This window comes from Cicer arietinum, chromosome 6 (assembly GCF_000331145.2).
Source record: "Cicer arietinum cultivar CDC Frontier isolate Library 1 chromosome 6, Cicar.CDCFrontier_v2.0, whole genome shotgun sequence".
Lineage (NCBI taxonomy): Eukaryota > Viridiplantae > Streptophyta > Magnoliopsida > Fabales > Fabaceae > Cicer > Cicer arietinum.
The window spans coordinates 16,502,498-16,573,879 of NC_021165.2; the positions used below are offsets into that span (position 1 = coordinate 16,502,498).

At 30.4% G+C, this 71,382-nt stretch overlaps 7 protein-coding genes and 1 long non-coding RNA gene across 14 annotated transcripts in view; 3 read left to right on the forward strand and 5 right to left on the reverse strand.

The window, feature by feature from the left end:
- Positions 1–4,810: 4,810 nt before the first annotated feature.
- LOC101509008 (uncharacterized) lies at positions 4,811–6,529 on the reverse strand. Of its 2 annotated transcripts, none has more exons than XM_012717100.3 (2): positions 6,272–6,529; positions 4,811–5,646 (listed from the first exon to the last, which is right to left on the reverse strand). In XM_012717100.3, the coding sequence occupies exons 1-2, from the start codon at positions 6,484–6,486 to the stop codon at positions 5,106–5,108; spliced, it is 756 nt and encodes a 251-aa protein (XP_012572554.1). In that variant the 5' UTR covers positions 6,487–6,529; the 3' UTR covers positions 4,811–5,105. The 2 variants fall into 2 exon arrangements, with proteins under 2 accessions (XP_012572554.1, XP_004505154.1); XM_004505097.4 differs by having other exon boundaries at positions 4,811–5,652; positions 6,272–6,528.
- A 3,629-nt stretch (positions 6,530–10,158) lies between these two features.
- Positions 10,159–14,843, reverse strand: LOC101509328 (uncharacterized). The gene is made up of 6 exons (XM_004505098.4): positions 14,700–14,843; positions 13,426–13,801; positions 12,290–12,600; positions 12,116–12,169; positions 11,214–11,677; positions 10,159–10,822 (listed from the first exon to the last, which is right to left on the reverse strand). The coding sequence occupies exons 2-6, from the start codon at positions 13,725–13,727 to the stop codon at positions 10,511–10,513; spliced, it is 1,443 nt and encodes a 480-aa protein (XP_004505155.1). The 5' UTR covers positions 13,728–13,801; positions 14,700–14,843; the 3' UTR covers positions 10,159–10,510.
- A 5,090-nt stretch (positions 14,844–19,933) lies between these two features.
- Positions 19,934–20,690, reverse strand: LOC113787148 (uncharacterized). The gene is made up of 2 exons (XR_003473450.2): positions 20,280–20,690; positions 19,934–20,187 (listed from the first exon to the last, which is right to left on the reverse strand). It is a non-coding gene; the product is annotated as an uncharacterized lncRNA (long non-coding RNA).
- A 1,569-nt stretch (positions 20,691–22,259) lies between these two features.
- LOC101509642 (BAG-associated GRAM protein 1) lies at positions 22,260–32,624 on the forward strand. Of its 2 annotated transcripts, none has more exons than XM_073370297.1 (18): positions 22,260–22,786; positions 23,208–23,258; positions 23,392–23,489; positions 24,500–24,575; positions 25,124–25,252; positions 25,383–25,429; positions 25,604–25,724; positions 25,870–25,986; positions 26,215–26,244; positions 26,348–26,447; positions 26,878–26,984; positions 27,779–27,922; positions 28,052–28,108; positions 30,060–30,206; positions 30,325–30,378; positions 31,216–31,279; positions 32,140–32,201; positions 32,305–32,624. In XM_073370297.1, exons 1-18 carry the CDS (start codon positions 22,589–22,591, stop codon positions 32,419–32,421), a joined length of 1,719 nt encoding a protein of 572 aa, XP_073226398.1. In that variant the 5' UTR covers positions 22,260–22,588; the 3' UTR covers positions 32,422–32,624. The 2 variants fall into 2 exon arrangements, with proteins under 2 accessions (XP_073226398.1, XP_004505156.1); XM_004505099.4 differs by having other exon boundaries at positions 22,263–22,786; positions 28,004–28,108.
- Positions 32,625–33,458: 834 nt separating this feature from the next.
- LOC101509968 (uncharacterized) lies at positions 33,459–36,418 on the forward strand. The gene is made up of 4 exons (XM_004505100.4): positions 33,459–33,822; positions 34,091–34,149; positions 34,725–34,906; positions 36,048–36,418. The coding sequence occupies exons 1-4, from the start codon at positions 33,627–33,629 to the stop codon at positions 36,103–36,105; spliced, it is 495 nt and encodes a 164-aa protein (XP_004505157.1). The 5' UTR covers positions 33,459–33,626; the 3' UTR covers positions 36,106–36,418.
- A 1,022-nt stretch (positions 36,419–37,440) lies between these two features.
- LOC101510287 (transcription factor bHLH153) lies at positions 37,441–42,317 on the reverse strand. Of its 4 annotated transcripts, XM_027335730.2 has the most exons (7): positions 41,941–42,316; positions 40,747–40,822; positions 39,882–40,007; positions 39,273–39,338; positions 38,992–39,057; positions 38,310–38,357; positions 37,441–37,924 (listed from the first exon to the last, which is right to left on the reverse strand). In XM_027335730.2, the coding sequence occupies exons 3-7, from the start codon at positions 39,978–39,980 to the stop codon at positions 37,772–37,774; spliced, it is 432 nt and encodes a 143-aa protein (XP_027191531.1). In that variant the 5' UTR covers positions 39,981–40,007; positions 40,747–40,822; positions 41,941–42,316; the 3' UTR covers positions 37,441–37,771. The 4 variants fall into 4 exon arrangements, with proteins under 4 accessions (XP_027191531.1, XP_004505159.1, XP_004505158.1 ...); XM_004505102.4 differs by lacking the exon at positions 40,747–40,822 and having other exon boundaries at positions 38,998–39,057; positions 41,941–42,317; XM_004505101.4 differs by lacking the exon at positions 40,747–40,822 and having other exon boundaries at positions 41,941–42,317.
- Positions 42,318–58,707: 16,390 nt separating this feature from the next.
- On the forward strand, positions 58,708–63,760 carry LOC101511250 (eukaryotic translation initiation factor 2A). The gene is made up of 14 exons (XM_004505105.4): positions 58,708–58,860; positions 59,244–59,307; positions 59,403–59,757; positions 60,010–60,196; positions 60,344–60,575; positions 60,664–60,732; positions 61,189–61,290; positions 61,514–61,554; positions 61,974–62,107; positions 62,439–62,502; positions 62,590–62,686; positions 62,775–62,893; positions 63,128–63,150; positions 63,234–63,760. The coding sequence occupies exons 2-14, from the start codon at positions 59,265–59,267 to the stop codon at positions 63,319–63,321; spliced, it is 1,554 nt and encodes a 517-aa protein (XP_004505162.1). The 5' UTR covers positions 58,708–58,860; positions 59,244–59,264; the 3' UTR covers positions 63,322–63,760.
- A 1,634-nt stretch (positions 63,761–65,394) lies between these two features.
- Positions 65,395–71,382, reverse strand: part of LOC101511571 (protein THALLO) — an 8,705-nt gene continuing 2,717 nt past the window's right edge. Inside the window, exons 6-16 of one of the 2 annotated variants that reach the window (XM_012717143.3) lie at positions 71,113–71,225; positions 70,613–70,700; positions 68,481–68,660; positions 67,670–67,843; positions 67,487–67,564; positions 67,197–67,333; positions 66,989–67,115; positions 66,116–66,384; positions 65,940–66,003; positions 65,781–65,849; positions 65,395–65,685 (exon numbers count right to left, since the gene is read on the reverse strand). In XM_012717143.3, coding sequence (XP_012572597.1) covers positions 65,554–65,685; positions 65,781–65,849; positions 65,940–66,003; positions 66,116–66,384; positions 66,989–67,115; positions 67,197–67,333; positions 67,487–67,564; positions 67,670–67,843; positions 68,481–68,660; positions 70,613–70,700; positions 71,113–71,225 — 1,431 coding nt within the window. In that variant the 3' untranslated portion in view covers positions 65,395–65,553. Of the gene's footprint in view, positions 65,686–65,780; positions 65,850–65,939; positions 66,004–66,115; positions 66,385–66,988; positions 67,116–67,196; positions 67,337–67,486; positions 67,565–67,669; positions 67,844–68,480; positions 68,661–70,612; positions 70,701–71,112; positions 71,226–71,382 lie in introns of both variants that reach the window. The other variant, XM_004505108.4, reaches the window with a different exon arrangement.

Below are 71,382 nucleotides of genomic sequence, written 5' to 3' on the forward strand. Positions count from 1 at the left end.
AAGATTGGCCTGTTTATTTATTATAGATAATTTTTTATTTACCTTTGTTTTTTTATTTTAAATTAAATAGCTAAATATTTATAAACGATTTTTTGTTTTTGAATTTTATGCAGATAAAAATATATGAGAAAATAAAATACACAGTATTAGTATAAATTAATTTTATAATAATGTCCAATCAAAATATAATATTTTACGTTAATTTTTAAGTTGCGATAATAAAATAAATTTATATAAACATACCACGTTTTTTCATAGAATGTTGGTAGATAGTCATTAAATTCTTTAATAAAAAAAAAACTCTTAATAAAAAAAAAAATTAAGATATATCTAAATGCAAATCCATAATCTGAATTTGTTTAATTTATGTATTTTATAAGTCAACTCACATAAGTTAATTAACTCCAAATTTAGCTTTTGATTTTTTTAACGACCCAAATTTTCCATCTGATATTTAACTTTTTACTACAATAACTTGAAAATCTCATGTTCTCAAAGACATATTGTTTAGCAAAACCATGGAGGACCTTTAATTATGATTCATTTAACTTGGCATGGGAATTTGTCTCAATTCTTTCCTCGGACTGACAACAAAAACGCCCTTATTTGTGACGTATTTATCTTATATTTTATATTTAAAGCAAGTTTTGGTAGGTAACCAATATTGTCCTTCAATCCAACCACATCATGTGTCTGTCATCAACTAATGTTTGAGTTGAAACACAAGTCAATAAATATAGGTGACCAGATATATTTCAGTTTAGTGTCCCATGACTTCCTTTGCAAATTATCAAAGGCTTCTGTTGTTAGCTAAACTAGCATAAATGAGATATTTTGTTAGCTAAACTTCTTTCTGATTTTTTTTTCCCCTCTTGGTACTGATGTCTTAGATTGTTTTGAAATATAGTTGAAGTCTCTGTATTATTTTAAATACAAGTAAAAGATAAATATATATTTGATTTAAAATTTAAAATAAATATATTTTTATTTTTATTTATAAGGTTATAGTAGAATTTATTTTGAAGAATGTGAGTGTATTAAAGATCGTGGGATATCTGTGGGATATCTGAAAAATTTATATGTGATGTAAAAAAAGTTATAAGTATTATTTTCTAATTGTCATTAGACAATGATTGTGATTTTTCTCCGATTTTAGTGTTTTTCATGTTATATTCTTGTGTTGGTTTTGTTCCTCAACTTCTCGATATCTATTTTTTTTCTCCTAATAACTAGCATCAAGAGTTTTGGTTTGACGAGTCATTAAATTCTTGATATGCTATTGGATTGCATCATTGTATGAACTTTTTCATAAAAAAGTGATAATGTAAAAAAAAAAAAAATTAAAAAGATTTTGACTAAAAAAACTTGTCCTTTAGTGGTCTATTGTGACTCATCTCTTTTGGAAAACTATTTGGTGCATAATTTATGGTCTATTTACACGCTGCAATGTCAAATTATTTAAGTCTTGTGATGTTTGACAAATAAAATTTTTATGGAAGAGTTGATGTTGACTTGAACATAAATATTTTCAACATGAACAACGAGAAACTAGAGGAACATGATTTGAGAGTTGCACACGCAATTCCCTTGTGTTTGGCTTTAGACTATTTGTGAAAATGTGTAGGGCATAGGCAGCCAATAAACTTTGACAAAAGCTTGAAGGGCTATATCAAGCAAGTAGCATCTCAAACTAGTTGTTGTTGAAAGGACATTTTCATAATTTACGTATAGATGAAAATATGAAAGTATTTGATCATCTAAGTGTTCTAAATGAAATTGTCTCCAAATTAGAAGTTATTAGAATTAAGATTGACGATGAAGGTAAAATGATAAGACTCATATGGTCTTTTCCATCTTCTTTTGGTTATGTTAGAGTTAGTTAAAAGATAATTATAGTTATGTGAAGTTTGTTCGATCAATTATATGAAGATCACTATATAAAAGTGCATCATACTTTGATTGTATAATAATTTTTCACATATTCATTTCAAGTTTTATTTATCTATTTCTTGGGCTCATCCATGATTCTCAACATGATATCATAACAATAATAATTATTTAGCTACATTATTTTCCAAATTTTCTTTATTCTTTCTTCCTCATTTTGAATCCAAATATGTGATTCTTTATTCTTTCTCAACTTGGTTGTATAATAATTGAAGATTCAAGATTGAAGATGTTTTGTGATTTATGATATGTTTTTTTTAAGTTTCATTGTTTATTAGCCATTATCTTTTTAGTGATATACTTTACTGTAATTTCATTCTTTTTAGCCATTGTTAGCTTTCTCTTTGTGCTTCTACCATATGGTAATAAATCAATTATCATTTTCTTTGTACTTTTATCATATGGTATTAGACATATCTCATTCTCTTTATGCTTCCATCATATGATGGTTAAACTTTATTGGTCAAATTTGACATTTGAAAATCTAAGATTGAGATTATTGATTCTGTATTGGAGTGAGTGACGTGGAGATACTGAAAGATTTTCAAATTAACCAAAAGTAAGCCAAAGACTTTGACGGTAGTTATACACCTCGATCGCTACCACTTTCTATATGAATTTTGTTGTTTAGTCGATGTGATTACAACTTGTATTCTTTTTCTTTCATTAATTACATTGTATTTTTATTTTATTTTTGTATTATATCGTTCTTCCTAAGTTGGAAATATTGTTACACAGTCTCAACTTGCTGGGGACTATTAGAGGTAGTTAAAAGATACTCATGGTTATATGAAATTTGTTAGGTTAGTTACATTAAGAGCACTATATAAAAGTGTATTATACTTTAATTGTATAATAATTCTTCACATATTCATTTTAAGTTTTATTTTTCTCTTTAATTATTTATCTATTTCTTGAACTCAACCATGATTCTCAAGAGGTTATATCAAACTTCTTTTTGAGATATGGGAAGGAAATTTTGATATTTGTAAAAAGTTGTCAACCAAATAATTTCTGAAAAAAATAAAATTTAAAAGTGAGAATAATATTGTATTGAACTATTAGAAAACATTGCAAATATAGAGACAAATCTCTTTATGCATATAGAACCAAATGAAAACTAACCTCTTTATGTAGAACTAACCACATAAGAGCGACATAGCTCTTACATTTAAGATTGAACATTATCCACACTTTGTCACCCTTCACGTCTAGATTGAACGTCTAATGTGACTTGAGTGGTCCAATATCGATGACCTGATAACAGGTAACACAATAAATCTTGGTTAAACTCTAATATCATCTTAAAAAATTTGTTAGGCCATACATAACTTCCACAAAACCACTTGTTGGGTGAAAACTATCAACCATTTATAAACACTTTGTCACGCGTTCTCTTATTCAATGTAAAATTCGTAATAGATCTCTCACAAGTTTTGATGGTATAATACATTTTTAAGATTAGATTTGAAATCGATACCACTAAACTTGTATGATTTCATACACTCTCTCCTTTTTACAATGTTATCATGTATAATTCATTGGACAATTTTGTTATATTTAAAAAGCGCATGAAATATGATATGATTTTTATGACTATTAATAGTAAATGTAAATAAACAACATTTTCTTAAACAAAGCAAGTCCTAATTTTATTAAATAAATAAATAAGGTATATATTTTCTGGAGTTTAAACAAATATTTGCACTAAGTATGACCATCGATATGTAACGCATGCTTGAGTTCATACCATCACTCAAGGTGAAAAGCCTTAATTTTTTTGAAACAAAGATGAAAAGTCTTAATTGAATGTTAGTTTTAATTAACACAAGGTTAATTAATTTGATTGAAGATACTAGTTAATCTAATTGGAGCATATCAAATTAGTTAACTCAATCCATTAAGAAATCAGGAAAATCCGCTCCAAGTTTGAATAGTTTATTATATACTTATATTGATGTTTAGTCTAGTCTAGATGTTAAAACTTTGTCAAAAGAAGTTGAAAATTTGTAAATAAAGTAACAAAGCTTGATATGGAAAATATATTTCTTTTCCTCTAGGAGAAACACTTTAATGTTATCATCAATAAGATTGACAGGGGAACCATTAACAATATACTATGATGAAGCACAAATTTAAAATGAAAAAGGGTAGTAGTTGGTAAGTTAAAAATGAAGCATGTTCAAAATCACATTACTCCTCATAATATACAACCTAATTTGGCCTTTTCAATACAAATCACATAACAACTACTATCCTTGCTCTACAAGTTTTATTCATGAATTCTGTTTTTGGAGTGTCTTATAAGCAAATTAATTACTCTACATATAGTAATTAGTTGGATGCATTTGTTGATCGAACAAGTTAGGATTTAGTGCATGTTTTGGCAATATTTATTTTTAAGAATGTTCTTTCAAAAGATATGTCAAGTTTTTATTGATTCCTTTTAACTTCTAATGCAAACCATGCACACTTAGATTAATAAAAGTACTCTTCAATTCTAAACCCATAGGATTGAATATAGAAATTAGATGGGAAAGCCTATGGTTTATAGCAAGCTATTAAATGGATTGAAGATAAAGTGAAAGAAATTGTTGAAATCCGATTGAAGAGTTAGGTATTGACATTATTTTTTAGTTGAACTCAAAATTAGTAGTGGAACGTTTTAATCGGTCACATTCAAGAGAGTTTTTCCGAATTTGAATGTATAATTAAAGATTGTGGAATAATTAAGTTTTGTCTTTATTTGAACTATGGTAGAATTTTCTAAAAGACAAACTAATATATTACTCATATTCTAACGACTACATGTCCAAGTTATCCTAAGTATTTGAGCATGTTCTTATTTGTATTTCTCACATTATTGAAAGTGAAATGCATAAATTCCTTTCTATAAAAAAAGAGGATTGAACGTAGAAATGAAATTAACATTGTGATCCTATGCTATACATAACAATACAATTAAAATTAAACCCACTTAAAATTGGGCCAGTAAAATATAAATTTTTGGGACTAGAAAGAAAACCCAGTTGTAGAAACTGGCCCAAATATTGCGGGAAAAAACTTAATGAACAAGATTAAGGTTGAAAGAAGAGAAAAAAAAAGTGGGGACTAAAAGTTCACCAATTGGATTTGACATTACACAAGAATTGGACTAATCAATTAAACTCTCCAATATCATTTGCAAGAACCATTCTACTAAGAGGACTAGGCCCAAGCCTCTTTCTCCTCATCATACTCCTTTTCCTAATAACTTCCATTTGATTTCTTCTTCTAATTTGCATCATAGCCTCTTCCTCAATTACAAACCTTCTCATTAAAACATCATCAGTCAATGATTTACCTCTAAAAACTCTTCTTCCCTCAGTGCTAATCCTAGCACTAGGAATTCTTTCATGTGATGTTTGCAATGGTTTTGATCTAGGATAACTATTACTTCTTCTAGGTGGCACTTCATTTCTTAGAATTTCATTATAGGAATAAATAGGTGCACAAAGACAAACCCTTGTAAAAGAAGTTGCAACCTTTAGAGATGTACATTTTCTTAGCTTGGTCTTATTGTTGTTACTTGGTGTTGGAACTTGTGGAGATTTTGGAATTGTCTTCCATATAGTTGAATTTGATGTTGAAATTTCCGTTGATTTGGAAATTATTTTCCATAGATTAGTCACCTCCATCGCTCTCTGATACCACGGTTTTCTGCATCTTGAAATTAAATGTATGTAATGCATTAGTACTTTTTTAGATGATGATATTTGATAATGATAATTCATGTCATTCACAACATTTATTTTAGAATAAATTATGCAAGTGGAAAATAAATAAATAAAAATATTATTTTTTTATAACCTCAAGGGTCATAATTTAGGCCTTGTAACTAAATTTCCTAACCATGCCATATGGAAAAATTCCAAATTTAGATTGATCGTTGAAAAAGCCTATAAAGAAGGTCAGCCATAGAATGGATTTGATTAAAATTTATAACATTATGAAGTTTAAAAACTAAGGACTATAATTAAATGAAGAGGTTAATTAGACTTGGTCTATACAATGTTGAACAAATCAAAAGACTATAATGTTTTAATGCTACCCCCAAATTTTTTTACAAACATGGGAAAGTGTTAAATTTAAATTTAGGCTTTAGAGGAATAATGCTAGCATTTTCTAAACAATTAACTACAAAAAAAAAAAATAATATAAATTCCGAGCTTATAGATAATCACACTTATTATAGAAAAAATGGTTATATAGCAAAAAGGAATATACTAATACATTAAGATAAGATTCTCAACATAGATATGAGAAGAAGGGATATAGTATATACCTTGTGTTTGAATGATCATTCTTTGGATCTTGCATGAACAAAGAAAAATGAAAGTAAGAGAGAGTTGGAGGAAGAGAACAAAGTATTTTCATTTGTGATGTTAAGAATGAAGAAGGGCTTTTTGCTTGATCAGTTTGTGACTTGGCAACGTGCTTCTTTCCTTTTCTCCCATTCTTTATTGTAACCCAACACCTATCTTTTGCTTTGGCTGCCATGATTCTTTCTATTTTTTGTTTTTTTTTTTGTTGTTGAGATATTTGAAATTTTTCAAAGTTAAAATGTTACTACTTTTAATGTAATTACCTAGGTGGACCCTATCTCTTCAAAAGGGTAAGAATACTGTTATTAAATTCATTACTTTTTGGAGCCTTAATCATATATTTTGCCCCCTAATCTTTAATGATTGCCATGAAGAGGAGACCATGGAGGTCATTAATTAGTATAAGACATGCTTGGCTTGCCTTTTTGGCAGAAAAATTATGTGATGGTTAAACCATAATAACTCTGTTCACTTGCCAACAATAACAAACTCTTAACTCAATCTTCGTGTTAATATATTAAGGTAATGAATGATTATAAGTGGACCAATTTTTATTTATACATCTTCAACTTTAAAATAAGTGTCGTTTTGACATATAAAAAGATGTCTTGAATTAAATGTTTTTTTTAATACAACGTTAATCAGTATTGTTTTTTTCTTTCTAATTCTACCTCTAAATTAATATTGACTCTATCATTAAGTCATTATATTTTACTATACATCTAATGACAATAGTTAATAATCAATAATTAATAAAAATAATTTATAAAATTATATCATTCTTTCATTTATATGGAACCTTTTTTCTCTGTGAAAAACCTAAGGCGGCTTTTATTTTGGAATAGAGGGAGGGAATATTTGGTTTCATGCTCCATTGGTTTTTAAATGTTATGCGATATTGCACATGCTTCAAAGCTATATTTAATTACACAATATTGTTTCTTTTTAATAGAAGTGTGTTATTTTGACACAAAATCTAATAATTTGAGTGATTAATATGACTCAAATACATAATTAATTATGTTTAGTAGGTTATTAATGAATTTAATAATGTATTAAAACTCATTAACTCTCTACTAAATACAATTTTTAAGTTATACAGCCTAATTAAAATATTAAATTTAAAAAAAAAAATTAGTGTGTCCAAAAATAATATTTGTTAGACAAAAAAAAATTGTATAAAAATGGAGAGAAATGTATAGAGCTACAGGTATTTGCAATTAAAATCTTGTCTGAACAATATTATCCCAAACCCATCAATGTCATATTTCTTACGATTCAAAGTATATCTAGAAAAGGAGCCATAATTTCCTTTCATGTGGGCATCAGCATGTAAAAAACACTCTGTGTCATGCATATATCAAGGGATGGTTTAATTTCAATAAATGTGAACTTGTCATGTACAATTATTACTACACAAGCTCCTACACCTTTTTCTGTTTATCATGATAATGTGAACTTTCCAATTAAAAAGACATTATTTTTTTCTACTTGGTCAAAAACCTCTATTATTGATTAATTCTTCAGTTATTATATGTACTCAAGTTTTAAGCATTTGCCTCTATTTTATGTTTTTATATAAGAAAACCAAACAAGAAGGGTCCAATTAAAGGCTTCTTAATTAAATTCATGTAATGAAGCCATACACAATGGAGAGTTTTGTCATGGCTTAAGTTTAAAAAAATTAAAAATCCACACGATATGTATGGTTATAATTATTTTGCCACTTGTTGTATTATTATACATATTTAAATTCGTTAAAGGTGGTGTGTGGTGCTGTATATTTCTATCCTCCAAAAAGCTGCAACAAAGTGAAAAGGACATTATGATTGGAGATGTTGGACTTGGTTGGCATCTTGGCAAATGTCATTAAAAAAAATATTGCTAAACATATCCAAATAAAAATATTAATTAATGCTAATAGGCCAATAAGGTAAATTATGTAAGTATACATGTTACATTATATGCAATTAATTTCTTTTGAAAAAATGTTACATTAAATAATTAAACCTTGCAACTTAAGTGCTTTCCTTCATTAATTAATTCCGTATCTAACTAGTATAACACCAGCGGAGTTATAGTATTTTATTTGCATATAACTAGACATTAAATTCTTATTTAATTGTAGTAAGATTATAATTAATTGTGTTGATGGGAGGAGTCAAAAAAGAATATGAAGTTTCAGACTTTAAGTCATATATATCTTTTGCTTTTAGTACCTTATTGTAGACCATGGAAAATCATTTTGTTCACTTTGAATTGGAACGAAGACCTTCCAATCAAAATCAAAAAGAAAGTTATGGCACTAATGTATGGCGTCTGCACCTTTGCTAACTTTACGGAATTTAAGGTCTAGTGACCATATCAAACTACTTTCAAACAACAAATAAAAAATAGTAACTTTAAGAAATCTACCTCATCTTGTGTGTGATAGAGACCGTAAAAATATTTAATGAATCAAAAGCATAATTTCAAAATTGTATTCATCCAAAATTTAGAAAAATATTTCACCTCCTATTTCAATTACTAATTACTAATTTTTCTATTCACTCAAATGGAAAATGATACAAAATGGGGCTAAACTTTATCTTCGATTTTAATTATTTGATTTGGGAATAAAATTGAGGTTCCATTGCCATGACATTGAATTGAACCAAGTCATAAATAAAGCACTCATTAATGTTGGGTGATACTATAAAGGTAAAGATTAACTAAATTTGACAAGATCTGGCCTAGTGTATTATAGAATCCCATAATTTGAAGGCTCATTAGTCATGTAAAATTAAAAATAAATAAATAAATAAAATGGATTCGTTGGTGATCATGGCAAAGATATCATGATGCGTGCAATAGGTCACCAAACATTTAATTACTCCTCACAACCATGAAGATCTCAAGTAACCAAGGAAGTGAACATTTAAAACCAATAATAAAAACTATAATCTTTTTGGAAGAAAATAAAAATTGTTCCTCATAAAATTGAAACTACACAAAAAGTCATCAAGACTTGTGCAAGTTTTTTTAAAAACAAAATTGTTTTAAATATAACTCCGACATTAAATATTTATTGTCCTTAACAATATTTCTAAAATTTTCACTTTAGTTCTCAAAATGTATACAAAACCAAAATTTATCCTACTAGTTTAGATGGAATCAACCCTATAAAATACGATCATAATGTTTTATGATAGATCATATTTTTAATCAAACTCTAAAACTTTTATTATATTGTATATTTTTTTTTCTTCTAAGTACCTCTAACAAGTAGACTATCATCTATTTTATCTACTCTTCTTTACGTAGAAACTATAGGTCCAAAGAGTTGTGGTTCGTGTGTTTTCTAAAACTACAAATTCAAGTTTGCAATCCGGTATTAGTTGTCTTTCTAGCCATGATTCAAGGAGGACACTAAATCAAGATTCTAGGTATTGTCTTATTTACTTTGCGATATTTTTTTAAGTTGTATTAAAATTTCTTGCTAACAAAGAAGACACTCTCTCTTAAAATGAATAATTATCTATATTTCTAAAAACAATTAAAATATCAAAAAAAATATTCTCATTATTATTAGAAATACATCTTCATTAACTAATAATTCCATCTACTCTATATATCAAGTGTTCACTTTTGTGAAAATAAAATGAACGCATTTACAAAAAAAAAAACAAACGTTTTTCTAAAAAAAAAAAAAAAAAAAAAGGTTCTACCTCCCATCTTTTCTAAAATACGTACCACACTCTAATATCTAATTCTATCTGGTCTAGTATTTCCACACACTAATCTAATATTTTTCACACATCAAGCACGAGATAGTCATCGCTACTACACTGAACTAAAACATCTTGAAAACGATATAAAGTTGATATGAAATATTAAAATTGATGGTCAAGTAAAGTAACAAAGGTATAACATTTTAAATCCCAACAACAACAGCAACAAATTGCTGAACGAAATAAAACATTGTCATAAATATCAGGACTAAACCCAAAAAAAAAAGGTATATGGATCAAATCCAAAATGGATGTATGACATAAGGGTCCATCCATGTGTATATTTTATCGAAATGAAGGTATAGTTCCTCTTCCCCTGGAAACAACACTGTAATATTTATTCACGGTGATTTTAAAAAAAGTTTAAATAAATGTCAACTTAGGGAAGACGAAAAATATGAAGTCACATTACAGATTGAGAAGTTTTATTCACTGGTTTTCGGGTTCCCCGGGGGATTTCTTGCTCCAACCACCCGAACCAGGTTTGCGCTCTCCACGCTTTCTCTTAGTTATGGAGAAGTTAACATCTTTATTGGCGCATGTCATGAGAGCAGAATGCTCTTGAGACACGCCAGTTGCTGTTGCTACATTAGAATCTAACACGGGGATAGAAACAGAATGCAAACCTTCTTCCACTTCAGTTTTCACCTCCAGAAGCTTCTCAATGGGAATGTGAGTTTCACTTTTAAAGGTGTTGTCTTCAGTTTCAGCTACCTCATGCTTCAACACATTGTCCACCATCTGCATTCATCCATAGCATAAAACACTTTTCTAGTCATTAAGGTCCTATTTGGATAAACAGCTTAATTAAGTACTTGCATAGATGCTTATCATATAAGTGTCTATGTATAAGCTATATCTATAACAAAAGGTAAAATAAACTCAAATTGTTTTCGTATAAGCTATAAGCTGTTTTCATACGTTGTCCTAAAGAGCTAAGGAAAATAAATTGAAAACAGTTTATAGACATATCATAAGCTACTTTCATAAGCACTCCCTAACAGTCGCACAAGTGCTTATGCCAGTAGATAAGTTCAAATATGTCGAATCAAACAGACCCTTACTGCAAAGAAACTGATAACAAGTATAGGATGAACTAAAAGTATGCAATCCATAATTTGAGAAAACTCACATGTTCATGAGAGTCGCCAACGAGGGGCAGTTGGAGGGTTGCATTAGCAGCAACCAACAAGCTTTCAGTGCTCTCGATTATATCAGGAATCATTGCAACTTCTCCAAAACTTGAAACAGCACTGTCAGGAAGAAAATCTCCAAAATCGAACTCAGCTTCATGCTGAGTTGGATTGTACATAGCTCCAACAGATGCTGTGTATTCATTCTCTGCAGAATTTGTAGGACTTTGAGCAGAGCTAGTCTGCGCATCACCACGGCGAACAAGGCAGAATTTCTCAGGTGAAGAAAACTTCGAAGCATTTTTGGACATCACTGCATCGACACCACTCTTCAGCTTGCGGACCCTAGAATGTAGATGGTCAATTTTCCAAAGGAGCAGGTCATAGGTAACATCGGCCGGAGTGACGACAAGGTTTGGTGGATCATCACCAACCCCAAATTTATCATCATCATCATCTGCCTCTGTGATCATTATACCAAAAGAGGATGTAAACTAATTAGCCATGGCTAATGAGTCAGATATAAATCAAAATGTGACTATGAGGCATAATTAAAGGGAGATCACTACTGCCAAAGATTAATAAAATGAAAGATAAGTCGCCATAAACAGAGCAGTAACATAATGCAGTTGAAGAAAACACTTCTCTTTTCATCCTTTTTACTTGAAGAAAGAAAATGGAAGAGATGTTAATGACACCGGTGACTCAGTGTTGTCAAATAGTGATTGCGAGACAATATTTAGCACAAATTTGAACAAATTGCAGCTATTGCAGCGCTATAGCATTGCCAAATTTGAACAAATTGCAATTTTCCGCAATCCAGGATTGACAACACTACGGTGACTTAGCATGTCATTAGCAGCAAGGTACTAAGTATCATCTACAATGCAGAATTTCTAACCTTGATTTTCAAGATCATCATCCAAAGAGCCATCAGGATCAGACTTCTTATTCTCTACAGTAAGTAAGGGAAAAATCACATACTTCTCTGAAGTAAATACAAGTGGTTGGTAAACAATAAGGAAAAGATATGCAAATAAGGTATCAAGATAAATGAGTGCAAATAAGTTTGTACCAAGATAGGAAAAAAGATGGTGATGTGATGTATATGATGCTATGTCGGTTGTGTTCTCAACTTTCTTTCTTTTTCTTCTCATTTTAGCTTTATGTCTGTACTGATGGCTTGAAAATGGCAATGACTTCGAACCAAACTCTTCTAAGGTTAAACAATCAGGTGCTGTATGCTTTCCCTTGTCATACTTCGCAAGTTCTTTGCGATATTTTAATGCTTGTGACTCAATTTGCTTGAGTCTTATTTCTGTCCATTTGCAACGCCACATTAGAGGTCGTATATAGTTCCTCCAATGATCTGTCACCTTCCTCTTCCTATTTAGACAGGAAATCCATATATCATTACATATGCATAAATAACTCAAACTACTCTATAGTGATAACAAGCATATGGTAACAAACATAAAGCATTCAAGAATTTCGCTACACCATAGAACACAATCTAACTAGATATAGTGGTATACCACCATAATCGATGATTAGCATAAGGAGAAACTCAAATTAATTGACTCTAAAAAGGACACTAATAATGAAAAGACCGCACAAAGAGTGATGGTAGATTTTCCAATACCAACATTTCCAGGATGCAGAGACAAAATTATTCCAGCAAGATTTACTATTAGTGATGAACAGTTGGATGGTTTAATAATACAAATTGAACCATGCAATATCTAAGGATTTGCACAGAGGAAAAGCCGACATAACCTACTTTCTTACTGAAGCATCAAACCTAGACTTCACATACCATAAACAGCTGGAGATCGCATCGCCCTTTAAGTTTCATACCTCTTAACTTCTAATAAGAAAAATTATTGAAGTAGTCTGTAGATACGTTATGGCTTTAATTGTCAAATGCCTATTAACTATCTAAATTTGAATATTTGGATGCATAACATGGTTTTTGTGAGTAACTTTACTTAGTTTTCAACTAGCTGAAAAATAAAATCTTAATATATTGACCTCTAACTAGGGACTTTTATCTAAGAGACTTTACTTGACTACATATGGTTTCGTTAATAACTTTAATCACACTTCTCAACATTTTCACAAGACATATATCCTTTTTTATATATATTGATGATAGATAGTATATGTGCAAGCAAGATAATTACAAATTTACTGATCTGCAATAAAAGTCACCTGGTTCGGAACTCAGGACCAATTCCAAAAGCATCAAAGGGACATGGCAGGCCATTTTTACCAAGGAGCTTTGACTCCACTTCAACATCACTCAATCTAGAGCTATTTTCAGCATCAGAGGAGGTATCCGCAAATGAACTCGAATACTCAGTTGCATCAGGGTCCTCGTTCTTGTTAGCCGCAGTGTCAACCTTGTTTGTCCAACTCACAATATCAACCTCTGTGTCCTCAAAGCCTTTTGCACTTGTAGTGCTAATTGGTTCATCGACAACGGGCTCCACCTTAACGACAGAATTAGCCATGTTGCTTAAACCTTTCTCTCCCACTCTCACCTTGTCCTTAATTCATGCAAACTTGGCCTCCCTTTTTCGTTTACCTGTTCAAAATCAAAATTTCATAAGTAAATTCAACAAATTCAAAATCGAATTGTTATATACTGCTCTGAATGGTGTGATATTTATTTGACAGTAAATAAATATCTCAAAGTCTCAAACAATAAAACAGCAAATTCAACACACACAAGTATATGAATGAACCCTAGCCTCTCACAATTGCTTCATAGGCAGCATATACCAGTTTAGAAGTGAATATTAAACATTTTCATTTAACAAAACGACCTTATAACAGTGAGTAAATCAAGTAGCATTGCAAAACCAGAACAGATAAACAAATAAAAAGGGGACAAATTGAATTGTCAAATAGATTCACAAACATACTCTTCTACACATTCCAAAATTAAAATTCAGTTAATATTCTAATTTTTTAAATCAGGATAATTGAACTTAATTCAAAACTTCATTGACTGAATTTCATTGAAAAAATAGAATGAATATACAATCCAATCAAACTCAATTATTTAATTACTATTACTTACAAAATCATGAATTTGAATAATAATTCAAATATATTTTTAACAAGCAAATCTAAAAATGATAATGTCAGTTTCAAATTTATTTTGGTGGATCAGAATAAATCTTTCAACATAATCTGTATCAAAACATAAATGAGAAGTTCGATCTTCGATCAAACTTTCACACACAAACATACATACCAGTAGTAAACTTAAAGCACACCAAATTATATATAAAAAAAAAGGAAGCTAACTAACAGCAACATGCAAGAACAAAGAGAAAGGCAATATATATAAAGTTAAGTGCAGAAGACATGAGTTTTAAAAAAGAGCATAGGTGTAAGAATGTGAATTAAGGTAAGATGATAAGTAGAGTGTGAATAAATGTGCATGTATTGAGAGGGTGTGTAGAGGGAGAGAGTACCAGGGGGAGAAAAATGAGAGGGTTGATATGTTGAGTAGCAGTAATAGTTAGCGGCGAGGGTGGAGGAGACAAGTGAGAACCGAAGTTAACGTTATAAATATAAACCTAGGAGTGGCAGCAGCGGGTTGTGAGAATTGTCAAATATTTTCATTATTGTTTATTAAATATAACTTACACGTGTCTGTGCTTCGTGCGTCGTTATGTTTTATGACACGTCACCTATTAACTAGTTCTTTTTTTTTTTTTTTTTTTTTTTTTATAACAAAAATTTAGAATGCGAAGTAAGATTTTAGAGTTTATTTAATGTTTTAAAAAAATTACATTTCGTTCTTTCTAATAATATTATTAGAGTCCAAATATATCTTTTAACTATTATACACCATTCAAATTCAAATCAATGATTTGAATCAAACTGGTATATTAAATTATTAGAACAAAATTATTTTTGACTTTTAAGGCAATCTTAATTATTATTTTTTTAACTATTACTATATATATTACTTTAAAAACATTAATTTTATTTTTTATTTGTAATAGTTTAAAATACACAAATAATCAATAAAAATAATTATTTTATTTATTTATTTAGTTATATTTTAAGGTGTACAAAAATATAAAACAAGACTCATTTTAGGAGAAATTGAGAGAGTGGTATTTTCCTTATATTAACCCTAATATTCAAGTTTTACAAATTTGTTGCCTCAAATAAAGTTTTGTCAATTTGTATTACTTTTGTCAAAAAAGGAAATTATATTGACTTGCTTAAAAATAATTATATTTTTTTGACCTTACTTAAAAATAATAGTATTAACAATGTAAATAAATTTTAAATAAATAATTCATAGTTCTTTCCTTCCACAATAATTAATGTAATTGATGATTTAATATAAATTAATAGAATTGTATAAAAGGAAGAGAAAAAATAATTTTACTAAATTGTAATTTATTAAATATTTGTGTATTTATCAATGTCATAAACATAAATTGAATGATATTGAATTGAGTGTGGTGTATGTAATATTAATTATAATATACAGTTAAAAAATATAATCATCATCACATACAAATTTTAAAGTGACAGATTTTTAGACAATTTTATTTACAAATAAATTAATTATTGTAGAATATAAAAACAATTAATTAGATATATTTCAATCTTACAAGTTACAAATAATATACAAAGAAAATTTTGAAATAATGCAACGGTGTGATAAATTTTTGTGTGTGTTTAAATTACGGTGTTATAAGTTAATAAAATATTTGATAAACAATTAATAAAATATAATTGTAGGTTTGTGTTCAACTTATTTATTCTATATTATAAAAGAAAAAAAATATATACACTGTGCTTTATCTCAATGTACTTTATAATTATAATTTTTATCATCAAATAATCACTCATGTCAATTATTTGTATTTGTTATAATATAAGAACGTTTGTATTTGCAATTTTTAGTCATTAAACCTATATTATAATGCATCGAGAAAAAAACATAAAATATTATAAGTGTAGTCATAGTATAATTGCTTGGGGCGTAATGGATGAGTGTCGAAAAGTTAACTACACACGTTAAATTATCCTTAATTATGAGAAATTAAAATAATAATAATATCATTTCTATAAAAATTTCTAGAACACGTGTTTGTAGGGTGCATTTTCGCAACTTCTAACAATTTTTAAAATATGTTTTCTGAAATAAAAAATATATTTTGAAATTTTCAATTTTAAAATTTCTAGTATATATTGAATATACGATAAAAAATTTAGATTTTTTATTTAATTTTTCAAATTTTTTTATTAATTTTTATAATTGTAGTGACTAAAAATAGAGTATGAAATTATAGTGTGGTACCTCCGCCACAACCTGAAAGAAACTCAACTCTACTCAAAGAATGTGGTTGATGTTGTTTGAATAGTTCGGCATTAGTGAGAAATTGATCAACCACCAAAAATAAAGTAGGAGTGTGAATATCAATAAAAGCATATGTATAAGGAGGCGCATGTGCATCAGGAGTCTATGCGTGATACCTATATTCTTATGGGTAAGAACATCATGTTGTTGGTTAAATTGCACTTCTGACATGTAAGTGAATTATTTTTATTTATTATTTCTTAATATATATATATATATATATATATATATATATATATATATATGTATGTATGTATGTGTGTGTCCTCATTGAGTGAGAGATAGAGCAGTAGCCATACATGTATTTAGTTTAGGAATATTGAAATATGATTATGTATTTATTATAAATCGTTATTGTTCATGCTTTAGCTAATAAATCAATCACCTAAGAAATTAGTGTTTTTGCTTTGTATTATTCTAAACATTTTGTATCAATTTGAACGTTAACACGAAAAAATTCAATTGTATATTGGTAATTAAATGTAAAATTTATTTTTAGTCACTGAAATTATTCAAACTTTGTTGTCTTATTTTTCAAGTATATTAGACTTTGTTACGCGGATAAAACTAATAACAATCTTTGTGGGACGATATTTTTTACTACCATTGCTACACGTTGGGATTTGATACACTTTTCAAATTATCATCTAGGTTTTATCCTTTAAACTCACAAAAGTAGAGAAGAATGAACTAATATTATTTAAGGACCATCTTCCAGACTCTAAAAAGTTGAAAATAAAGGTTTGAACTATATAGTGTTCTCCTTGCAATGACCATTATTTTTTAAAACAATTAATTATGTATGATTGCATTTTGTGTTAAATGTTTTGAAATTTAAGTATTTAGTGTTTAGGGAATGATGGATGAGTATGTATCACCTTAGAGAGTTAGAAAAATAAGATTTTCACACAAATTGTCAGTCTCGTTCTACGAAAAAGTATCTTCAATGTGCAAAACGAAGTTGGCTCATATATGGAATTCAAGTGCTCATTGCAACGTGAGATGTTGATCTTGTCGTGCGAGGGAAAACAAAAACAAAACCCTTGATTTTAATTTTGGTGTCAATGTGCGACATGTACGTGTCATTTTGTGATACATTATTTTATATAGTATCGCCGTGCGACATGTACGGGTCATCTTGTGATGCAATACAAATTTGTGAAGGCAGAACATTGCAGTGTGACGCTTAAGCTTGTTGTGCAACATTGTGAATTATGAGTCTTTAATTAAATGTTAGAACTAGATTTTAGAGATGATGTTTAAGAAAACTCTATTGGGATATGCAAGAGACACAATTCCGTCTAGTTCAATTTTTCTCCATTACAATCTAAACATCCTAAATCTCTCATCGTTGTGAACCCTAGGGTTATTAGAATCCTTTTGATTGATGGGTAAATGTACATTTATACTCATTTGAGTTTCTAACTTTGTAAATTGACTTATTAATTAATATTCTTGTTTTTTTGCTTAAAACCATTTTCCACTAAGAAAGTTGCTATTGGTGAACAACAGGAGCAAAGTTAGAGCCAAAAGCTTTCGTGGAGCAAAAACTATTGAAATTAAGGTAAATGTTGAGAGACGTCGATGAGATCATATATGTATCATGTGCATGACAGCGAGATTAATATCTGGCTGATTCATATACGAGGACATATTCACTAGTGTGGCCTTATGTAGTCATATATGGGTAAATTGTGTAAGCTAATTTAGGATTAAAATGAAATTAGAAGCTTGATTAGGTTATGTAAAAATTTATGTATATATATAGTGTTGAAATATGATTATTTGTTCTACGTTGGTTGGATAATCATGTTCATATTGTTTTTTTTTTTAATTGATGTCGTATTGTTGATAAAATTGAAATAAAAGTGTTCATTGTTATAATGTTAAATAATTGATATTATACTTTGCAAGATTATATTTGAATTTGATAAAGAAGTGTGTATTGAATTTGTGAGTGGGTTGATAGTTATATAGGAACGTTAATTTGATATTCATAAGAGGATTGATGGAATGATATTGGTTGTGAATATATGCCAATTCGACGAATATGCATGATTTATTAATTAAAAGTTTGAATTATCTAACTCATATCGATGATATTTTTATGAGAGTAAGGAACGACTTAGGATGACGAGAGGAGAACAATAAAAATTAAGGCTAAAATCTCAATACGATTATGTATTGTGTTGCATTCATAGCATTCTTAGATTACACCACGACCACATGTAAATGAAAAAGGTGGAACCTAAGTTATTATCCATAAAATACATAAACTAATTGCCAAGTGGATTGAGAAGTACAACCTGATGAAAGAACATAAGAGAAATGATATAAAGGTTATACTATCACACTCAACTCATGAAAAGACCGCATAACTCATCATGAAATGCCACCATCATCAAAATCTTAAGCACAAGTCAAATATCAGATACACAACCTCACTCAATAAGACATATATCCCTTCAATACGAATATTAACAATAAAAATATTTTGAATGACCAATATAGTATATAACCTCACTAATAGGTGACTATCCACCCTGTTACTAAATGGATACTTGATATTGAGATACAACATTGACACATAAAGACAAATTAATCACATAGTCCACGTGACTTAATCTCAATCATGATACCATACAAAAGTATGCGTTGTGTTCACTTTTAAGCAAATAACTGAACACACAAGTTAACACTACTTGAAAGTTACCGTATACATATCATAACCAGGGGAAGATCCTCGATGAATCAAAAGAGAATTAATCAAATATAAGCCCATTGAATATTTGAAAGAGACAAATAATTAAATTTGATTATTTCTTAAGAAATAATAACTACTTATCTTATAAGACAAATACAAAATCAATACATATACAACTTAAGAAATACATTTTGGATCCCTATTAAACTTTAAACCATGAATTCGTTCAACTTAAAACATATTCCACTTTCTAACCAACACCAATTCAAATTGTGGACCGAAACTTGAAAACCTTTCAAAACCTTGCAAAATAAGACTATTCCCTTGATAAATGTTATTTGGAGAGGGACATCCCTAGAATAGGCTACTTGAGAGAAGAAATCTAACATAATGGAAGAATATCCTTATAGTTTCTCTTAGGTAAATTTTGAAATTTTGAAGGTAATTTTTTTTTAAGATGGAAGAGTGAAGCGACCTTTTTTTACTATTTTAGAATTTTGTAAATTTGTGACATGTTTGATAAATTCTAGAATTTGTGTGGTATGAGAATGATGAAAACTTTTGTATAATAAACACAAATAAGATTGAGTTCTACTTTATGATTATTAAGAAAAATAGAAATGAAATAAAATTTCTATCGATAATTAAATTTCTTTATTTACTATTATTACTCTTAGAAAATGAGAACTAGTGGTAGTTGTAAAACACAATAGCTAGAAGAGAAAAAAAGTTCATTTTCCCTTATCCCACAAACCTCACGATGTCAAAACATACCAACATCACTCACTTTCTTCTCACATCACCAACAGATTCAGCTAAAAAAATCCGCCCACTTTACTATTCAAATCTTCTCCATTTTATACCAAGAACACTACACAAGACAAGAAGGGGGAAAATAATCAAAACCTAGAACAGAGAAATAAATTGGGTGATTTAAAGAAGAAGATAAATTTGATCCATAACCTTGAGTGAGTTCATATTTTTCTTTCTTTATGGAATTTCTCCAAAGACTTGTACATGCATGTTAGTTTTGAAAAATTTTACAAGAAAATTTTGTTTTGGTTGTTTAATGGGGAAAAAAGGGAAGTTTTGGGTTTGAAATTTATTTCATCTAGATTGATAAGAAATGTTTTGGGGACATGTATGTTAAGAGTATGGTTTTATTTATTAGTAGAAATAAAGTTCTGTTTTTTCTCTCCTCCAAATATTCAATGCAAGAGAGTTGTTTGATGAAAATACTATTAGAAGTATTGCTTGAGACTTTGCATAGATTATAATAAACTCAATAATAAGATAACAATAAAGAATAGGTACCCTTTGCATATAATAAATAACTTATTGGACCAATTCGGAGGAGCCGCCATTTTCTCAAAAATTGACCATAAGTTAGAATATCATTAAATTTGAATAAAGTAGAAAGATGTTCCTGAAACAACTTTTCAAACATAGTATAAATATTACGAGTCTTTGGTCATGTCATTTGGTGTGAAGAATGCCCCGATCGTATTCATGGATTATATGAATCGAATCTTTTGATTTGATTTGAAGAAATTTGTAGTGATTTTTAATAATAATATTTTGATCTATTCCAAGAGTCCGACAGAACATGGGGAACATCTTAAAATTGTATTGTAAATCTTGAAGGATAAGAAGTTGTTTGTCAAACCTAGTAAATGTGAGTTTTAGACGTTGGAAGTGAAATGTCTTGAACACGTAACATCTTAGTGTGATGTTGCAGTCGACCCTTTAAAGTAGAAGTAGTGTTGAAGTGGGAACAACCCAAAAATGTTAATGAGGTTAGGAGTTTTCTAGGATTAGCGAGCTATTATCGTAGATTTATAAGGAAATTTTCTCAATTAGCCCTACCTTTGAAAAGGTTGACTCGTAAGGACCACCCTTTTTGTGTTGGATAGGGAATGCGAGAAAAGCTTTCAACTATATAATTTGAAGTATTTTTTTATGCCTCTTTGAAAGGAATACGTTGTGTGTTAATGCAAAGTGGATAAGTAGTGGCTTATGCTTCTCGTTAGTTACAACCTCGCGAAGAGAATTACCATACTAATTATTTAAATTTGACCCACGCAGTATTTGCGAGGGCCGACCTAGCATTATGAACTCTAAAGCAAAATTATCAGACGAAACATTTTCAAAGTTAATAAATAAATTAATAATATTTTATTTAAAATTTATCTTTCACAGTTTTTTCAATGCTAAATTATTTATCAAATTATTGTAATCGATTTCGTTTAACAATTTTTTTTCAATTGATAATAAAACTAATTCATTTAATCTTTTTTGTGACATCGTTGATCTTATATAAGATTTAATTAATTTGAATTTCGAACAATAGAACTTGATCATTAAGATACTACTTGAACTAAATTTTTTTTCTAGCTCGTGTTCCACCCAAATAGAAATTGTTGATTCTACTACAGTTGAATAAAAAGATGAATAGTTTAGAATATAAATATTTACTTATATGTCATATAAATTAAAAATATATATAACACTTATTAAAAAGAGAAGAATACATTAAAAACACATACCCTAATATATTATGGCCAAAAAGCTAAGTGAAAAAGTAATTGTTTTGTCATGTTGATAGAAAAAATTTAGACGAAAATTTCATGATATTTAAAAAAAAAACTCTTTTAGTGAAAAACAATACTTTTATATTATTATATAATTTTAATTGATCAATCAACACAAATATCAATTCAAAATGATTATGTTAAAAAAAATTAAAAAGATTTAGAAACATTATTTCCATAGCGTTCAATTTGATGTTTTTAATGATTATAGGAGTTTAAAATACATATTATTATGTTTTTTTTACTAAACAAAAGATTAGGTGTTGGTACTATAACCAAAACTGAAGTCTTTTTATTCCTTTTGTTGGACAATAAAACCAAAACTCAAGTCTATGGTACTATAAAATTGTATTACTATTGCTGTTACTATATTTAGAAATTGGAAAGAATCAAATCGTGTCCAAACCATCACTTACAACAATGTGATCGTGGCGGTTTTAATTTAGCGAAAAGGCAACACGAGTATGGAGTGCGGTTGTTTGACACTTCTTTCTCCTCCAACGGTCTAACTTTGACTATCCTTCATCCTTCCAAGTCCCCTTACGTCGTCTTTGAATTCTTCTCCTTTTTTATATTCTTTTTTTCCCATAGACAAAAATGTCTTCACCAATTTCTCTAAACCCTAAAATAACCGCTTCGCCTCTCAATTTCTCAACCACCTTCCTTTTCTAATCGGTTATCATGTCCGTATTCGTCGTAACCGCCATGGATTTCGCCATTCTCGGTTTTCTGGTTCCGTCTCTATGGGAGATCGAAGTCGCTTTCGCTGCCTCTGTCTTCGTTATCCTCGCTTATTGGTTTTTCACTTTCAGAACCGGTGACCGGAATTCCGATCGATCGATTTCTGATAATTCCGCCGCTGATGCCTCCGACGATAAGGTTAAGCTTACTTTCGTCTTTTCATTCTTCTGCCGCGCTTTCTGTTCTCCGTTAATGATTCTCACGTTTTCTTCTTGTTACTATTTCAAAATCACGCGCGTAAGATTTTAGTTAAATCGAGTTTTATTAATCTTTTCTTCTGACATTTACTTTTTTCCGTTTTAGTTCCTTAGAATAATTGTGCTTTTACGTTTTATTCCGTGTTCTGTTTTTAGAAATAAAAGAGGAATTAATCAATTGATTAATTTTCCTGAAGTGGAGAATTTGTGGATTTCATTTTCGGTAGTTTTGTTTGCGTTTGTGACTTTTAAAAAACTTGAGAAAATGCTGTTCAACTTTATGGCTAAACTTTTTTCACATTAGTATCTTCGTGGAGTAATATTTAACTTGTTGACATGCAGTTCTGCACTTATTTTTGTAGATTGGGCAGTCCAAAGGAGATTCCCAAGCCAGTTCGGCATACCTGATTAAGGTATTTTAGTATGGACCACCTTGCTTACAGAAGCCAAATTACATCAACTCAGTATACTGAAAGTTGAGTAAAAAAAAAAAGTATAGTGAAAGTTATTGATGAATGGCCTTTTTTTTAACAATTCTCTTTGCAGTTAGAACTCTTGGCTGCTAAAAATCTAATTGCTGCAAACTTAAATGGCACATCGGATCCTTATGCCATCATCACATGTGGCAATGAAAAACGATTCAGGTTTGATGATCTACTGAATTATTCTGCAATTCAGGTTGCTGTTGATTGGTCTGTGATTTGCAATTTGCATATATTGCAACCCTTTTTGGGAGTCAGTACTAGGCTTAAGTTTTATTAAATTATGATATTTACTTTATTTCATGAATGAATGAGCATATAGGCAGATACTTTCTGACTGTGCTTCTGAGTGTTGTTTTCTACTTGCCCATTGACTCGAAGGTCTCATTTATTTATAGTTTGCACTGCTTAGTTTTAGGGTTGATCTTTCAGGAGAAACAATAGTTTGTGCTGCTTTAAAATAAGTGCATAATGTATTAAAGATAGGCGGATACCTCTATTTCACTTTCAATACAAATGTAAAGCCTCAGAAAGTTTTTCTGCTTAGATTGAACGCATAGTATGGGAATTGATCATAGAATAAAAACATATTAAATAGTGCGTACTATCAAAGTCTGTTAGAGGTGTGGCATACTGTTAATATGTTTTTTTTATGGGAGACGGGACTTGAGAGTCCAATGACCCACACCCACCTATTTCAAAGGTATACTCTACAAGTGGGCATTGGATGTCGAACTGTCATGTCGCAGTTACGTTGGACAATACTAATTTGTGCAAGGCAGTAATGTCATAATTATGTATTTAGTTTAATTAATAATAATCATATAGAACAGTTATATAGTAGTTTTGCATCTAATATGTAGGACAGTTAGTAGCATGTATGTACTCATGATATACGGTGCAATTAGGAGCTAGGAGGCAGTTATGATGTGCATTCGGTAGTTTTGGACTGAGATAACTTCATACTCTGTAGGATTTTCACAACTCTAGGATAGTATTCTTGTAGTTTCTGTATAATTCTGTGTTTAGTCATAATAAACACTAATTAAACTCCAATTTCAATTGGTATTCTATCATTTTCCATACGTAGCATATCTCATTGTTAGAAGCAAGAATTTTGCTCAATGTGGTTCTTTGGGCCATTGTAATTTTATCTTCTGGTGTGCTGACAGTTCCATGGTCCCGGGTTCAAGAAATCCAATGTGGGGTGAAGAGTTCAATTTCTCTGTCGATGAACTTCCTGTCCAGGTTACTGGCTTATCATCTATGCTTTGATTTGGAATAGTTATAAATTATAACGAACTATTTATAGTTACTGAAAATGGTTCACTGGTCTTTGAGGTTCAATTCCCTGATTGTGATGTTCAAGCAATTTTTCCATTAAGTGCAAAGACTTTTTTTTTTATAATTGTAAAACTTGTTTTCTGGGAACATGGTTTTGGGTAATTTTTTTTCAAAAAAGTGTATAGCTTTACTAGCTCTTAGCTATACATTTCTGATAGAAACCAATCGATAATAGAATAGAAAAATAGAAAGGATTACATCAGATGATACTGCCCAAGAGTCTATGGCCCCTCAGAGAATCATTCTCTGCCCAAGCTTAAAGCTATTACTATCTAACAATATGTAGTGGTCAAACATAGTTTTGAGCATTTGCTTGGACTAATAATTTGGTATCATATAAAGGAGAAGTATCAATATATTCCATGCTTAATCTCAGTGTCTGCTACTCAATTGACAGAATAAATCTGTTATGTAGGTTTTCATGAAACTGACTTCTTTCCCTGACGTAGCAGATCAATGTCACAATTTATGACTGGGATATAATTTGGAAAAGTGCTGGTCTTGGTTCGGTGACTGTTCCAGTTGAAAGTGAAGGTCAAACTGGTGCAGTGTGGCATACTTTGGATAGCCCATCAGGGCAGGTAATATCTTCTTTCAGAAGAATGTGTTTGGTTTCATAATTTTTATATGACTTTTATAAATTGTGTGTTGTGATCTGCTAGCACTTTTTATGCCTCACACACCATTAAAGGTCTGTTAATTGAATGTCAGGTTTGTCTTCATATAAAAACAAAAAAACTATCTGCAAATTCTGCCAGGTGAGACTTTTGGTTTTATAATTGGTCTTTATATGGATTTGATTTAGATTTACTTTTAGTGGTTTTAATCCTTTTTGAAACTTATTTTTAATCTAGGTCCAAGATACTTTAGCACTGTTTTTATCATTATATGTGGGCTTATTTCTTATATTTATTAATCGACTTGACTGATAGGATAAATGGTTATGGTGGAGCTAACACTCGAAGAAGGATACCCTTGGAAAAACAGGGGCCTACTGTAGTTCATCAGAAGCCAGGACCTCTTCAAACAATATTTGATCTCCATCCAGATGAGGTCGCCAACAGAAATTAAATTTATTGTTTTTATTTCATTTATCCATTAGGATTTTTTTCTTTGGTCGTTTATAAACAGACACCGTATTCTCTAGTCCTTTTTACGATTGTGTTTGTAAATCTAATGGGTGAAGTATCTATTTCAGGTTGTTGATCATAGTTATTCTTGTGCACTTGAGAGGTCATTCTTGTACCATGGTCGGATGTATGTCTCAACGTGGCACATTTGTTTCCATTCCAATGTGTTCTCGAAGCAAATGAAGGTTAGACTATATTTCTATTTTGCCATTGTTGAAATATTCTAGCATATGTTATTACCTGTTCAAGTTGGTTGATCCATCACTTAGAAATATAAGCCCCTTCCATTTGTCATCACTGCCAATTTGTTCTTTATTGTTGATTCGTTAATTTTCTATTTATACCGTCTCTATTTCTTCTTAGAAAGATCAGTTGTAAATTACTGGTTTGAATATTTTTTGGATATTTGACAGGTGATTGTTCCATTTGAAGATATAGATGAGGTACAATTTCTTTTGTTTTCTTTATCACTACCGTCTCATTCAACTTCATATTTCAGTTACATTAAATCTTACATCTTGTGCAACTATTCTTCTTTTTCTTAAGATTCGAAGGAGTCAACATGCATTTATTAATCCTGCTATAACAATTATTCTTCGTATGGGTGCTGGTGGACATGGTGTCCCTCCTTTGGGAAGTCCTGATGGTTAGTTATATGTTAAAACACTATTTCATTGTTCATTTTCGCGGGCAAACTTTTAATTGCACTCTATAATCCAATACTTGTTCTAATTCTTTGATAAATAAAATCAATCAAATTAAACCCTAAAATTTGCATGGACTTGGCTCCTTTTTTTGGGTGTGGTAATAGATGTATGACAATTGCATTTGGCCCGTGCGGGTTTTCCTTTATTGTTGACTGACTTTTGTGTTTTCCTTTTTTATATCAAAACATAAATAAAAGAATCACACTGCCATGATCTTGGTGTTCTTCCTCCTTAATTCCAATAACCTTTCTTTTACAAAATATATGACTGGTTTTATTCAGCAAATGAAAGTGGGCACCATTTTTTGGGACAAATGAAGGTCGTTGTCAGATGCTTTGGTTAGTTCTTTATTTTTCTTCTGCATTTCAGGTAGAGTCAGATATAAGTTTGCATCATTTTGGAACAGGAATCATGCATTTAGAAATCTACAACGCGCAGCAAAGAACTTCCGTGAAATGTTGGAAACTGAGAAGAAGGTTAAAACTCTTGCTTAATCAATTGAGCTTCTTCATATGTATTACAAAAATATGATCTTCATTTTGAACAAGATGCTTATTATTATAGAATCCACAAGAGATTTAAAACTCGCCATAATACCTTTACAACATCATGTACTTTTGGGAGCACACTATATGAAACTGATTAATCTGATGCTCCGATGATCTTAATACGTTGTTTAAACTAAAATGCCCGTGGTGTCTCAAAGATAAGAATGTTGCGATGGATGAATGGTTATACATGATATGATAGGATTAGAAATACAATCATTAAGAGAAAATTGGGGTATCTTCCATTCTAGAGAAGATGATAAAATCTTGTCTTATTAAGCAGTTTAGGTATGTATGGAGAAGATTTGTAGAACCACCAGTGAGTATTTCAGATGGATGATAGCCCAATAGTTACTAGTTAGAAGTAGAGGAAGACAATAAAAACTGCATTTCAGATAATTAAGAGAGATTTAAATGTAAATGGTCCATCTATTGACCTAACACATGGAAGGACTTTATAGCATCAGTTGACCCATGAAGCCGATTCTGCCTACTGAGAAAATATTTGGTTGTTGAAAAAGGGAATTGGGTGCACTTATTAACCAAAACTAAGCACTGAGATTATAAAAGACAACAGCATACAATTTTTTTGAAAAAGATAAACTATTTTTTGACTTGATTATCTTTCTTTCATTTTATTGATTCTCTTAATGAATTTTTTATCCAAAAGTTTCTGTAAAAGTTGAAAACCATATCATGTGATTCAATGTTTTGTTATACAGGAGAATGCAGAGTCAGAATTGCGTGCACATAGCAGTTCTGTCAGAAGAAGTAACATAATGGATAAGGTTCCTGAAGCCAGCTTGCCAAAAGCTGGAAAACTTCAAACTTTTATAAAAGAAGAGGCTTTAGTTGGTATATACAATGTATGCATCATTTTCTCCTCTGTCTTCACGAGTTCAACTACCATCTAATTATTTGGTATATAACTAGCGATCCTTTTCCAGGATATTTTCCCTTGCACAGCTGAGCAGTTTTTTATCTTATTGTTAAAGGATGATTCAAAATTTACTAGCAAGTATCGATCAGTACGAAAGGATACTAATGTTGTGGTAAGTTTTCTTCAATTGTTATTGTGATACTTGTTAAATGTTGTCCATTTCTCAAATAGATAGAATGGAAACCAAATGTGAAATAATAAAAAACTTACTCATTGTTATATGTTTTGTGACTGCTATTGACTGCCATGCAACCTAGCTTGTTTTTTTCTTAAATTGATGAACTTTTGTGTTACACTGTTCTTGAAAGCAGTGCAAGATTGTTCAAATTAAGATATATCTTCATTTTAAAATTGTTTAATTTAATTCTTGTAATGCACATAAGACACATACACTATTCTTGTGGTAGGTGTTTGCATATGAGCTAATTGTGGTTTTGTCAAGTACTGGTGTTATTTTGTATAGATTGCCATTAACCTATATATATATGTGTGTGTGTGTGTGTGGCAACATATACAAAATTTCAACATCATAAATAATTAGATATCATATGCAAACAATTTTAAAATTAGGATCGCGGGTAGTAGGATGAGCGCTATTGCGAAGGCCAAAAAACAGTATATACACCAAACATAAAGTACAAAACAAAAATACTCAAAATAGCAGAATACACAAAATTAAAGAAAAACGAAGAAGACTTGTAAGAACGAAGAAGAAAAGCGAAAGTGTGTGAAAGAGAGAAAGAAGAAAAGCGAAGGTGTGAAAGAGAGAAAGAACGTGTGTGAAGTGAAACAGAGAAACTGAATAGGTGATGACCGCGAAAAGGGTTAAGTGATTTTATAATAATAATAATAATAATTAGGTTAAGTGGGTGGGGGGTCAAAAGGACCCAAATACCCTTAATGAATAAATATAAAATTAACTGCGTTTTCCAGAAAACACAGGAACGCTGTGTAACGCGTGTCAGGCCGTGATAGTGGTGTGCGATTCGTGACCGTGAGCGCCGCACCCGTCAAAGGCATTTCCATGGCCGGTGGCGCCATAGTAAGTCTGTCCACCGGACCAGGATTCCGAGATCACGCGATCTCGCCGGGATCGACAACTTAGATATATTTAGCTAATATGTTGCCGGGGAAAAGGAGGATTGAATTGCATTGTTTGACCAAAACATTGGTGAATCATTCAAGTTATCGATTTAGAGTTTAGACAACCTAGAAAATCAGGTTACTTAAAAACATTTTGAAGTGGTCTAAAGTTAAATTTATAATTTTTTTATTTAATCAGAAATGTTATGAGCCAAATGAATACGTTGATGAGATTAAGCATGGATTACTTTTACTCATATTTTATTTATGATTATTAATCTTGTAGAACATACATATGTTTTATTTATACTAATTTAAATTTTGGATTTAATTCATATACTGTCAGTCAATCACAACCGTTAGATCATTAGAGATGTGTACTTTTACCATAATTACCTCTGAAGTCATATCTATGAATGATTGTGATATGGTGACGGTGTAAAACTTTTTCCGTTGACATTGCATGGCAATTAAACTCTTAAATATTTTGCCTAACGAATATTTTAAAAGATAATATCAAAAATATAAATATAAATTGAAAATTATCTCAGTTTAAAGCCAAAATTAGTTTTCTTTTTTCATGCAACATTCTGATGATGTTAGGGCATAACTGCTAGGATGTTTAACTTTAAACTGATTGTGGAAAATTAATGTTTCAGAATTTGTCGTGGCTATATTAATAATGTTCATGTCATGGATTATATAATGTTATATTAATCATTCACATGTGTCAAAGACCACATGATCTAGAGTTTGATCCTTGTCCGACATTCCTCGAATAATAAGTTGAATTCAAACATAAGGTAGGTGGGCTTGTGCATTGTCGACAAACTCAAACATTATGCGTGTCTTCACCAACATTATGCGTCTTAGAAGAGTTGGTTCATAACATTATGCGTGATACAAATTTGGATAACCAAATGGCATCCTGTTTTTAAGTTGTTGTCTTGTTGATTTGCTTTATGGTTATGTTTTTTCAGATGGGACAGTGGCATTCAGCAGAAGAATATGATGGTCAAGTCCGAGAGATAACCTTCAGATCCCTGTGTAATAGCCCTATGTGCCCCCCAGACACAGCCATGACAGAGTGGCAACATGTTGTGCTATCATCAGACAAGAAAAACTTGGTTAGACTATTGCTTGTATTTACATATCAAGAAGAATAGCGATAATAATGATTTTATTATATTCTCCCTGAGTTCAAACTTCAAACTATTTGACGGGATGGTGTGTGACTTGTTTTAGGTGTTTGAGACTGTGCAACAGGCACACGATGTTCCTTTTGGGTCCTATTTTGAGGTATGGAATACTTGGGATTTCTCATATCGATTTTTAGCTGTCATTGCTACTGTTTTTAATATATTTTTGTTCTTGATATCTGATTTGGAACATTCAGCTTATATATGATTGCTGGTCTGTAAAAGGGTTTACATATAGTCTACAGTCACTGATGAATTTCATTGCTTGTGTGTGTAAACTATAGGCTACTACCTATGTCAATTTAAACCATAATAGTTTTAATGGTTTAGCCATTGAAGCAAGATAAGTCTTAACAAATCTACTTCTCAAATCATTATTTGATTTATTCTATATGACCCATATTCAACTTAGATTTTTAACTTTTAAATATGACTGAAGTTCTGCATATATGCATGTTCTCGCCTTATGGCTATGACAGCACTTTGCCATTGCAGCTATTTTAGAATGAGTGTGAAGCTGCAATCTACCAACAACTTACCCACCAAACCCGCTGTATTCCAGCTTTTGTTAAGGGGCACAATCCTGCCTAGCTACTACTATACCTAACTTAAAGGAAAGGATAGTTTTCATTTTAGATAGTGTAGATTGTAGACAAACTCATTACCATTAGCTTTTTTTTTCTAGATGTTCATTTGTGAATTTCCTATCAAAAGGGAGAAAGAAGAGTAGTTGGGTACTACTAGCTGTTCTAGAAAACTAGAGATCCGAGTGGTTATACCTCTGATATATTGGCAGGATTACAATTTGCACCTGAGCGGAAAAAAATGGAAACCATCCAAATAATGACTCATTTACCCATGCTTTGGTTGTCTTCTTACGTACTTGTTCTAATATTTATATTTTATGATATATGACATTATGTTCTTGTTCTAACAGGTGCACTGTAAATGGAGTATGGAGACAACCGGTGAAAGTTCATGTACTCTGGACATTAGAGTGGGTAAGTTTTGATTCCTGATTGTCCTGCTTTTACTTTGAATTCACCTTAGTCTGTCATTTATGATGCAGTCCTCTATTAATCTTCAGCTACAAATAAGTCTGATTATGATAAGACATTATTCAGTTGTCTTGTAGAAATAAAGCACTTGTAATACTTTCTCTTTTTGCTCACCCATTATTTTATCCTGGTTTCTGATTATTTGGTTGTACCACATACTCAAACTCAACATGTATGATGTGATGGATAGGTTTTAACCAACTGACCAGCTTCTGGATTGAAATTAATTGAATATTGTTTTGACCAGACAAACAGATCTTGTTTTATCATTAAACAGGATTGGTGTCATGTTATTTTGTTATTTATCCTGTTATCGTGTTCAACAATTGTTTGGAAACTTCGATTCTGGAACATGGACCACATATAAAGAATGGCATAGTTTTCTTTCCACAGTTGATAATATCTTGGGATATAGTTTACCATTCCTAGGTGTGGAGTCCATTTTGCAAAGCTTTCAAATTAATAGAGTCATCACGCCAGTTGCATCCCAGATCATTTCTGAGAAAGATACACACAGGCTTTAAATGATAGAAAAAACAATTGTATCTCTCCTACTAGAACCATCCAAGTAGTACCAGAGGATCCTTTCTCCTCAATATTCTACCCATAGTCTATTCTCTATTATTATCATGTTAAACTACTAAATCAGGGACAACCTAGAATTCCAGGACTTGAGGGCCCAAAATGAACATCATTAGGAAAATTTTGAAGTAAAAATGATAGCTGGGTTAAATTCCTTCTTCCACTTCATTGTGTTTTTATTTAGGTTTAAGCATGATCGAATGGGTAAATTGTTTCTGCAGGTGCACATTTCAAGAAATGGTGTGTGATGCAATCCAAAATTAAGTCAGGGGCAGTCAATGAGGTTGGTAGATCTTCAATCGTTTTCAAAGTTATTGCATTGTAACTTGTTCGGCTTGTTATTATCAGCTTTAAATAATTATAAAAAAAATTGTTTGTCCATGTAGTACAAGAAAGAAGTTGATGTGATGTTAGATGTTGCTCGTTCATATATAAAGTCACATACTTCTGAAGATGAGAATGATAACGCCTCTTCATCCCCTGCAGCGAATCTGGAAAATTAATATTTCTGGGCAACGTCAGATTAGAATTTTGTTGGTCTGTGCAATATTGTAACTTTCCTTTTCTTGTTATTTATTCTTGTACACGCAGCGCCCAAATTGCATGTATATTTTGATGCACATTTGTCAGTAACTTGCTTGTCATAGTGTTTCCATCATTACTCTTGAAAGGTTTATGTGAAAATGAAAATTTCTTTATATTGTCATATGTTTTATTCTTATTATATGATTTGTCGCTCCAGACTGGTCATCATAACACTTTTAAATTTTAATTTAAGTTCATCTACTATAACCTATACTCATCAACTATTACTCTATTAGTTTATGCCATTCACATTTTTGTTTTGTCGAAGAATTTATATGTATGAATTCTATAATCAATTTCGTAACTACATGGTTAAGAGTTAAAAAGAAAATCCCCTGGGATGAACATATATTGGTGTATAACATTATGCTATCCCCCAATTAAAAGCTAAAGTGGACAACATTAAACTAATACAAATGTGTAAAAAAAATCTGAAAAACCTCAAGTAAATAGTTACATTCTCCAATTGTTCGATATAGATAATTCCTGTACGGATAGGTTAGTCCAAAGAGGGTTATCGACAAAAAAAAAAAATTGTACGGTTTTGAGTTTCGTCTGAAAAATTATGGGTGGAAGGAGAATTCTCCTAAGATATAATCAAATAAAAAATAGGTATGCGACCCATTTAACAGCATCAGAAAATTGAATTTTATATTTCTGTATTTATATTGTCTTTTAATTTTCTAAATTACCATCAAGTAAATACTTTAAAATAAATAAAATTTAGACAAAAACAGGTCTGTCCAAAAAACTTTTTTTCTAAAAATCTTGAATTAAAAAATTCGAAAATTAATTTTTTGATAGTTATTTTCTATTCAGATATTTTATATTTGAATTTTTTTTTATTGAAAATAACTATAAAAAATTTATTTTTCAATATTTTTTATATTAAAAAAGTTGCAAAAATAAAAAATTTGGTCTATAATTTCTTTTGTTTACAAGAAAGTCCCAAATCAAAATTTTTTCTCACTTTTATTTGTACAACGGAAAATTCAATAGATGGTAGGAGTAAAATTGAGTTTTCTAAAAATTACGGGGTGAGGATATCAAATTTAACTTTCATGGAATCCGAATAAACATTCACTACTGTGGCTGGTTCAGGTATTGTTGAGACTTGAGAGAGATGAAAAAAAGCTCGATGGGTATGTCTGAGTACGGTTATGGCGTTTCCGTGGCTGTGGTTATGGTTGTGATGTTGGCTCTTTCTTCCGGTGCTTCATCGGATCAACTGAGCTCAAGAGAATGCGAGAATCTCGGTTTCACCGGACTTGCTTTGTGCTCTGACTGCAATACGTTATCCGAGTATGTCAAAGACAAAGGTTAAATCCATTTCAGATCTCTCTCTCTCACACACACACACACAGTTACACGTTCAATTTTGATTCAAAATCAATTTTACTTCGTTCTAATTTATCACTGAACCACGAAAAATATTGCATATAAATTAGGGTTTAGTTTCGTTGCCTAGCACTACTAAGTGATTGAATGTGAGATTCCAAATCTTAATGTCATAGCTATGTACACATTTCGTTTGCTTGTTTCAATAGTTTGAGTGAGGAATTTACCAAGTTCAAAATTCGGTTGCAGAGTTGGTATCTGATTGTTTCAAGTGTTGCACGGAAGATTCCAATGATGCCACTACCAAGGTATGATCCATTTTGGCTAGCTTTTTAGGAATTCTAATTTTGGTACTTGCTTAGGCTTAGGCCATTGTTTTGCAAAACAAGCGTAGCCTTGTTTAACCAGAGTCTAGTTTAGAGTTTAGACTAGCCTAATTTCAATCTTACCCATTAGTGAATGATTTGAAATTTAAGTGATAATGAAAACTAAGGTGGTGTTTGGTTTATTTTGTTTATATTTGTAAACTAATAATTACAGTGAGTAACAATGCATAACTTTCGCCTTGTTTCTGGTTTTCAAAGAGGAAGTGATGAAGACCACATAATGTCCGTAAGGTAGCATTTTCTTAAATATAAAAATAATACATATCAACTGGGTATTTTTTTAAGACAGAAACATTGAAATGTCCCCTAAAGCCTAAGCAACAGTATCTCAATGTTTGACTAGCTGGCTCAATATCATAGTTCTGAAGTAACAAAAGATCAGTATCCATTGCGAGAGTGTCTATGCAATTACTGCCTCTGTTTCTGTGTCATTTCACCATTCCATCATATATTACCTCCCCCATTTTGGAAGAATATTTATAATTATTTAAATGTAGGTTACATACTCTGGAGCGTTATTGGAAGTTTGCATGAGGAAACTCGTCTTCTATCCTGAAGTTGTTGGCTTTATTGAAGAGGAAAAAGACCGGTTTCCATCAGTTCAAGTTCAATATGTTTTTAATTCTCCACCAAAGTTAATTATGTTGGATGATGTGGGGCAACATAAGGAAACAATCAGGTGCGATTTCTTGATTACTCACAAATAAATACTCGCTTGCGTCCTGTTCTTGGATCTATTGGATGGTTTGGTTTTAAATTGATCTTTAGGCATCTATTGGAATGCTATGACTTTTCAAATGTGTTAACTTTATTTGCTATCGAAATCTGATGTGAATGGTACAATAAATGATATAATTATTTTCAAGAATCAGGGTAAAAATATATTTTATTGAATTAAAAATATATTGACAATACATCAGAGAGATATATATATATATATATATATATATATACTAGATTACTATACAGCCAAATCCCTATTAGTACTCCTATACAACCGAATTCCTATACTTGAGGGATATTTTTAATAATAAAACACAAACAAATTTTGACACACCCCCTCAAGCTAGTGAATAGGTGTTCTCCATTCCCAAAGACCGAGAGTTCTGATGCCATCTCAAGAATTAGGGTAGAAATATATTTTATTGAATTGAAAATAGGTTGACAATACATCAGATATGTATATATATACACTTGATTATTATACAACCAAATCCGTATCAGTACTCATATATAACTATATCCCTACTAATACTCCTATACAACCGAATCCTTATACTTGAGGGATATTTTTAATAATAAAACAGAAATAGAGTTTGACAATTATGATAAAATTGAAATAGAATTGTTATGATCAATGTGATGATTTCATTTGCCCCATTGGCCCATTTAGTTACAAGGTTTTCTAGGAGTTGGTAATTGGTAACACAACACTCATTATGGAATTGGTCAGGAACACCATGCTTATGGAATTTTGTGTAATGTACTTATGATGAAAATGATTTTTACATTGAAATAACAAATCTTGTAAACAGCTATTTGAATTATTTAACCAAAAGTAAAAACAATTTTGATTTTTTTTATGGTTGCATGAACTCTAATGCAGCAAAAGTATGAACAAGAATAGCCACAACAGCCTGGAAAATCATTCTTGAATTGATTTAAATTCTATTACGTAGCTGCATTCGCTTTTTACAGAAAAGCAATTGTTTGTGACTTGTGAAAACTTAGTTTTCTTTGTGTACTAATATGTTTTATAAAAAAAACTAAGTTTAAACTTGTTTTTGATCAAGTTTTTTTATTTTGTTTGTCTGTTGCAGAATTGACAATTGGAAACGTGAGCATATACTGCAGTATCTGCGAGAGAAGGTAAGGTGAAACCTTCGGAAGCATATTGGCAAGCTTCTATACTATCTCTCCATGCACTCTTGTTGTCGTTTAGCTCAAAAAAATTGGGAAGAGTATATACTGTAACTTTGACAAACCATTTAAACTTGCCCTGGTCACTGCTTACTAGTGACAGAATAATGGAAAGTAATGATAGTTTGGTTAATTTCAGATTATTCTCAGTTTTTGTGATAATTTATTACCATACCACAGTTTACTTTTGTGATATAGTTGTATTAACTGAAGCCATATAATGTTTCTTTTGTGACAAGCTTGTTTCAATATTTATCAGGAATAGTCTGTATCTAATGCATTTTATTATATTATCTTCCATCCACTGCCTTCACCAATGTCGTTCCATCACAAAGGAGAAACCCTTTGTCCACTATATATAAGGTTCGTTCGGTTTTCATTTTTATTTCTGATCCGAACCTTGAAATCTCAAGAAAATAGATGCTTCGGTTTAGTTGTGTTGCAAAAGGTGGAGGAATGGGGTGGTAGGCTGAGGAATATGGATGATGATGAAAAATTCCGACTTAAAACACTATTCCAGATTTTTAGCATACAACGCGAACACACATGCCTAAATGCAGGCATGGAGATAGATCTAACAATATTTCAGATTTTCATATACAGACTGAAGTCTATAGAGCATAAGCCCAACAAGATTTCACAAACCCGTTTCTCACCCAATAAATTTAGCACTTCAAAACTGAACCATAGGAAATTTTGTGGTTATTAATGAGTTGAGATATAATTCCCAACCCACATGAATTGAGAAAAGATTCAGGCATTTACAAAAATTCGATAGGTACTCCTACGGGTTAGAAATTAGAGAGGAAAATGATTGAAGACATAAGGAAAGGTTGTGAGGGAGGCTTGGAAGTTGGAACTCTACCAAAAAGAAAGGATCAACTACATAATGTCTATTGTAACATCTTTGAGCTCAATTGATCCAATGATCAAAATTTGTGGTGCATTGTGGACCACCTATCCAGATTAGCCTTTGCCGGATATCAATTTATTAAAGTAATGTTCTTTTAATAATTACTACCAGTAGTCCTATACATAAGAAGAAAAAAAATCATCAAGACCATGACAATTCATTTTTAAAAGGTTATTCCTAAAACAATTCTGACATTAGACATTTTACATCCACTTACATGAAGACCAGTTAAATTTAACAGTTAATATATCTTAAAACTGAGAATTTTTCTATCAATTAAGATATAAAAACAACAACTAAATTTTCTTATATATAGATCCGAAGAGTACATTAATAAGAGACACCACATGGATAAATGTAGGATAAAGACTACCTTGAGATGAAAAAGTTGAAGAAACTGACTTTCCTTAAGATAACGAGTACATCGAATGGAATCATTGTAAAACTAGGAATTTTTAAATATACAGTTGATAATCAGAACATAGAATTGAATCCATATTAGCGTACTTGAAAGCATATTCCCCACCACCAGTTTAAAATTATTAAGGCATGGGATAGCTTCTTGTGATAGACTCATAGAGAGTTCTTAAAAGTTTATGACTATTTTAGCTACTATGATTCCATCTATAGATAATAATGGTGATCATAAATTTTAATGCTACAAGACTAGTTTAGCAACCTTAAGGCTGCTAAGCTGACAAAATGAATTAATCACTGAAATTGTGAAACATCTTTCTCATATTTAGGTGAATTGGTCTTGATTGGTGCCCAGATATCTGCACCATTTCCCTCAGCAACTCCAATAGTAAATGACACAGGAACAAGACATAACCCTCTACTTCTCAGGCTGCATGACTCAGTACCCTGAAAAATGTAACAATTCTCTTACAATCCAATTTAACACTAGAATACCACTAGTGTCATGTAGTAATACTATTTTCTAAAATACATGCATACACTGAATGTATGTATAAACTTTTTACTCATTGCGTAGTATAAATTCCATCTGACATATTATGTGAAAATTAAGGGGGGAAATTCATGTATCTAATTGTCGTCGTATTTTTCTCGCATATATGAAAACAGTTTTAAGGCAGAGTTCACAAAATTCATGTCCCATGACTCATTGGCGTAATTAATATTTCTTAAATGTCATGTTAAAAAAGCAACAAAACAAAAAAACTTTGGCCTAATCCATAACACAAATCCTATTCCAGTTTTAGAGTAGTAGTATTCATGTTATGCTCACCTGCATCTCAGTTGCTGGTGAAGTTTCGAGGTAAGGAGCACTAAGCAGCTGTTAAAACACAGAAAACTTTTGCATAAGATCGAAGTCAAATTGTGTTTAACATAGATTGGAATTCGTAACGTCTTTTTATGAGTGCATGTATTTAAGGCTCTATTTGGACAATTTAAAACTAATAGAACGGAATGGAATGGAACATAATAAAATGGAAGGGAATGAATTATAACTTTTTTGTTCCATTTTTACCCTTTATTTTAAAAACAATAATATGTTCAATTATCTACTCAATTTAGCTACATCAATGACGTCGATTGTGTTTCATGGCAATAGCGATAAACATTCACTGTGTCTATTTTTGTTCCAAATTGGGGGAATGAAAAATTAAAGGAAACGGTGGTATTGGATGGAATGAGTTCCATCCTACTTCATTTCATTCCATTCCATTCCATTCCATTCACTTCTTATAAAACCAAACAATGGAATCTGATTTTATACCATTCCACCACTTTCTATCAATCCAAACATACCCTAAGTATATGAAGCAGCATGAAACAAAGTCATCACTGTATGTTTCATCAGGACTTGATTTAGGTCCAAAGAAGATAGACATGCTTGTGGTATATTAAACTAATTACTATGATATTTATAATGATAAATCAGCACAATGTAGCATGAATGGCCAAACCTTAACTTGTTTATGAAGGAACCCTATGTATTCCATCGCCTCCTTTAAAACAGAAGATGTATCTGTCTGCAGTTAGAATTAAAGAGTCTTTAGGCTCACATAAACATAAAACAAATACTAATTTCATTGGTAAACAAAAACAATTAATCTATTTTGAAACATAAATAAGAGCTTCTTAATTACTATTATTATTTTGCTATTCAAGTCGAATAAACATAGCATCTATAACAGGTCTTATACATAAAGTCATCAATGGAGCTTTAGACATAGTTGTTGTATACCTTTCCATATGGTGAAACAAGCTGTTGAAGAGCGACAATTCGTTCACCGAGCTTTTCCTTCCTATCCTATTGGCATAAACATTAGAAATGTCATACAAAAGTGAGGGAAAATACAAAAGGAAAAGTTCTATTTCAGTGAAGATAATAATTGATATCACAACTTTGAGCATCACGGAGAGTTCCACACGACAGGTTGGTTGAATATTAGTTACTGCCTTTAATTAAGAGAAAATGAAGCAAGGACTTTAGAACATGAAGTTATAATGATTCTTTATTTGGTCCATGAAGGATAAGTTACATTGGTTTAGTCCTTCAAAAATGTAAAGTGGCATCAATTTAATCCTTAAAAACAAAATTTGACATCACTTAGTCCCTTAATTATACAAAATGATTCAAATTAGTCCTTCAATCAAGGAAAGTTCATATCAATTTAGCCCCTCAATATTTCCATAGAGAAGAGGCACCGTTGCATATTTCTCAAATCTAAGCATGGATACAGTAAAAAATAAATAAAAAAATACCCTTCGGTGCATACAGAAAAAAGTAAATAGTTCTATCTATTATTAAACAACAAAAAATTAATAAAGGAGGAAAAAAAACGAAAGAAACCTTAGTGGTGATCTCTAAATCAGGCTTTTGCTTTTTAGATGCAATAGAATTATAACTGCTTTGATCAACAGAGCAAGGGCTCCTTTTATGTCCCATCATCTTTCTAACATCTATCCCCTCTTCTCTCTGGTAGCAACAACAAAGAAAAATTGTGTTTAATAATATATTGTAGTAGCATGAATGATGCAAAAATAATGAAAGTGAAAAACAAAACTAGCTCGAATAATAAAAGAAGCCATCAAACCATCAACATTTCCTCTTGTCAAATTAGAAAGTAGTATTTGTAGTCACACATAATCATTGTGCACATTCAATACACACAAGAGTATTACATTACCAAGTAACCACTAGAGCAAAGTACTGCTAGATATTTCATGTTAGAAATTTGTTCAACAGAATTTTGGAGACATCATCTGCTACAAATTGAGGAAGCATTAAAAGCAAGTAGGGTCAATGAGAGTTGGTTAGATTGGTTCAAAGTAGTTACTATTACAGTCTTCCAATTTTGTTCTTGGCCAGTATTCAGTCCTTCAGCTTGATTTTCATTATGTCATTCTTCTTAAAGACTGATTATGAGTGGCCTTATGTGGGGATATATATATATATATATATATATATATTGAGTATCCTGACAATCCTTTGAATCAATCTGCCTGCTTTTATTGAGAAAACCCATCTCTAACAACCCATGTCCCACCTCGCCCCCCGAATGAATCGAATCGAAAAAGTATGTATGAACTATAATATATTATCTCTAAAAATACCAAACGATGAACCGTTGGTATCTCCAGCCAGAAGCCAGACACTAGTCTCTCAAGGTAATGAGATTCATTTTACCATTATATCCTCTTTCATACGCACTGACCTGAGATTGAACCCTTTGACCACAAGATTGAGGAACCTTGGGATCAAAGCATTAATTTGCTGTAGGGTCTTGAGTCCTGACATAAGTGGAGCCGCGTGAAACACACAATACATAGAACAGCATAACTCATAAGACTGATTGGTAAAATATTAATTGGAGTTTAATTGTGATATGTTGTTAGTGTAAAAAGTTTTGCATTATCAACAAATCACAAACAACCATATATGTGACTTCAGAAAAACTATGATTAAAGTCAACATATTTAGTGATTTAACGATTATAATTGATTGACTTTATAAAAAATCGTTACACTAACACTGTAAGCGAATTAAATCCTATTAATTAATAAACTATAACCAAATCAAAGTGGCCCCATAGCTTGATGCTATGGAAAACAAATCAGCCATGCATTGCATTTTCAAACCATATAAGCTCCTCCTTCAATCAGGCCAAGGGTCATCACTGTCACTGACAATGATCAACGGCTTATAATCAATGAGAGTTATTTTAACAATAATCCAAACATGCAAGTACGAGAATCCTCTCTAGATTGTGATTTTATCTACCATATCAAAATTATTATTTAATTATCAATAATTAATTCTTTGATGTTGTCAAGAACCTAAAAAAACTCAGGTGGGCCCACCGTTTGTTTTTTTAGTCTTTGACAAAGACATGCACACAAACACATATACAAATAAATTCACACATTCACACATACACCTTGCATGAATGAATCTAACTTGAGTACAAAATCTTCCCAACCACTTCCGTTTAATGATAAAGGATATCTTAATTGACAATATACATAAGAACATAAGAATAATTAATTAGTTAACAGAAGAAGACAAAGACTAATTAAAAGAGAATCAAAGACTTTAGTTTTGGATTTGAATTTTGGAAAATCATAAAAATAAACCCAATAACCTTATAACCACTCATTTATTACATGTGTACTTAGAAGAAGAACAATTTTGATCATATAATATAATATACAGTATAGAGATAAAGCTGAGGATTTCAATTTAAAACCACAACAATTTTGAACAGAAAAAAAAAATTTGAATTTTTTTTTTTCAACACAATTGAAAAAATAACAGACCATTTACAAAATAATAGTCTTCAAGAAAAATAGAAAGAAAAAAAATAGATAGAACTTTAAAGGGAAATAAAAGAAAAAAGTTAAAAACTTACTGAAAACATAGAATCAGCATTGCAGAAGGAGCTGGCTATCATCTATGACTTTGAAGCAAGAAAACAGAAAAAGGGTTGAAACCAAAGCCTTTTTTGTGATGTTAAGAAAGTGATGACTGCAAATTAATGTTTTTGTTTTGGTGGGTATCTTCTAGAAGCATGAAAGTTTGTGACTTTAAACAGTGTATTTGTTCACAATTTAATTCCTAAGACTTTTGCATGAAAATTCAAAAACTTTATCAAAGTTACAGACACCACTTCTAATGAAAGGAAAAGTAGTGAAAGTTCATCAATGGAGGAAGAAGAGAAAGAAACAGATTTAAGAAGAAGAAGAAGGGGGAGCAGGTTAATGTCAAAATGTGATTTTATATAGAGCTAAAATAAATGAATATTTTTTTGGTCTTAAAATAAATTAATAGTATAATAACAATAATTCCTTACGTAAGAAATTTTTAATTGTATACTGTCATAAATATACTTGACAGCTAATATCCAACCAAGATGCATGGATTTTCTTTTTCAATTTTTGGTTTTTTCTCTTAATCTTTTTATTTTAATATATAAACCATGCTCTAAATAAGACGAACTTTGATAAAATTGGTAATTTGCATATGCCAAAGGGGGAATGGATTCCCTGCAGTGAAAATTTTATGTAATTGATTTTCAGTCATTCATTTATTATACTTTTATGTGGTCAAAAGTATCTTCGCTCATGTCAAAGGATAATAAAAGCATTTATTAAGAAATCAAATATATAAAAGTCAATTAAAATTTATTGAAACTTGCATAATCGTTTAAAACTTGCCATTATATTCTACTTTTGTGTATAATCGTTTTCTAATTTCACATTTTAGTAATTTATTTTTATTAACTCATAAAATTGTTTTTTTTATTTTAAAATATGATAATTTTTATCGTTTATTTTAATTTTTCAATTAAAAAATAACGATGTGATATATTTTAAATAATGTGACATTTGATACGAGGTTGTAGAATGATTGACACTTATAAAATCACAATAAAATCGTATAAACACTTAACTTTTAAAATTGAAATTTTGTTATTTTTATAATTTAATTAATAACATATGAATAATTAAAACATATTGATTGTTCTATATCGTGAAGTCATATGTCGTATCATTTAAAATATGTCAGATCGACATTTTTTATTCAAATTTTTTAAAAAGATACTAAAATTATCGACTTTTAAAATAAATGAATCAATTCTGTAAATTTATCAAAATAGAAATACCAATACTATGATTAAGCCATATTAAAAAAATTATAATATTTTTAATAAATTAATTTATTAAATATTAGTATATTCACGATTATTATATAGAAATTATATCACCAGTAATTTTTATTATTTTTAAAAATAAACTATGTCTAATTAATATTTCGTTGTTTCTTCATAATAATAATTTATTTTAAAAATCTCACATATTCTTATTAACACATTAAAATAAATATATTATAGAAAGAAAAAAATGTTTTGACTGTCAGTCTGACACTATATTTTTTTTCTTCAAACCAACAAGTCTGGTTTGATTTTAAAAATAAATTATCTCTGATTACGAAAAAGGGTTATTATTCCACTAATTAACAAAAATTGTTTGGGAAATTATCATATTTGTCTGCGTAAGGAATCCTATCCTTCCTAGAGAAGACAAATATTTGTGACAATCACATTTTGCATTCATTTATTAAATCCTGTTTTCACCCAAAAAAAGACCTATTAAATCCAGTTATTTTTTCTTTTTAATTAAATATTAAATCCTGTTATTATAACGTGACATAGTCCTTCTCTAAGGTGGACCAAGTTACTAATGTTAATACCTTTTCCCCTTTAAGAGGTAAAAAATGGTAGACAAAAAAAATTGCGTAAATTATAATCCTTATTTGTCATTTTCTATTGTAATTTCTAATCGAGCATTTAAATCTTGAGTTAAAACAAATAAGTTGTCTACTGAAAAATATTTTACCTCAAAAGAAATTAAAAAAAGTTTTCATTTAACTTTATTTTTTGCTTTCTTTAAAGTTTCGTTATATACGATTTTTTTATTTAGAACTTTTTTTTTTTTTGAGAGAGAGTGAGAAAATTTGTAAAATATATTGAATGAAATTAGATTTAGTAGATCAATCTCGTGAGTTAGATGAGATAAGTGTAAAGAATGTTAGTTTGTTTAGTTATACTCTTTTAAGAAATAGTATCGGATGACGAAGACATACTAGTAGTGGTAGAAGGAGAAGAAATTAGTCTATTTAATGGAAAAATATTCAATTGGTCAATGAAAGAATTGGTTTAATAATAATTTGTTTACGGAAGTGTGGGATGGTTGTGACTTGTGACACTCTTTTTTAGAAAAAATGCAAGTGTAAGAGAAATCTTTAAACGTTAAATTTAGTCATATGTTTAACTTGGTCAGATAAAAATGTGAGTGTTGAATAATGTGAGTGGTACAATGAGCTTTTGATAGAATATATATGTGTGTGAATAATTTTGTTGCACGATCACAAATAAAACAAATGGACGTGGTGACAAATTCGCGAAAATGGATATTTAGTGAAAGATACGTATACTTTGCTTGCCAATAGTAACAATACTATACTATTAGCACTTCGGAAATAAACCGATACTATATGCAAAAGTTACTTTATAACAAGATACATGTTAGCATTTTATTATAATTAAAATACACGAGGCTTACTCCTTATTTATCGTAAGAAAATATATAGTATTTTAATTGTTTGTTTAGATTAAGGGTGTTTACGAGCAATAGTTAATACGTTAATTCAATAATTTAAATGAATTTATTCAATTTATTTAAGTTTGACTCTAACATTAATCAATCAATTTAAATTTAATAGCGTTTGATTTTGATAATAAAATTGATATTTTAAATTCGTGAATCTACAATATAATAGATATATTTTATTATTAATTTTCATTATTGAAGTATAGTTATAATTTAATTGTTGTATTTAATTTGATGGTTTGTTATTAATTTAGTTCTTTTATATGTTTTGGTGTATTTGTTAATATTCTTTGAGTATTGAATGACGTGTTTCGATGAAATTATCTTATTAGTGATACGTGTGAATATTAAAATTTAATTATATGATTTAATAATTAAAAAATTAAAAATATAATATTAGTTTAATAATGAAATAAATGAATTAAATAATTGAATGATAAAATAATCATAAATTTGATATCTTCCTCTCAATAAAAATTCTCACAATAACTTTTGCAAAAAAACAAAATTATTTATTTATTTATAACTTGTAAATACAAATCAACTCAAACTATTGATAGAGGTGAGAATAGGTAATTTTAAAAGAAATTAGTTTTTTTGATCTAAGTATGATTTACAATTTATGATAGACTTATTTTTTTGCTTTGTTCTAGTCATTTTAAAAAATTTACACTGACCCTGAAAATCTATTTCATATTAAAACATTTAAAGAGTATATTTTATAGATTTTTAAATAGACTAAACTAGACTTTTATATATAACCAAATCTAATAAAATTATAACTAGCAAATATGCAACAACCTTCCAAAAAAATAAATAAACAAAATATACTTATAATTAGTAAATTTAAAATAACAAATACTAATATTAATAATTAATAATAAAAAATAACAACGTCAATAGTATATATATATATCGGCTTATCAGACCTATTATTTTTTGTAAATTTGAATCTGATTTATTTAAATTAATAGACTTTAAAAAAATTTAAAGATAAATTCTAAACTATAAATAAATCATGTCATAGGTCTTTGATAGACCACGTAACATATTTTCACTTCTAATAATTGAGTTAGTTTAATTTAAATTTAGTAAGCATATTACAGATTAAAAATTCAGCTTTATCAATTTAAATATTAAATTCGATCAAAACCTAATCAAACTAGTAAGTGTACAAAAGCTAATTGGTATGGATGGGAAGGAGAGAACAAATTTGGCAGTTGAGGGAGAAACCGCGTCTAACCCAAATTAAGCCACTTCTGATCGATGCGCAGAGATTATTCAGTTATATTCACTCACGCATTAGTTTTTTTTCTTTTAATCTTCTATGAATAATTAGTTTAAGGATAACTTACTGCTTGCATTATTCATATTCATGATCAGTATTCTGAATCAATCACGGTCATGCATTTGAGAAAACTGAATTTTATTTCAACTTTCTACATAAAGTGTCAACAAAACTATTTTATTTTTGGTACCCGTGTGCCCATAGTCGTTGTAATTTTTTAAATTTAGTTTTAATTATTATTTTTAATTATTATTATGTATAATATTTTTAAATATTAAATTATTTATATTTATAATAATAATAATACACTAATAATTAAAAAATAATTTAATAAAATTATTATTATCATTATTTTATTTAGAAAAATGTTACTTATTACAAAAAGCTTAAAACACTTAAAAATAGAATAGTTCCTCTTAGTGCATATATAGCAACCATAATTTAAGTTATGTTATTAATATTTTCTTTGACATTTTATTTTCAATATTTACATTTTTATTAAATGAAATACATGTAAGTTATACTATTTTATGTTAGACTATTTTTAAAGTAGTGAAATTCACATATACTTTATTTAATAAAAAATAAATGTTAAAAATAAATCACATTATAGAGAAAAAAGATTAGTAGAAATGTGATTATATGTTAAACATCACTATTGTCTAACTAAGGCAAAAATTTAGTTGAGCAACAATAATTGAATTAGGAACCCAATGCAACGGAAAGAAGGACAATCTAACGTTAGTCTGTTTTGGCGGGAAACCGGTTTTGGGTATAATGTCAGAGCAGTTTTTCAGCATCGGGTACCCTCTTTCAGACACTCGGTCCCACCAACTTTCTACTATTTATTTCTTTCTTTTTTTTCTCCTTGAAAAACTACCCGTGCGTGACCCTACTACCACAGCCACGCGCGTTGTGGCTCCGTTTTATCCAAACGCGTGTAGCTTCGCGAGTGATTCAAGTGTAACAACTCTTGAAAGTCGCGAGATGTTCTAGGACAGTGGGGTCCATGAAACGCTTATTCTTCGACCATGCTCCCCAAAAGTCCACAACCAAACGATTTTCGTCATCCTCTGCGGACCCACGCGGTTTTGCTTTTTCTTTTTTCTCTTTTATCTTATTTGAGTTATGACTTCGTTCTCTCTGTACTCTTCACTCCTCAGGTTCCGTTTTTTTTTCCTTTCAATCCAGTACATGAAAATTTTTAAAATAATATTTTTCCTACAAAAAATTCTCATAAAAAAATTTGTAAATAGAAATGAATTTTAAAAATATTAAACCAAATGCAACCGAAAATATTTTTTTATTAATAGAAATTTTGAGTAACAGATAATGTTCAAGTCTAACATAATAAATATTTTATAACTCACTAAACACAAAAATATTTATATTCATTTTATTCCAATTGAATATAAAAATCATTGGCTCTGTATTTACAAAATAATTATTCTAAATTGACGATATTTAATTATTCAAATTAGTTTTTTTGTATTTACTTCAGAAATATTAATACACCTTTTATTTTATTATTTTCTTTAATATAAATATTCTCGATCTTATTATAAATATTTTATTTACATTGTATACAATTTTAAAAACAAAATTATTAATTGTATTTATTTTATTGGTAATTTTTTTTAGTAAAATATTCATATATGATAGTAGATTTTTTAAATGAATTAAGATCATAAATAAAGATATATTATTGAGAAGGAAATAATAAATGTTATATTGACATTCTAATTAAAAATATATACATCACTTCCATTTTATTATACTCTCATTTTGCATTTATCATAAGTGAAATATATTAATATTTAAAAGAATAATTTGACAAAGTTATTATTTTCACAATCTATATATATCACATATACAAATATATAAAATAATCAAATATAATAATTATTTTTTAATGAAAAGAGTATGACACATTCATATAATTGAAATATCCATTTTGTATTTGTCTTTTCTCTTTTTTATTTTACATTACAACACATAATTATAAATTTTGACATTTTAAATTTGTATAAGGTAGTACTTACTTTCTTTTGGCTGACAGACAAGTAGGTTTATATATTAATTTACATTAACTTCATAAAGTTAGTGAAAAATTAGATTAATCACATATATACTAAAAAGAGATGAAATATTGATTTACGACTATATATCGCTACACATACTGTTGTGTCAACTTAAAACCAAAGTCGGTAAAATACGAGCTTTTAGTCTTCAAAAAAGTTATAGTTAGCTGTATTTTTGTCTAAAAGTATATAAGTATAAGAAATAAAAGATATCACAAGTGTGAAAAAATACACCAGTTGACATAATTGAAAGAAAATTACATCTAGAAAAGCAATAAATGTAACATTTAAATAAACTTTTGTCAAAAAAAAATCTAAATTAAATTATCCTAAATGATTATTATTATTAACATATTAAAAGGCTTCTATTTTTATTTATTTATTATAGTAGTGGTTTAGAGTTTTCTTCAACGCCTCAATAAGTGTTATCTCGTTGCATTGTTCACTTTTTTATATTTATTATATCTTAAGTGGAATAAATTGTTACAATAAGAAAATTTGGAATTGTTATCATCTTAAAATATAGTTTTTGTATTTTAATTAATGTTTTATTCAAAATTAAATTTAGTAATTAAAAGTTGATTAGCCGGCTTTTAGTTGACCATAACATTATAGATAATTTATATAAAATAAAAAGGTTGTAAATAAAAATAATAATAATAATAATAATAATAATAATAATAATAATAATAATAATAATAACAATGAAATGTGATATGTTCGTGTAAATAATTAAAGATAAGAGATATAAATATCACACACAAAAAGTATATTAGTTAGCCAACTCAGGTTAGTTCAGTTCTGATAACCATAAAAAATTTACTATGTACTCCAGAATCATAACGTTCTCCTCACTTTTTTTCTTGATAAAACTTTGATCAATTATAATCTTCACATTTTAACGTAAAAATGATTTTCACAATCACTTTTCAACCATGAAAAAAATTTCATATCCACTTTTCGACATAGAAATGATTTTTACCATCACCTTTGAATCTATAAATAATTTTTACAGACACACTCAATTTAACATAAAAAATAGATTTAAGTCGATTATAATGTGTATAATAAAAGTGTTTGGGATCTAATAATTATCAACTTTTTGTTTGATATTAACTGAAATCAAAACTCAATAAGAATGATCCAAAGATATAGTAGATAAAGTTGGAGTTTTCTTGAAGATTTATTGACTTGAACAAGTGAATATTGATTGTATGTCAAACTCTTGCCTTAGTCTTCTAATTGATCTTCCCTTTATAGATGAATATAAGCCTGAAAATGCATATAAAGTTGAATATAGTCATTAGACACATTAGCCAAGTGTCAAATTTGATTTAAACATATTAATCACATGTTTATATTAGTGTCCATAATATTATTGACTAACTCAAAACATTATTGCTTTGAATGTAAAAGGATGAAGAAAAGTGTTTTGAATACACGTTCTTAGTAAAATATGTGTCAATAAGTTTAAGAGTATATTTTTTCTACCAATAAATCTTTCAAACTTGTATCAATGAGCAATCATGATATTTTTAATTTTAGTTATTTATCTATAGATCTTTTGCGATTCAATAAAAGTTTCAGCTCAACCTGATTCATATGTTTGAGTGGACATTTATATTTTAGATTATTTATTAAATTAATATAATTGATATTATGTAATATTTCCTTTATCATAGATAATAAAATTAATTAATTTAATATCTATTGAGACTGTTAAATTTATATAAGATTTTATTCGTTTTAGTTTTCAGAATAGTAGCATGTAAGACATTTACAGAAAAAATTCAAGCATTTTTTATTAACTAAATTTTTTTATTTTTAAGGGGGCATAAAGCGGCAGTTACCTTACTTTAGGCCGACTGTGTACATAGACTTTTATTTAATTTTTTTGAAATATATCTCGAATCTCATGAGATATTGAGATATAAGAGTTTTTTTTTTTTTAATTTCTAAAAAGTTGGACAAATCTAGATTATTGGAGGATACATGGAGTAAAGGTATTATTTGATTAAATTTGTAATTGTGGGGTAAGGAAATTTAGATTCCCTCAAATAGACTTGTATCCATCATTTATAATTTTTTTCTTAACTTATCAAAATATCCCTAACTGAATAGTACTGAAAATTAAAACAAATTCAAATAATTACGCATACACCCATATTTCAATTTTTTTGAAAAAGTAATTTTTTCCCCTGTGAACCTCTAAAATTGGAATTTTGAAAAATGAATTTTTTTGTGGTTATATTTCAGATGGAAATTTTGAAAATCAAATTTCGGACACATAATGTAATACCGAAAATTTTATAAAAATGAAATTTTCGGGTCAACTTTTTTTCCATTTTGTCCTTCAATTTTTTTCCAATAAGGAACAGAGGAGCGAAAACACTGTAGAACATTATTGAGTTCGACCTCTGACACAATTTAATAGGAGAATCGTTATTGAGAAACAAGAGAACGAGGAACAAAGAGATGCAACAAGAGGAGGATTATGTTTAGAGCTGTCAATTTGACAAGCCCCTTAATTATTGGCCACAGCTCACATGTTGGAGGAACTGATAAATTTTATAATTTAAAAGGCCCAAAAAAAGAAAGCCCCCAACACTAAAAGCCCATTAAAAATTTGCGAGCTTAGTGGGCCTATAGGCCCACATTTTCAAAAAAAAAATCAATTTTTGTTTTTTTAAATATTTGACAATTTTTTTTATTTTTCGAGAAATATTTTTTTATTTATTTTTTCACTGATAAAAATTTTTTGATTTTTTTCTATAAAAAATTTTCGATAAAAAATGATTTACAATTATTTTTCGAAATTTTTTTTGATTCAAGAAAAAAATTCGATTTTTTATTTTATTTTCTCACTATTTTTTGAGAAAATATTTTTCTAAGAAATTTTTTTATTTTTAATTTTTTTGAATAAAATAAATTTCGATTTTTTTTTTTAAAAGTATGTATAATATAGTATAGTTTTATCTATCTATCTATCTATATATATATATATATATATATATATATATAGTAAACTAACTAATAGTATAATTTATTGTGTGTTATTTTAATTAAATATGATAGACGTACCTTGAAAGTCGTTTCAAATGGCAAAAAATAAGGTAAATTCATTATATCAGATATGTATTACATTATGAGATAGATAAATGGATTACTATATCATGGTTACGTTCTTTGCAAAAATTTAGTTTACATACGATCAATGATAATCTTATATCAGTTTTTGCTGAGAGATGATACATATAGACTAGTTCATTTCACCAACCATTTGGTGAAATGACTATTACTCTTGTCGATGTTAGGGGTATGTTGGGAATATCATGTTATAGAAAGTTATTCACACCTATCGCTACCACACAAATGAAGATTAGACAATTGTTGTTGTTGTTGAGTTATTGGGAGTTGATGAGGCAGATGCTGTGAATGAGACTATTGCCAACATAAGTGCTTTATATAGTTTTGAATGGTTGAAAAGTGATAACTATATTTTTTAAGAAACTTCATGAATGTAGATTTGATTGTGTATTGAGAGCATATCTACTTCATTTAGTAGGGTGTACCATACTAATTGACAAAAGTTTTAGCCTTGTATCTGCAAAATACCTGTTTCTTTTTCAAGATATTGATACTTGTGGTAAATAAGCATTAGGACCAATCACTCTTGTTGTTTTATATGACTATGTTTGAGATGGTACCATGTCTGCAACGAAGCACATCAGAGGAGATATATCTCTATTTTAGGTACTTTTATATTATTTTGACTTAATTGCAATTTTGATATCTCTATTATTACTAATTCACAGAATTTGCCCATATTTTAAAAGTTGAAAGTTTTGGTTTCTCCTTCATATTTTCGAACTAAAAAATGATGATTTTTTTATATTTTTAATGACATAATATACAATTATATGATATAGAACCATCTAAACGTATTAATTATTCATATGTCATTAATTAAATTAAAAATATGAAAATTTTCAAAAGTTGTAATCTATGTTTTCATGACGTTTTATTTCAATTGCATGGGTGTTAATAATTCTACATCATCGTATCATATGTCACATTATTTAAAACATCTACATCATTATTTTTTAGTTAAAAAATTAGAGGAAGAAATCAAAATTGTCAACTTTTAAAATAGAAGACCAATTTCGTGAATCCATAAATATAGGAGGACTAAAATTGCAATTAGACCTATTATTTTTTTATACTTATTATATTGTTATTTGATAAAATGTTTATTTAATTATTTGTACTTTTTAATTATTTTACGTACATGGATTTATGAACATTTCTCTAACATTTGTAAGCTTAGTATGAGTGAACATATATCTGCGATGTCACAAATGGTTTGATGGAGTGTTAAACAAATATTTGGGAATGTTGCATATTACAGACCGAAGTTCGATGCTCTGGGACCTATCGATATTATATAGACGCATAATTACGATAAAAATGGCACAACATGATTTCAATTGATGTTTACAAAGCACATTAATGGGTGCTCCACGATGGTATCGTATTTGTCGGAGAGATGTCTACGAACGTTTAGGTATACATAATGCATCCCTCCTACACCGTCAATGCTCGCTGTCTGTCATGTTGATATTGAATGGAGTATGCACATGAACTATGTTTTTTCCATCTGTACTATGTTACATTCAGTCACATATCGACACGAGTGTGTTGAGGGATACTTAAAATGGTACTATAGGATATCTCATTATGGAATGATCTCTTATGTTGCTACAACACCTCTCTGTTTTGACGTTCCTGGTGGCGTTGTTGATGTTGGTCCTGATACTAGTCATAATGTTGGTGTTGGTACCCCTACTGCTGATGTTGGTCCTAGTCATAGTCATGATGCTCGTATTGGTTCTCCTGCCCCCGAACCTGAAGTCGTGAGTCCTACTGAATGGTATACACGATGTTAAATAATGGGTGATATTATACAACATAACTTAGACTTATAGAGACTAGATCTTGAAGATGAGATGTATGTCTACTTAGAGAGAGCCTTACACATATATAGAGGAATGCATTATCATTAGCATTGTAGTTGTATTTTGATTGTATTATGTTACTATTCATATTTATTTATTTTGACTTATTATTCATACTTTATTTATTTTTACTACTTTATTGTTTTAGACTTATTTATTTTTACTACTTTATTGGTTGTTAAAGTAAACAAGAACGAGACATGATATAAAAGTTGAAATGATTTTCGTTTGAGTAAAAGACATACCATTTATGATATGAAATAAAAGTTTAAATGTATGTTCTAAATCAAAAGTGTCAATCATCTGCCAAATGCATACAACCTGATGCAACATATCAGTTACAAGAAAATAATCTATCACTTCTTGCAAACATTTTTTGAATAATGCAACATATAAATCAGGTTTAGACTTAATCTCTGTATACAACTGTTGACGCACAATGCTCCAATATTCTTCACTAGTAAAACAACAATAACACGATATCCATATTTTCTATTCGCATTAACAGATTAACTATGCCTTCAATATATGAATGAATTATAGGAGGAAATTCGTTCATATATTTTCTAACTATGCCTTCAATATACGTGGATATGTGTTGTTGTAAGACTTATTTGTGTGCTTGTTGAGAGACTTGTTTGGATACTTTTGTGGGTCCTTGCTGGAAGACTTGAATAGTTGCATTATCAGAATAAAACGTATCCACATGCTCAAAAAATGAAGGGTTGCGATATACGTCAAACGCATGCAGCTTCTTACATTTCTTCCTCTTCACATAGCCATTTGTTTTGATCTTATCTGGTGGTGCACACATTGATATTATATCTAGATATGCTATTTCACGCAACTTGTTGTTCAATTCCTTCTTCCAACAACATTAATTGTTTTCCATGTTTTCCAACTTATATTCATCTCTATTGTAATGTCCAACTCTGAATGATTTTCTAACTTTCCTTCCTTTGGACCACTATTCACGGTTCATTTCCTCTAATGTATATGAATTGCATCTAATGGGATTGAAACACCTTCCACCTTGTACCGTACCAACTCACATACATAAGGTAATCCATGAGAGTTTATAAATATACAACGACACGCGGCTTTATCGTAACCGACATAGCTGACTCTCTTGTATTCATCAACAATATGAGCTAAACCTATCCTTGATACAACCCAAGTCAAATTCTCATAGAATTAATTGTTGTATATATGCTCTTTCCGATCCTTACTTGTCTCAAATGAACTTTTTATCTTAATAATTTGCAATCTCAACATCTCATTCATACCATCCCATACCTTACAAAAATCTCCTTTACTATGTTCCAAAAATATCTTCAATGACCAATGAACAGACTCAGCCATAATATTCAAACATAAAAAAGAACAAATAATATTTCAATAAAAAATACATCAAAATGCATGCTTAATCTATATAAATATAAAATAAAATGCAAAGTTTTAATGACATACCTATTGATTGTAGTATGTTCTAGATGCAATACTTGATTAGTCCATGCTTCAATAAATCTTTATCTGTGAGGAGTCAACCGTGTATCTCTGACATAGTTAAAGAAAATACTATTATCGACACATGCTTGCTCAAACCTTCGCAAAATTTTCTCGTACTCATTCTCTTCATAACAATAAACAATTTTCCTCCATAATATAGATTAGATTTCTACGTGTCATTTTTCAATATAGTCACAATCACCTAAAGAAATGAGCTATTTGAAACAAACAACTCTTTTAACTTCTCCAATATCCAACAAAGGTTTTGTTGACGCTCATAGTCCATGTTCGCAAATGCAAAGTTGAATGTCAACCCAGTTGAAATTACACCAATAATTTCAAATAAAGGTAACTTGTACTTGTTGGTTTTGTAGGTGCTATTCATAATCAATATAAGATCAAACATGTTCAAAAAAGTTATGGAGTCTTGGTGCGTCCAAAACATGTTCTTCAGAAAGTTGAAGTCTTCATGGGGTCTTACTCTAACAAATATACTTCTCAACTTCAAGTAACTTCAACATATGTTGCATATCAGTTTTGGATACTTTCAAATTCTTTCGGTATGTAGTTCGTCACTTATAAATTTGAGAAACTCCACAACTTCAAAAAAGTTATGAAGTATTGGTGCGTCCAAAACATGTTCTTCACAAAGTTGAAGTCTTCATGGGTCTTACTCTAACAGACATACTTCTCAACTTCAACATATGTTGCATATCAGTTTTGGACACTTTCAAATTCTTTCGATATGTAGTTTGTCGCTTATAAATTTGAGAGATATTCATGTTCTCCTTATCTTGATTTCTCAAGGATGCCAAGATGTGTCTCGGTGCAACGTGATACTTTGTTAGTTCGTCAACATATTTTTTCATCCTTACTTACATTTTTGGTAGAATAAAATTAACTACATGAAATTTTAAAACTTAATTTTTCGGGGAGTAAATAACTACCAAAAATTTCATCAATGAAATTTCCAGTACACAAATTAACATTACTGAAAAATTTGATTTTTCAAAAAAGCAGAATCTTTTTTACAATCTAAAGAAAAATTTACATATCAAATTTTTTGAACATAAAATTTTTGCTAGTGTTAATTTGTATACATGATTTAAAAAAAAATGTACGCATCAGAAATTTTGGCGAAATGGTATGCTTTTGAAGGGTACAAGTGTAATTGAATGACACAAAATTCAATTTTTTGGAGGGACTTCTACTATATATTTACAAATTAATATGTTTAAATACTATTAAATTAATTGAGAATTGTTGAATCACATTACTTTAATCAATCAGTGCGACTAAGTTATAGATTTAATACCATTTTAAGCTTGACACTTTGAATCTCTTTTGATTTGTTATAACTTTTAATTAAATTTTTTAATTAGAAAAATACTTTATAGACTAAATACCACCAATAGTCTCTTAACTTAATTTTTGTTAACGTTTTAGTCATTTATTTATTTATTTATTTATTTATTTATTTATTCTTCCGATTTGGTCATTTATTTTAATTTTAAGTGACAATTTGATCTTTTATGTTTTAAAAATTCAACAATGTTATTCTTTTTATTATAAAAATTCATTAAAATTTTCAACAAAATCCATAAAATTAATTATATTCTTCAATATAATACAAATTTCATCAAATTCGTAACCCAAATAAACTTATATTTTCATTCTTTATTTGATGTTGTTAGAGATGAAAATACGAGTTTATTTAAAGATTTGGTTATGAATTTGATGAAATTTGCATTATATTGAGGGTGATAATTAATTTTATGTGTTTTGTTTAAATTTTTTGAATCTTTGCAAAAAAAAAAAGAATAATATTGTTGACATTTTAAAATATAAAAAATCAAATTGTCACTTAAAATTAAAATAGAAGACCAAATTAAAAAAAAAAAAGAAAAAACTAAAAGGTCAAGTTAAATGATCATAAATGCTATTTAGTCTTTATATTATATAGTCGAGAACTAAAATTCATAGACAAATGCACTATTGATTTGGTTAATCTTTAATACCAATATATGAATGTTAGTGATACGCTTGCTCCTCAGAGCACACTAGAAATTGTTATTTTCTAGGATATAAGTAAGATTTTATGAGACTCAATCTCGTATCTCCTATCAGAAAGTTAGCTTTTCTATTCATCCAATTAAACATGTACCTTCAATTTGTTAAAAATCTAAAATTATCATAAAAAATATCATTCACGTGAGTGATAAAAAAAAATTACTTAAAATCTCATTCCCTCAACTAAATTTCTGGTAGGTAACATTTCACAACCAAATTTCCGGTAGTTACATTTACACTACCGGAAATTTAAAATTTCCGATAGTTACCGTAAATTTCAAAATTTTAAAATATCCGGTAGTTGTATTTTCTTTACCGAAAATTTCAAATTTTTGAAATTTCCAGTAGTTATTATTCTTAACAAGTATAATTAAATATTAAATAAGAATCTTATCGTAATAATAATATAATAAGTATAACAAATATAATAGTACCTGAAATAGAGATAAATATCATCCATTCAGCTTCGTTGCAGGCGATTACTATCTCTAAGGTAGTCATATAAAATAACATGCGCAATTGGTCCCCATGCCCATTTACCACAAGTATCAAGGTCTTGAAATAGAAACAAATATTTCGCAGATACAAGAGTAAAACTTTTATCAGCTAGAATGGTACACCCTACAAAATGAAGTAGGTATGCCCTCGCTGCACAGTCATATCGTCCTTCATGAAGTTGCTTAAAAAATACAGTTTTCAACCACTCAAAACTATATGAGGCACATCTATTGGTCATAGTTTCAGTTACAACTTCATCATAAGCAACTCCCAACAACAACAACAATTGCCAAATCTTCATTGACATTAGCGGGAGGTGTGCAACACTCTCCATAACATGAGATGCTCAAAAGGCTCCTAACATCGTCAATAGTAATAGTCATTTCACCAAATGACAGGTGAAATTAACTAGTCTCAGCGTGCCATCTCTCAGCAAAAACATATATCAGATTACCGTCAATCATGTGCAAACTACATCATCGCAGAGGACGTAATCCAGATATAGTAATCCAATGATCTATCTGAGCAGGTAATACATATCTGATATCAATGAATTTGTCTTGCTTTTTTACCATTTGAAACAACTTTTAAGGCACGTCTATACTGTTTAATTAAAAATAACACACAATAACTTATAATCTAAATATACAATTATTTCATTAAAATCAGTGTTGTAATAACCTAAAATCAACTTACATTTATCCTAAAATCAGCTTTGTAATAACCTATACTACAAATATATTAAAATACACATATTTTGCTATATTATAATATGTAGTAAAATAAATTATTTACTAATCTGTCAATTCCACACATTAATTGCAATATGGTGCTCATAATCCTTAAGGACAGAAAGATCATAAGGACCTCCAGAAAATATAGGTTCTTCAGGCTGCTGATGATACTCGTGTTCAAACTGGTGCTGCTGATCATGTTCATCATCAAAAGCATGATCTTGCTGGTGCTGTTGATCTCGCTCTTCATCAAACACACAATTTTGCTCAAACTCATGCGCCTGCATTTATTCGTTCTTCTTTTTTCAAATGCAGCTCTCCTATTTGATTGTGTAGGAGACCGAACTCGAGAATGTTCAACGTCTGTTTTTTTGTCCCCACTAAAAAAATTAAATGAAAAAAATGTAAAAAATTATGTAAAAAAAAATCAAATTAAAATTGTATCGGAAATTTCAATGCCGGTGAACATACCGGAAAATTTCAAATTTCCGATAATTATAATCAATATCAGAAATTTTATTTTTAAAATTTCCGATATTAAAAATAAATATCAGATATTTCAAATTTCCGGGTGGTACTCCCGAAAATTTAAAAAATGAAATTTTCAGTAAATTTTTTTTTTTTACCAATACTCATTTTTTTGAAAATTTTAACTGTGAGGATATAAGTAAATTTTTTGATTTTTAGTGTTTTATTAAGAGTATTTTTAGTATCGCAACCAAAAAAAGTTTTAAATGGAAAGTACAAAAGACAACTTTCCTCCTCCCAACGTTTTTGGGCTTCGTTTGGGCTTTTCGGGTCTGAGTCATCTATCACGATATTTGTTTTTCGGAGCAATATCGATAAAATATATTTTACGGATAAATAAAATAAAAAATAAAAAAATGGTATCATGGTTAGCGAAGTGAGTTGTGATCTGCTGAGTTGAAGAAGTTTGAGGGTTGCACTGAGAAGAAGAAGAACAGTGAGTTTGGTTTTTCATTTTTTCTTCTTTCCCCTAAACATTATAATTATAATTTTGACATTAACCACTTTATTCTTCATAGCTTAACCAATTTTATTCTATTATACCAAAAACACTCTATTCACTTGTATAATTGTATTTCTATGCGGTGTGATCCATGTTCAATGATACTAACTCAATAACTTCCACCTTTATTATTCTTCATTTCTAATCCTTACTTTTTATCTTAAACAATACTAATATGTTGTTAATTGATTTAATTTAATGATAACCATGCATTTGGAATGCAATTTTTAGTTCAGTTGAGGTTATGATTTTACATTACCACACATTCAAATTTCTAGATATAACATATAAATTTGTAATCTTTTTGATAAACACAGCATTTCCTCCCCCAGCTTCTAATGGCATCAGATAACAACCACTCACCGCCTCTTGAGATATTAGGTATTCACTAAATACTCATAACTTTTTGATTCAATTGCTATATTTTTATCACTGTCATTTTTAGTTATTTGTTTTCCTTTTTGCTTCGCATTTAGTTCGGCGGCCGGAAGAATTTTCCCTATGGACAGGACCTCCATTCCCCAATGGTCAGCCTAATGTCAAGCTTGATAAAGTTAATTGCTTGAATACAAAATTCAGTGATGATGGATCTCGGCTTATGGTGGTGAAATCAAACTGTGTGATTAGTATTTATGATTGCAAAAGTGCTCAAGAGATTAGGTCTTTTGAAGTTCCTAATCTTGTTGCTTCTGTCCTGTCGCCTTGTGGAACTTATTTGCAAACATTTCAAAAACCTTCTGGGCCGCAAGATAAGAACGTGACGCTATGGAAAACGGAGACCGGTGATCGCCTTTATCAACACTCCCAAAAGAACTTGACAAAAACCAATTGGTATGTATTATTATTGATTTTTGGAAAAAAGAAATTGTCATTGTGGATTTATCACTGATGCAACATTTATGTTTTGCAAAACTGTCTATTTACACTTGGCTTCATGTTTTCAAAGATTTGTAGAAACAATGAAAACTTGCAATTAAAAAGTAATTGTAGGAAATGAAGACAGAATTTTTTTTCTCTAAGCAAACAGATCATAACATTCTTATCATGACTTATGTTTTGACTGTCACCGTGTTTGTTGTTCAGGCCTGTACTTCAATTCAGCTCCGATGAAACTACCGCATGTCGCCTGGCAACTAATGAGGTGCAATTTTTCGACACTGGGGATTTTTCTAAAGGATTTATTTATCGGTTAAGAGTTCCAGGAGTTGCTGCTGCTGAGCTTTCTAGTTCACCTGCTTCTCATGTAGCTGCATTTGTTCCGGAATCCAAGGTTTGTGTTCCTCAACACCGTGCTTAATCATGAAGGCTTAGCTAGCTTTAGTTTTTGTTAACAAATAATGAGGAATTGGTATTATTGCTATTTGGCATACTGTTATTTAGGTTCCTAATATATAAAAAATTCCATGAACTTTTGCAGGGTGTTCCTGCTAGTGTACAGATATTTGCTTGTGGTGCTTCCCAAAGTCAACCTGTGGCTCGACGAAGTTTTTTCCGATGTTCTACCACCCAACTTAAATGGAATCATGGTTCAACTGGACTTCTAGTTGTGGTGCAGTCAGATGTTGATAAAACCAATCAGAGTTACTACGGAGAATCAAAGTTATACTACCTGACAACAGATGGGGTGCATGAAGGATTAGTGCCTCTTCGTATGTTCTTATTGTTATTTAAAGAATAATTGATGATTGGCTCTACATAGTTAGGATAATAATTTTTTTGTTTTTAAATCTTTGGCAGGGAAAGATGGGCCTGTTCACGATGCTCAGTGGTCACATTCAGGCTTAGAATTTGCTGTTGTGTATGGGTGTATCCTTTTCTCTGTGATATGTACAACATAAGAATAAACTATATGTATTAAATATCCTACTTTTGAATTTTTATATTTGCTCAAAATACCATTAGGGCTTGGTTTGATTATTATTCCCCAGCAGGACTTTATGGTAAAATCATGAACGAATTTTGGCAAATGCCTCTATTTTTTGGGGATGATTTTAGACTTATATCAGGAATTGCTTTGACGAAAACACTAGAGCTGCTTCTTTCTATCTACTTTATGAATTAAAAAAAACTAATCCTTCTTTTATATAATTTTTAAAAGCCATAATGGTACCCAACTGGACTAGATTTTTCCTGCATAGTTTTTGATTAATAGTAAATTTTACAGTTTCAAAAAGTCAGATGTTGTTTATTCTGTTTCTGCATTGCATAAATCAATTATTCTTTTTATTTGTTGAATGTTTCCTTTTCCTTAACATGTTTTAGTTATGCCTGCTAAAGCAACTCTATTTGACAAGAAGTGCAATCCTCTACTGGAGCTTGGAGCTGGCCCTTACAACACAATTCGATGGAACCCAAAAGGGAAATGTATCCTCAGCTGATGATTTGGCGTTCATTGTATTTAATAAACTAGATTTTATATGCTTAGTCTAGGAGCTTTCTTTCTTTCTTTTTTAAATCTTTAAAGGGCCCTTGAGGGTTGTGGTAAGGGGTTGGAACTTTGACGAAGTTCGTAATTCTTTTGATTTAAAGTATCTACATCTGGGTGAGAGTAAACATAATTGTATTTTGTGCCCTTGACTGTTTCCAGTTTTATGTTTGGCTGGCTTCGGTAACTTGCCTGGTGATATGGTATGTTCTCGTGACTGGAAAAGATTTGCTGCGATATTGGATAAACCTAGGACTACTAGTACTAATTCACCTCACTAGATAATAAAATTATAAACTTATGATGTATTTTTAGATGCTCCGTATTGCCAAAGTATGTTACATTTTTTTGAAGTAGGGGATATAAGGCTGCTTTTGCGGTTGGGGTGGGGGAGTTAAGGAGTGAAGTGATAAGGAGGTTGAGAGTTCTATCTCCACCCACAATATAATACTAACATACTAACATTTGCCATTAAAAAAAAATAATAGTTGAAGTCTTTTATTCTTTCTTTTTCTGGCAAGTATCTGCTGTACTCTTACACGGCACATGCTCACATGCATGCACGATTGCAAACACATGCTTCTTATAAGGAACTCATATGTTTTTCATATTTATGTTCTAGGTATTTTGGGATTACGTAGATAAGAAACAACTTGGAACAACCAAGGCTGAATGGTCTGTGACAAGTGAATGGTCTCCAGATGGGTGCTATTTCATGACTGCGACAACGGCTCCAAGGCTTCAAGTTGACAATGGGTATGTTTGTTGTCCATTAGTGGGACCTTGATCTAGTTATTATCTGAAAATATGCATGTGTTTTCCCATGGGCACTTGATTATGTTGTTAGTGTAAGAAGTCATCCAGAAGGCTCTACTTTTATTTTGTTCCATTGGTCAATAGATTTTATTAGTAAAAGTGATTGATTTGATAACATTTTTGAGGTGATAGGTGAATCAGCAAAACTCGTTATGGGAGAATATTTTGCTGACTGTCATATGTTTGTTTCCCCCTTGCCAATGATCATACTTTTTTATTCACTAAGAAAGCATTCTTCGTTTTGTTATTTTTTCCCCTAATTCTATTGAAGGATCAAGATTTTTCACTATAATGGGTCATTGTACTTCAAGAAGATGTTTGACAAGTTGTACCAGGTCAGTAATATCTTGAATTCTTGCTGATTATGGTTTTTGTACATCCTTTTCACATATGTCATTGAATTGTGTGCAAACTGTTTGCAGGTTGATTGGAAACCAGAGTCTCCCAGTAAGTTCGGTGATATCACTGAATTAATCAAGTCTTTAGACTCGATAAAACTTGAAGATAAGAAACCATCAGGTTCTTTGCCATTCTTATTCTAAATTTCATTTCCTAAGGAGTTTTTTCTTTTGTTCTTTGAAATTTGAAGACCATGATCTTTTTGCAGGTCAAGGACCAAAACCAACCCAGGCTTCTACAAAAGCCTCTTCTGCCAACCCCACTGCACAAAAACCTGCCGCATATCGTCCACCACATGCTAAGGCTGCGGCTGTTATTCAGGCAGAGGTACACATTGACGGAATCAATGATCTGTCATTATTTCTATTTTGAATTGTCAATATGAATTTTCAGCAATGCTTTTGCATAGCATAACTTGTATAAGTTATGAAGTGCTTTACTCTTAATAATGGTAAATATGATTTAATATATACATGTTTAAGCATATTCCCTCGAGTTCTTGGATATGAGTTTTCAGTTTAGTTAATGCTCTAATTATTCCAAAATGATTTGTATTTGCAGTTGTTAGGAGAGAGCACGACAGAGTAAGTACCTTTCCCTCTCTTTCTCTGTTTTAAGTATTTTAGTTAATACTTTGTTTTTAAATTCTACTGGTTGATTATTTTAGATCATTGAGCAAGAATGCTTTACGAAACAAGAAAAAGAGAGAGAAGCAGAAAGAGAAAAAGGCAGCTGCTGATTCCAGTTCTTCGTGATTGCATCACAATTTTCGCCGACTCATTCTAAACTCCTCTATCACTGCAATCAAATGCTTGAAAATTTGAGGTTCAGGCTTAAATTTCATAGATTTAACTGTATCATGTCCCTGGCAGAAAACTTTAGGCAGTTTTGTTTGATCAGATTTTGAAATGATTACAGTTTTGTATTGGCTTTAGTTTCCAATTGTGACATAAGTTGGGAGAGTAGGAAGATAAACCATTTCTTGTCTCGCGACAAAAGAAGCATTTATTGGAGAAGTGAAATACTGAGCTGGAGGATTACACCAACATACACACAAAAAGAAGAAATGAGTAACAGTAAACTTTGTCTTCTAACTATCTTTTACCTGCATGATATTATTATATTCATGTGTCAACTCTTATACGATGAAAAACTTATGTCATTGGGATTGAACTCCCACTTTCTACCTTCAAATTTAACGTCCATGCAGCTGGTGGATAAGGCTAACAAACTTAACACTGGTCAACCAAATAGCATGAAATGATTTTTGTTTTTTTGTGAAACAAAAGGCTATTCCCCAAAAAAGAAACTAGAAATTTCCAAGAAAAACATTATTGACGGCATCCGCCAACAATGCAATAGAAATAAAAGCAAGAAGAAATTCAAAAATCTTGATGCTGATCCTTGGTCAAACCATTCTTGGCTAAGACATCAACTATCTGGTTAGCTTCTTGTATACATTGTCGAAGAAATTTCTCCAAAGCTATCATATATTTGATGAATAGCATTGACAAGGGTAGAAGAATCATAATAAGCATGGAATTTTTTGAACCCTTCACTCCAAACAATTTTAAAACCATTAAAAATACCCTATAACTCCTAGCCAAGCAATGAACAAGGCCAAAGATGTGCTGCAAAAGCACATAAAATAACTATCAGACCCATTAAAACTCTACCACATGATGCCTAGGTACCATCTATTGAAACCACAGTCAGTATTCAACGCCCCAAACCCATCCATTGGCAATACCCAACAAATGGTCCATGCACTTCTACCATCATTGTGCTAAAGCACATTCATCCATGCTTGAAACCAAACCATTAATCTTGTGGAACATTGCTACGTTGGTAATGGAAACAGTTTGAAATGCCATCTCATTACACTTCCAAGTGAGGTCATTGTTCAAGAGGTTCTTAGCTAGATGTTGGCAGGCCATGCTATCGAAAAACCACCAATGACAGCAACACAAGAACATACTCCAGAGCTCCTTCACCATATCACAATCTCGAATAGCATGGAAGTAATCTTCAGTATGAATATGGCACAAGGGCAGGCATCCAAGTTAGACATACTTCCAAAATCTGTTGGCATTAGTCAAAAGAGTTGCGTAACTGATTTTCCATAAAAAATATGGGATCCTCAATATGGTCCTTTCCAAAAGAACTCTGAAATGCTCAATCACCTGTCAAACTCCAAGCTATGCAATCGTCACTATTGTGTTGGTTAGGAGGGGAGGCTGCAATAGTATATCAATGAAATGTTAGGGAAGCCAGTTTGTAATATTACTCAGTCGCCAACTGCCCGCAGCATCAACATAGTTTGATACTGTTTTATTAGAATCAACAAGTAGCAAGGAATTCAGAACATGCTGAGGGCGATGATGAGAACTTCATCTATCATTCCAAAATTGGGGTGCTTTTATTTATATGCTCTGTAATGCATGAGTTGCGTCTAGTGTATCACTTATTTTGGTAATGTTGCGACCCTAGGTGTAACTTTCCAAGTTTTTGTGCTAGGGTTTTTTAGAACATTTTGACAACTGGTCTGATAGTGGTTAAGTAGTTCCATGGATTGGATAGAACATTTTGAAAATCAAAATCAAAATAAGCTTGACAAACTAAATCATAGTTAATTGCACTATCTTTCAATGTGGATACGTTTCTATCGACAATCTCAAATTTCCCAGACACAATATGATTTCTTTTGTTTTAATTTGTATTTATTTTTTAATGGAAATAATTCATTTACTCATTATTCATTTGCTCTTGAATCTCACAACACTCTGAAATACTTGGATCAAATTTGATAAACTGGAAAAATTGTAATATGCCAAAGAATATTTTCCAATCAATAAATAATAAGTACAAGTTATCCTTCCATCCGTACAACAGACAAAAAAAAGATACTCTCCCATCTTCGCAAATGATGTAGTTCAAAATTGGCGAAAAATATAATGAAATTGTAATGTAAAGAGTATTTGACTATATCAGTTCTTGAATCTGACGCTACGACTGATATTTGCATTAATTCCAGTGGATTCCCCACCATAGGGTGCAGTTGGCTTTCTGATGCTTTGAACCTGTCCCTTGCGATTCTTAACAGCTTTTTGATGCTTGAGCTGCACATTGAGTGAGCAAGAGAAGACCAAATAGTAAACAAGAAAGGCAACAGTTGAACATTTAAATATGAGGAGACGGTGGTATGTGAAAGTACCTTGTAATTCTTTCTGGGATTCTTTTTCGCCTTGTTGCGACTTCGAGTTAGTCCTCTGTTCTTCGATATCTACAGCACATAGGTGACCAAGTTAAGAACTGCAAATTTACAAAAACATGAGAACAATCATAGTGAAAACCTAACAGATCAAGTAAGAACCTGAGGAGTGATAAGACGCTTTCCGTCCACAGTCTCCTCTGTGCCAGAGGGGACAGCTGATTTACTGCAAAAAGCAAAACAATCTTTATTTTCACATTGGAAAAAAAAAAAAGGAAAAATAAGAATCCTTCTAGCTCAGAGAAAATAGTCAAGGCAAAAGGGTTCCAAAACTTCACCTCGAAGAGGTCGAGTAGGTCCCAGCTTTTGCAGCAAGTTTTGCTGCTCGCAATTTTTCCGCTTGTTCGTAAAATTCATTTCCTGAGTCCTCCCCACTTCCAATGTCTTCTTCCTCGTCAACTTCATGAGATCCAAGATCACCCATTTGATCATCATTGTCGTCACCCTCAGTTTTAATTCCAGCACCATTCAACACCCGATCCTCATTTTTTTTCCGTTGTGCACGAATGCTATCTCTCTTAGGTAAATCCTCATCACCGGAAACCACCTTACCCAAAAACAAGGATCAGCCAGATGTTTCAGAAAAAGGTGATATAAAGAATGAAGTTTTTTGTAGCCTAAAACGGGGGAAAGATTTCATCTGAGATTCTGGACAGCACAAACTGCAGATTCTATACGTTTCACATGAACAAAGTAAACTAAATTTAACAATAGTCTAGGTAATAGTTCAGTGATCAGCCTCATTTTGTAGGAAGCATTATGAATATAACATGCAGTAAAAGCAGGATTTTCTGCACCAGATTTATCTCAGTCAGATCAGAGATATAAACTTTTTCCCAATGAATATATAGCTTTAATAACTTTTATGTTTTTGTTTTCTCAAAATATCCCTCCAATAGACGAGACTCATATCCTAGGGTACAGTCAAATACCGAAGGCAGGAGACCCATCCCAATGACATTTTTATCACATATATGAACTTTAAAATTCAACTGTGAAAATTTACTTATCAAAGGACTCAAGCTCTTTCCCCTCAAACCAACACATACAGATTAAAAGGACACTTCTGGTAAGTAGCTTACAAATGCTGGTCACTATGGATTGCAAATGAAATTAGAAATCAGAATCCTATAAAATTTCAATTTCAGTACCTTGGGTTTCTTCAGATAATTAGCATTAACGAACTGTGAAATTTTACTGGAGAGACCTTTAGACTGTCCAGCTGGCCCCTTAACATCCACAGCATCATCATCAAAATCATCATACGTTGCAAGCTGGCTGTGAAATTTGGAAGTTGCCAGTAAGTTCCTAGATGTTGGAAACAAATAAGGTAAAAGATATATAACAGTAAAGCTGTACCCATTAGCTGGTCTCGAACGCTTTAGAGAATTACTAGGCTTTGGAGCAATTTGACTGTACAAACCCTGTTGCCTCAATTTTTCCTCAAGGGAAGCTCTAATTTTTAACATTTCCAAACTCTGCATTCCGATGTGATTCTTCTGCCAGGTTAAGGAGCAAGAATCAAATTAGTGAACTTTTACAGCAATAAATATAAATCAAATGAAATAGTAAAATTGCATAGATATTTTACATTAATAATCAATATAATAAAAATCAAAGAATAAAAAAAACTGAGATCTATAATTTACCTGATCTTTTTCTTTTCGTCTTTTTTGTATTCCATCCTTTGAGACAACCGATTTTTGGATCTCAACTACGTTACTGGGCTGCAGCAATATACGAAAAAATTAACTGTTGAGGATTTGTGGTCACTTTAAGATTATAAGTTGAAAGACAGATAAATATATAAGTCAAAATTAAGTGACCACTACCACTTCTTCTTCTGGTGGTTCGGCAGAAACAAGAGTCTGTTCTTGGTTTTTAGTGATAGAATCGGCGGCCATTTGAACATTCTCATTATCTGATTTTACTACGGTTTCTAATCCACTACTTGCTTTAAGAATGTCCTCAAGTTCAATTGGAAGTTTTGCATCAAGTTGTTTTATCTGTCGAGTGAGGCACGGTTAGAAAATTGCAAAATCTAAAGATTACACTAACGGACTAACTACATACATTTCAAATCTGATATTTGTGTACAATTATCAATGGTTTAAATATTTACAGAGAACTAAGCACTTTTCAAAGTAGAGTTTATATATTAATCTGGCATGATGTATACAAATTCCTCCAAGGTGAATGCAAGGCTACCAATGTAAGATGCATGCAATATAATAAATTATCCATATGCATTTCCAATAAATTTAGTTGAACCATAAATTATCTAAAATAAAGGACTAAAACGGCAATAATATTTTAAATTTATAACAAGTCAAATACTGTTACATATACTAAATTAAGTTTCCTCCATTAATGGGTAGTCCACAATACAAGAAAGCAAAAGACAATCAACTAAGATGTGTAATCCACAATACAAGAAAGGAAAAGACATTCGTATAAGACGGATAATCCACAATACAAGAAAGCCTAAGACATTCAAATAATAGATATTCGACTCCATCTAGAAAAAGCTTATCATGTATCTTATTCATTTTAATCGTGTTCGTATGACAAGTAAATGACTATGGAAACTAGATTTAATTAATCTTAACAGTCACAGATGTAGCTAGTTTGAAAATAAAAGACCTGATTCTTTAATTCCTTGATCTCTTCAAGGTGAGTCATTACAGGATGATCATAGACTGGCTGCCCTTCGGACTTGAGTAGAAGGCAAAAGGTTATAGCTTGGCAATAGGACAGCAAAAGAAGCTGTTTCAACTCAAAATAACGCACTCCTCCTTCCATAACTATTTCCCCGCTTTTAACCTTCACAGAAGAAGAAATAAGTTGTAACGCAATAAGGATTTCATGCACATGCAAGGAGAAAAACACAAATTCATTGATGAAAAATAAAACTTGTCTATATTCTAAATAACATCAAGAAAATAGGAAAGATCAAGAGACAGATTCACTTAAAAACAGCAGAACTATAATTAGAACAGTAGTATAATTCCCAACAGGATCTCCAATATCTCAATCCAACAAATAAAATTATAAGTACCCAAGGCCTAAAGAGAAACAGAAAATGAAAGGAAGAAATAACTAAGACAAAATCACAAGAAAGCCACTCTAGGCATATTATTGATATATATATCAACTGACTGATTCTACTCTTCTAGAGTACACATACCCACTAACCATTTTCATGCAAACATGCCATTCCAAGTCATTCACATTGGGCATGTTTTCATTAACTATTATTGTAAATAATGTATATATTTATATTTTTTGTATCCCATTAGTAAGGCCCAATATGTTTAGACTATGTACTCTAATTCAGATACAAGGAGGCAATTTCAAGGAGATCACACTCTTTTTTAAAAGCATTCACAAGGAGGAAAACTTATTGTACTTCATGTCTATGTTGATTATATTATTGTTACAGGAGATGATTTGATTGAGAGACAACTACTCAAGGAGAAATTATCAGTAGAATTTGAAATGAAGGACCTTGGGCATCTCAAGTATTTCTTGGGAATTGAAGTGGTCTACTCAAAGTAAGGCATTTTTATCTCTCAAAGGAAGTAAGCTCTTAATCTTTTGCAGGAAACAAGCAAAACTTGAATGCAAACCTACGAGTTTTTCCATTGAACAAAATCACAAGATGAGCTATGCGACGGAAAGTGCCAAAGTTGATATGGTACCATATTAAAGATTAGTAGGAAAATTGATTTATTTGGCACACACTAGGCTGGATTTGGCATATGCAGTTAGAGTGGTGAGCCAATTCATGCATGATCCGAAGGTGAGACATTTACAAGCTATAGATTGTGTTCTACAATATCTCAAAGCTACTCCCGGAAGGGGACTCTTGCTAAAAAGAGGTGGAAGCCTAACAAGTGAGGTATATATTGATGCTGATTATGCAGGTTCAGTGAGTGATAGAAGATCTACTTCAAACTATTGTACTTTCTTGTATGGGAACCATGTTGCTTGGAGGAGCAAGAAACAGTGGCTCGATCAAGCGCCAAGTCAGAATTTAGAGCTATGGCACAAGGGATTTGTGAGCTATTGTTGATGAAAATTGTGCTAGAAGATTTGAAAATAAAGCGTGAAGGCCCTATGAAGCTATTTTGTGACAATAAATCGACCATCAGTATTGCTCATAATCCTGTTCATCATGAAAGAACGAAACACATTGAGATAGACAAACATTTCATCAAAGAGAAGCAAGATAGTGGCTTGACAACTACAGCCTATATTCCTTATGAGCATTAGTTGGCAGATGTGTTAACAAAGGAATTAACAACTGAAAGATTCAACCAACCTACTTGCAAGCTGAGAATGATAAAATTCAATGTATGTTTTAATTATTCATTAATTGTGCAACATCTTATGCTAATTGTTAGTAGTCCTAGTTGATACAACTTCCTAGGCATTGAATATAATTATTGCAGCATCATTATAAATAGGTGTGTGATCTTGCTTGAGACACACAAGAAATAAATTCTCATATTTTACAGATAGATATCCATTCACCAGCTTGAGGGAGAGTATTGTAAATAATGTTTATATTTATATTTATTGTAGGCCATCAATGAGGCCCAATAGTTTAGAATATTTAAATGAATAAATGCATATACTCTAATAAGATTATGAAAATAAAATTCAGATGCATTTTCCACAACTATAAATACATGTAAACCTCTTAGCATGGTTTTGGTAATGACTCAGAAGAAAATGGGCAAGTAAACAAATAACACAAGAGGATGAAAAACCTTGCTTAAAAGTGGGTTAATTTTGCATTCAAGCTGTTTGTGTGCCTCGTTTAATTCTGACAACCAATCAATTAATTCTGGAGCAGACCTGCAAAGAGAAGATAATCACTAATTCAAGAAGCACAGGCAAATCTATTATTTGGATAAAAAAAAATTGCCAACATAGACATTTTTTGATAAAAAAAATATCTGCTAATGTTTAATCATGAATGTAGCAGCAATTGAGCAAAGCAAACTATGGGTTGAAGAGGAAGAGGATGTATATGTTAGGTTGGCCTATGTTTAACAGCTGCCCTCAGGGTGTTCATCCAAATTTCTGCTGAATATTGCTAGAAATCAATTGTTAGGCTGAAAAGTATCAATTTTAATGCTGTTATGCTGTTATGCAATGTCATTTAGCTGGTTCAGTAGCACAGGGAACAATGTACAGAATGGTAACAACATAATTCATAAAAAGTAATCAATATATACCAATAGTAAAAAAAGGACAATATCCTGACCTATACAGAACTTTCATTTGCTCCTCCTTTGACAAAGCATTCAGATCCTCAACCTTGAAAGTTACATCTCTATCCAGTGACTTTATTTCTCTGTTTCCTTTATCTGTTGCATCCTGTAAAGATATAGAAGTTTATTAAATGTTTGTTGACGGATACTACCCCAGAAGCATATGTTATCCCTTTATTTCTCTACCTATTTCCTCCATCCCACATGTCTTTTATCCATTAATGTGGAAATAGAAAATGCCAAGGTAACTACCAGTGATATGA

Coding starts and splice junctions, on each gene's coding strand:
- LOC101509008 (XM_004505097.4), bottom strand. CDS start 6,486: ATGGCAGCCAAAGCAAAAGATAGGTGTTGGGTTACAATAAAGAATGGG. Junction 5,653..6,271: donor AATGATCATTCAAACACAAG/GTATATACTATA, acceptor TTTAATTTCAAG/ATGCAGAAAACCGTGGTATC.
- LOC101509328 (XM_004505098.4), bottom strand. CDS start 13,727: ATGGCTAATTCTGTCGTTAAGGTGGAGCCCGTTGTCGATGAACCAATT. Junction 12,170..12,289: donor CCATCTTTTTTCCTATCTTG/GTACAAACTTAT, acceptor TACTTACTGTAG/AGAATAAGAAGTCTGATCCT. Junction 10,823..11,213: donor TTGGCGACTCTCATGAACAT/GTGAGTTTTCTC, acceptor GGATGAATGCAG/ATGGTGGACAATGTGTTGAA.
- LOC101509642 (XM_004505099.4), top strand. CDS start 22,589: ATGTCCGTATTCGTCGTAACCGCCATGGATTTCGCCATTCTCGGTTTT. Junction 25,253..25,382: donor TGGATAGCCCATCAGGGCAG/GTAATATCTTCT, acceptor ATTGAATGTCAG/GTTTGTCTTCATATAAAAAC. Junction 27,923..28,003: donor CTTTAGTTGGTATATACAAT/GTATGCATCATT, acceptor ATCCTTTTCCAG/GATATTTTCCCTTGCACAGC.
- LOC101509968 (XM_004505100.4), top strand. CDS start 33,627: ATGAAAAAAAGCTCGATGGGTATGTCTGAGTACGGTTATGGCGTTTCC. Junction 34,150..34,724: donor CCAATGATGCCACTACCAAG/GTATGATCCATT, acceptor ATTTAAATGTAG/GTTACATACTCTGGAGCGTT. Junction 34,907..36,047: donor CAACATAAGGAAACAATCAG/GTGCGATTTCTT, acceptor TGTCTGTTGCAG/AATTGACAATTGGAAACGTG.
- LOC101510287 (XM_004505101.4), bottom strand. CDS start 41,982: ATGATAGCCAGCTCCTTCTGCAATGCTGATTCTATGTTTTCA. Junction 40,008..41,940: donor ATGCTGATTCTATGTTTTCA/GTAAGTTTTTAA, acceptor TGTTGCTACCAG/AGAGAAGAGGGGATAGATGT. Junction 39,058..39,272: donor TTGTTTCACCATATGGAAAG/GTATACAACAAC, acceptor TTCTAACTGCAG/ACAGATACATCTTCTGTTTT.
- LOC101511250 (XM_004505105.4), top strand. CDS start 59,265: ATGGCATCAGATAACAACCACTCACCGCCTCTTGAGATATTAG. Junction 62,894..63,127: donor CGGCTGTTATTCAGGCAGAG/GTACACATTGAC, acceptor TTGTATTTGCAG/TTGTTAGGAGAGAGCACGAC. Junction 63,151..63,233: donor TTAGGAGAGAGCACGACAGA/GTAAGTACCTTT, acceptor TGATTATTTTAG/ATCATTGAGCAAGAATGCTT.